This window comes from Glycine max, chromosome 2 (assembly GCF_000004515.6).
Source record: "Glycine max cultivar Williams 82 chromosome 2, Glycine_max_v4.0, whole genome shotgun sequence".
In the NCBI taxonomy this organism is placed as follows: domain Eukaryota; kingdom Viridiplantae; phylum Streptophyta; class Magnoliopsida; order Fabales; family Fabaceae; genus Glycine; species Glycine max.
In genome coordinates, this window is record NC_016089.4 from 15,078,453 (window position 1) to 15,149,270 (window position 70,818).

General features: G+C 32.0%; 8 protein-coding genes and 1 pseudogene across 8 annotated transcripts in view; 3 read left to right on the forward strand and 6 right to left on the reverse strand.

Moving 5' to 3' along the window:
* Window positions 1-2,584: 2,584 nt before the first annotated feature.
* Window positions 2,585-11,369, reverse strand: LOC100778615 (phospholipase A1-Igamma1, chloroplastic). Its single transcript, XM_003518844.5, has 3 exons — window positions 10,927-11,369; window positions 4,388-5,185; window positions 2,585-2,973 (listed from the first exon to the last, which is right to left on the reverse strand). The coding sequence occupies exons 1-3, from the start codon at window positions 11,325-11,327 to the stop codon at window positions 2,775-2,777; spliced, it is 1,398 nt and encodes a 465-aa protein (XP_003518892.1). The 5' UTR covers window positions 11,328-11,369; the 3' UTR covers window positions 2,585-2,774.
* A 3,647-nt stretch (window positions 11,370-15,016) lies between these two features.
* Window positions 15,017-16,718, forward strand: LOC102661058 (glutathione reductase, chloroplastic-like; annotated as a pseudogene).
* Window positions 16,719-17,173: 455 nt separating this feature from the next.
* Window positions 17,174-21,098, reverse strand: LOC100779151 (phospholipase A1-Igamma1, chloroplastic). Its single transcript, XM_003518845.5, has 3 exons — window positions 20,656-21,098; window positions 19,056-19,856; window positions 17,174-17,650 (listed from the first exon to the last, which is right to left on the reverse strand). The coding sequence occupies exons 1-3, from the start codon at window positions 21,054-21,056 to the stop codon at window positions 17,452-17,454; spliced, it is 1,401 nt and encodes a 466-aa protein (XP_003518893.1). The 5' UTR covers window positions 21,057-21,098; the 3' UTR covers window positions 17,174-17,451.
* A 1,778-nt stretch (window positions 21,099-22,876) lies between these two features.
* Window positions 22,877-26,403, reverse strand: LOC100779676 (phospholipase A1-Igamma1, chloroplastic). The gene is made up of 3 exons (XM_003518846.4): window positions 25,305-26,403; window positions 24,586-25,049; window positions 22,877-23,415 (listed from the first exon to the last, which is right to left on the reverse strand). The coding sequence occupies exons 1-3, from the start codon at window positions 26,184-26,186 to the stop codon at window positions 23,169-23,171; spliced, it is 1,593 nt and encodes a 530-aa protein (XP_003518894.2). The 5' UTR covers window positions 26,187-26,403; the 3' UTR covers window positions 22,877-23,168.
* Window positions 26,404-27,503: 1,100 nt separating this feature from the next.
* Window positions 27,504-32,026, forward strand: LOC100819793 (F-box/LRR-repeat protein 17). The gene is made up of 11 exons (XM_003520142.5): window positions 27,504-28,188; window positions 28,496-28,597; window positions 29,175-29,319; window positions 29,450-29,634; window positions 30,076-30,180; window positions 30,400-30,497; window positions 30,582-30,799; window positions 30,893-30,959; window positions 31,076-31,161; window positions 31,364-31,462; window positions 31,714-32,026. The coding sequence occupies exons 1-11, from the start codon at window positions 27,587-27,589 to the stop codon at window positions 31,777-31,779; spliced, it is 1,773 nt and encodes a 590-aa protein (XP_003520190.1). The 5' UTR covers window positions 27,504-27,586; the 3' UTR covers window positions 31,780-32,026.
* A 5,444-nt stretch (window positions 32,027-37,470) lies between these two features.
* Window positions 37,471-40,889, reverse strand: LOC100780214 (auxin-induced protein AUX28-like). The gene is made up of 5 exons (NM_001317623.2): window positions 40,464-40,889; window positions 39,203-39,429; window positions 38,632-38,767; window positions 38,046-38,107; window positions 37,471-37,811 (listed from the first exon to the last, which is right to left on the reverse strand). The coding sequence occupies exons 1-5, from the start codon at window positions 40,739-40,741 to the stop codon at window positions 37,774-37,776; spliced, it is 741 nt and encodes a 246-aa protein (NP_001304552.2). The 5' UTR covers window positions 40,742-40,889; the 3' UTR covers window positions 37,471-37,773.
* A 17,848-nt stretch (window positions 40,890-58,737) lies between these two features.
* Window positions 58,738-60,326, forward strand: LOC100780752 (auxin-induced protein 22D-like). Its single transcript, NM_001255800.2, is given in 4 exon segments — window positions 58,738-59,066; window positions 59,299-59,504; window positions 59,617-59,716; window positions 59,833-60,326. Coding segments are annotated over 4 exon segments (609 nt in total). The 5' UTR covers window positions 58,738-58,836; the 3' UTR covers window positions 59,906-60,326.
* Window positions 60,327-65,420: 5,094 nt separating this feature from the next.
* LOC100781288 (protein OSB2, chloroplastic) lies at window positions 65,421-67,754 on the reverse strand. The gene is made up of 4 exons (XM_003518848.5): window positions 67,243-67,754; window positions 67,017-67,110; window positions 66,848-66,951; window positions 65,421-65,727 (listed from the first exon to the last, which is right to left on the reverse strand). Exons 1-4 carry the CDS (start codon window positions 67,708-67,710, stop codon window positions 65,539-65,541), a joined length of 855 nt encoding a protein of 284 aa, XP_003518896.1. The 5' UTR covers window positions 67,711-67,754; the 3' UTR covers window positions 65,421-65,538.
* A 2,222-nt stretch (window positions 67,755-69,976) lies between these two features.
* Window positions 69,977-70,818, reverse strand: part of LOC100820324 (transcription factor UNE12) — a 4,005-nt gene continuing 3,163 nt past the window's right edge. The window contains exons 5-6 of the mRNA XM_041006843.1: window positions 70,762-70,818; window positions 69,977-70,683 (exon numbers count right to left, since the gene is read on the reverse strand). The exon at window positions 70,762-70,818 is cut by the window's right edge and continues 9 nt beyond it. Of these exons, the coding sequence (XP_040862777.1) occupies window positions 70,456-70,683; window positions 70,762-70,818 (285 nt within the window). The 3' untranslated portion in view covers window positions 69,977-70,455. The remainder of the gene's footprint in view (window positions 70,684-70,761) is intronic.

The window sequence follows — 70,818 nt, forward strand, 5'->3', positions numbered from 1 at the left end:
AATTAAGTGGTTAAAGCATTTTATAGGATGGTTTAGCCGTTTAGGATATTATTTCGTTATTTTATTTTAATTTTTTTAAGTTAGATGATATCTCTTGTATAGTTGTAATTTATTGCGAACAGTTATTTAATGGGCTAAATAACATATTTGTTCTTTTATCTTATTATTTTATTTATTTTAGATTTTTATTTTTTTAAAAGTTTAATTTAATTATTTATTTTATTTTTTGTTCACTTTAATTCTTCATTTTTTTTAAATTATTTAGTCATTTATCTTTTTTTATTTGTTCTTTCACTTTATTTAAGATATTGATGTTGTTGATAATTTAAAATGAGCTTTTTTGATATAGTTTTCTCCTTTTTTTCCTCAATTTTATTTTTAACAAAAGAAGTACATTTTTAAATAATTAATGATGCCTATCTTAAATAAATTGATTGAATGATTAAATTAAATTAAAAAATATGAAATAAATCATTCAATTGAATTTCTTTAACAAATAAAAAATAAGATAAAAGATCAAATAATTCATTCAAACTATTCATATACAATCCAACCTATCTAAGAGCATAAAAAATAATTTGCAGTAGTACCGACAAATTCCAAAAACGGCTTTAACTCTCCAGAAAAAAATGGACATTATAAATATAGTGAAATTTCTATTTTTTATATACAAATATATTCAGCTAAATTCCAATAACTCTAAACCAATTAAGAACAATAAAATTATGTTTTTTTTTTATTGAAAAATATCAGTTATTAATTATTAATTTTTGAATTAATGATTTTTTTTCCTCTTTTCTCTTTTCATCATTAGACAAATCTTATAACTCCAATAAAACTATCAACTTAATTTTTTTTTATTGAGAAATACGTATTATAAAAACCTTGTAGATCTACCTTGCAGAATCTTTGCACTTCTATTTTTTGGATAAATGAAAATTTTATTGAAACCTCATACTATCACCTAAGTATAGCATAAGGCATGCCTAATAATAAGGTGGATATAAATTAACATAAGGCATAAGCAGCGTGCATGTGTCCCCCCAAATACAGAACGTAATTATTACAGTTGAGAGCCTGGAAAAGGCGAGTGGAATTTTTGTTGCTATTATTTGCCATTTGTAATTTAACTCATTTTCCCTTGCCAGTCCTTTCATATACAAAAATAAGAGGAAATTTAGGGAATTTGATTTTAAATAATCTTTTCTGTATCAATTTTTTTTCATTTTGAATCTTAGTTTAAGTGAGTTAAGTATCAGGACTTATCAGAATGAAGTCAGACCTCAAGGCTTAAAGAACATTAATACAAATTATTCACTAATAAAATTCTCATCCCCAACTAGACCTACCTTTATTTGATTTCTGTATTGAATTTTCAAGTAGTTGGAATTAAGACAACCAGAGGTCAGCGCGCGTGAATAATATTTTTCTTTTCTAAACATATATAACGTTATTCATCTCTAATTTGCAATTTCCTGATGCACAATTTATCCATCCTTCTTGGTGGTGCACAAACAGACTGATAGAATGGGCACAGCCAGGCCCAAAACAAATAAAAAATAAGTGGTTAAATTGTAGGATAGGTTTATGATATTATTCTCTTAATGCTATTTAGTTTTTATTTTAATTCCCTAAGTTAGATAATGACATATTTATGCTTGTCATTCATTAAACAAAAGACTCACGTTTTTAGTCTTTCAAATTAGGATGCTATATTTTTTAGGGCTTAATTATATAATTTGTCCTTTAATTATAATTAAAAGTTTATTTAATTCTCTTTTGATCATTAAAAAATTTATTCAAATCCTCTAATTATTAAAAATGCTACAATTACACTATAAAAAAAGTAATTTTCGAATTGGAGATACTAAAAAATGTAAAATTAAATAACAATCTTATGTAACGAAAGAACATACTTGTTAGTTATGATAATTAATGAGAATTTTCTTCTATGATCTTATATCTATAAGATGTGTAAAATCAGTTGTTTCATGATGCATGTGATTCACTATAATTGTTTGATGACAAGTTATGGTCTTGATCAATCTTTTTATATGATACATACCCATACTTTGTAGCTAATGAGAAAAAAATTAATGGGACTTAATAATTTCTCCTATTTAACATCCAAACACATTACATATATTGATTCCAAAAACAGCTTTAGCTCCCTAGAAAAAATGAACATTATAAATATAGTAAAATCTCATTTTTAAGCTTTCAAGATACAACCACACATTTTTCTAAGAATATATTCCGTTAAACTCCAATAACTCTAAACCAATTAAGAGCGATAAAACTGAATACGCAATGTTGGACCGAGAAATACGTATTTTAAAACCTTGTAGATCTAGCTAGCTAATTACAGAATCCTTATACTTTTATTATTTTTTGGATAAGTGAAAATTTTATTGAATTGAAAACTTATACGTACTATCACAGTATCATCACCTAATTAAGCACATATAAGGCATATGCCTAATTAATAAGGTGATATAAATAAACGTTAACATCCATTACCAACAAGGCATAAGCAGCTAGCGTGCATGTATACGCAAAAAACAGAACATAAAGGCGGCAACCCTTACCATAAACATGCATAATAATAATCCTTACACACTTGTATATCAATATATAGTACTATAATAACTGCAACACACATGCATTCTCCTCCTCCAATAATATATATTAATTAATTCATATATATATATATATATATCAAATGAAAAAGATGGAGACCCAGTTGGGTGAGAAGGTGATGCTGCATGCATATCTTAAGGGTAACCGTCGACCTCAATTGTTCGCTCAGGCTGTACCCAGCGTCCATCTGAGCTCCTCTTCAAGCCCTTGTTTTCATCTTGCCACCAGTTTGGTGGAACCAAGTAACTTTCTTTCAGGAAATCACCTCCCTTGTTCACCAGAGCATGATCCCTATCACTCGCTAGCATGAATTCCCCCCGCTCTCCATGGTATCTGCATGCATGAGGTGTAGGTGTAGCCAAGCCAAAAATTAATTAATTTCATGCCTAATTAGTAATTGAAAACTCCACTAATATATATATATATATATATATATATTATTAGCTACGTTACGTATTAAATTATAGGTTATGAATTAAAAAAAAATTTAAATATGTTTTTTACTTCTATAAGTTTATATTTTATTTTTTCAATTTTAGTCCCTTTAAGGTATTTTATTTTTATTTTTTGTCTCTATACATTTATATTTTTTTAATTTTGATCTTTATAAGCACAAACTTAAAGAAACTATAAATAAAAAAATTAAAATCTTAAATGGATTAAAATTGAAAAATCACAAACTTACAAAGACTAAAAATATACACACAAAAAAAAACTTACAGGGATCAAAATTGAAAAAATATCAACTTATAACTTGCAAGGACTAAAATAAAAATATAAATTTATAAGGACCAAAAATAAAAAATATTAACTTACAAGAACCAAAAGCATATTTAAGTCATTAAAAAAGTAAATACATTCTCTTTGTTATAATAACTAGAGAAGAAGATTAACATACATTAATTAATAAGGTAGAAAATAATTAAGTAGAAAGAGAGAGATGATGAGTCCAATAGTTTTAATGATAATTTTGAAAAAATAATAATAATTACTATCAAATTTAATATTATTAACTAAATTAATAAATTTTCTTGAATAATGTGAATTTGTTAAAATAATCTTATATTCAGTGACAAATGTAGTGAGCATCTTCAATAGAAGATATCATTTTGAGATGTTATCTACTTTGTGATGAACCTATAATATGATATGACTTTCAAGATCTCTTCTATTTTTAACTTCAATAATAAATCTCATCTTGAGATTTTAAACTACTTGTTGTATGTCCTACCAGAATAGATCAATTTTATGGAGAGGGAGAGAGTATAAAATCATCTTTTGTTCCTAAATGGGTTTAGATTTTGACATTTCTTCTACAACAATGGGATTTTTATGTGAAAATGAAACATCATACTCTAATAATAAATCTTAACAAAATCAGGATTTAAGATTGAGATCTTCTTGCAAGATCATTTATTGGAGATACTCTTTAATACTTCTTGACTTACTTATAAACAAAAATAATTATTTTTACAAATTATGAAAGTTAGTTGAAACTATTTAATTTTATAAATTTGAAGTAAAAAATAAGATCATTTTTAAAATGTGTTTCATTGAAATTTTATATTAAGAATAAAATAAAGTTCTTATATAAAAAATAAAATTAAATGAAGAGAGTTTTAAGAATAATATTATTAAATATGATGAGATTAATTAAATATATTTATATTTAAGTTAAAAATATAAGGAGATTTTTTAGTTATACATGGGTTGAGAATGGAGTAACCAAGAAACAAATGAAACTAACCCGTCGAGCAAATGCAGAAGAACCTCCAAGTTATGGGCACAATTATTATCGGGTTTCAGAAACGGCGATTTGTTGTTGTCCAACTTGAGTTCCTCTCCAACATGGCAGTATGAAAAAGGAGGCAACCAAGGAGACAACCAGGGCACCCAATCATTCTCGTTGATCACCCTCAACACCTTTACCCCAAGCCTATTCAACCTGTTCTTGAAAGACTTGTTCCCAACCGCGGGACCAGAAAATGACATCACCGAAACTGGCACACCCCTGTCCAACCCCTTTTCGACAATATCATAAGCGCTCAAAATCGCCAAAGCACTCCCCAGACTATGCCCCGTCACCGTAATGCTCACTTCCTCCTCACTATACATGTCCATCAACCGCTTCACCTCCCTTAGAACGTGATCTCTCGCCGAGTGCTGGCAGTATTCTGATGTCTCATCTTTACCCGTGTACATATCTAAGAACCCATTGTCGACCTTAACCCCATCATCGTGGCACGGGATGCCCTTGGATGATACAGGTGTGAGGCTAGTCTTGAAGTCCTCCACCCACTCCAGGTGTGTGGCCGTCCCCCGCCATGCAATCACGATGTCTCTTCTCCCGAGGCGGCGACTCGTGGCGTCGTCCGAAACTGCCACATATCCGCCCCAGTTCACCTTGCTCCACGCCGTTGGCCACTTCGAGTGAATCAACCACTTTAGGAGGAAGTCGGTGTTGGCCGTGAGGTGGATGTAGCGCGTCACCTTGTACCCGTGGTGGGTCATGCCCAGGGAGGAGAAGAACTTCTCCTCCTCGAACCTGCACGAGAGTAGTGATAAACATACCCTAGTTTTAGATGGAAATACGAGATATAGAAAAAAATAATAAAAGTAAGAATAAGTTACTCGTGTTTTCCTGGATTTCAAGAAAATTATACATGTTTTTGTTTTTGTATTTAGAACTTACACAAACTTTTTAAATATTATATAAACATTTGATGATAACAAATTATTTATATTAATAATTTTGATTAAAAGATACTTTAATATATTTAGAGTATCCAAATCAAAACTTATTCATCAAATTATTTATATTAATAATTTTGATTAAAAGATACTTTAATATATTTCGAGTATCCAAATCAAAACTTATTATTTTACATTTTTTTTAATCAAGATTATCAACTCACTTTATTTATTTTTATCAAATACTTATACAACATTTAAAAAATTTGTGTAAATTTTAAAAATAAACAAAGAGTGTATAATTTTTTTAAACCTCAATAAAAATATATATAATTTTCTTAAATTTTATATTTTATGAGAGATATATGTAACTTATTATAACTCTTTACTTATGAAATCATAAACTCTATCATAGTCATATTTTTCTCTCCCCTTAGATATTGGATAACTTGTTAGATATCAATCAAATATTTTAAAAAAATCTAATTGATATGATAACAAATAGAGTAGTGATATATGAACTCCTAATTTTAACCACCTCATTTTTTTTTCATCTCTCTTTCCATCACACTATAAACTACTTTTTTTTTCTCTCTCTCTCACTAGAATACTATTGTGTGGGGTTATCAAACATTTGCCTAACAGATGAAGAAAAAATGAAATAGAAGAGACATAATATGTATGTTTAGCTTTGTTGAAATTGTTACAAATTTCTAGAATATTCTTAAATATAATATGTATGAATATGGTAGAATAATCTAGAACTATAGTGTATATGAATATGGTAGAACAATCTAGAACTATAATGTATATGAATATGGTAGAACAATCTAGAACTATAAGTGTATGTATAAGATAGAAGAATCTAAAACTATCATGATACTAATCTATCATGAAAACTCTAGAAAGACCTAAAGTAATGTAGAAACGTTTACCACCATTGAGAGGTTGGTGACTTGAGCCTATAAATAGGCAATTGGTATGTTGTAATTGATAAATCCAAGAAATCAATGATATAGCCTTCTTTCTAAAACAATTCTCTAAAACTATCAACTATCAACTATCATCTAATCAACTACCAACAGTGGCATCAGAGCTACGTTCGGTCATACATTGGGCGTAGTTATATTACCTACCTACCATTCCAAAATCCTCCCAACTACTTCAAAAATTTCCTTTGTACTATTAACCCACTCTAATAATATTTTTTCTAAGCTATGGATAACACTGTTCAATCGTCAACTATTTCTGTTCCTATCTTCAATGGTGAAAATTATGATTTCTGGCGTGTTAAAATGGAAACATATTTTTCATCTCAAGATTTATGGGACATAGTAGAAGAAGGCTTCACCATTCCCGCAGATACTTCAGCTCTTAATGCATCTCAAGAAAAAGAGTTGAAGAAAAATAAACAGAAAAATTCAAAGGCGTTGTTCACCTTGCAACAAGCGGTGACTGATCCAATTTTCCCAAGAATCATGGGAGCTAAGACTGCCAAAGAAGCGTGGAACACATTGCAGGAGGAGTTTCAAGGAAGTGTTAAGGTACGTGCCGTTAAACTTCAATCTCTAAGAAGAGATTTTGAACTATTGAAGATGAAGGAGTCCGAGACAGTTAAAGATTACTATTCTAAAGTTAAAGGAATAGTTAATCAAATGAGAGCTTTTGGGGAAGATATTCTTGACAAGAAAATTGTTGAGAAAATTCTAATTACTATGCCCCAAAAGTTTGACCCAATCGTGACAACGATTGAGGAAACCAAAGATCTGTCCACTCTATCAGAGACAAAACTTATGGGCTCTCTTGAAGCATATGAGCAAAGACTGTATAGGCATAAAGAAGATACAATTGAAAATGTCTTCCAGTCGAAGTTTAAATTTTAGCCCCAAAACAAAGAAAATGGAGGAAAGAAAAATTATGGAGAAACTTCTAGAAGAAGAGAAGGTTCTAGGAATTTCCTTAAGAACAAAACAGATAAAAATCCTCCATGCAATATATGCAAAAGGCAAGGCCACGCAGAGAAAAATTGTTGGTTTCGTAATATGCCACAATGCAACCATTGCAAGAAGTTCGGGCACGTAGAGAAAAATTGTCGCAACAAAAATAGGCATCAAGCTAATATCGCAGAGGAGCATGATCAAGAACAATGTATGTTCTACGCCACTCAAGACTCAATAAAAGAAAAGGGAGGAAACTGGTACTTGGATAGTGGATGTAGCAATCACATGGCCAAGGATGAGACTATTTTCAAAAGTATTGATGAGTCTGTCAAAGTCAAAGTTCGACTGGGAAATGGAAGTGTGGTTAAATCAAAAGGCAAAGGCACTGTCATGGTGGAGACAGATAAAGGTACGCGACTCATCCATGATGTCTTACTAGTTCCCAGCCTAAAAGAAAATCTTCTAAGCATTGGCCAAATGATGGAGAGAGGCTACACACTTCACTTTGAAGGAGGTGTATGCAAAATCTTAGACAACAAAAATAAAAGGTCTGAGATAGCCCAAGTAAAGATGAATAAGAGCAATAGAAGCTTCCCTCTAAATTTAAAATATGCAACAAACATTGCCATGAAGGTACAAGTTGATTATTCATGGCTATGGCATCGAAGATTTGGCCACTTCAACTCACATGCCTTGAAGTTGTTACATGAGAAGAACATGATGAGAGATCTTCCAAGCACAAAGGAGAACAATGAAGTGTGTGAAGGATATCTTCTTGGTAAGCAACACCGATTTCCTTTCTCAACAAGCGGAGCATGGAGAGCGAAAGATCTATTGGAGCTGATACATACAGACGTTTATGGACCAATGAGGACGCCATCACATGGGAACAATAGGTACTTCATACTCTTCATTGATGACTTCTCTAGAATGACATGGGTATATTTTCTAAAAGAAAAATCAGAAGTCTTTGGAGTATTCAAAGAGTTCAAGGCCCTTGTTGAAAATCAAAGTGGAAAATGGATAAAAGTACTAAGAAGTGATCGTGGCAAAGAGTACACCTCTCGCGAGTTTGAAAGATTTTGTGAGGATGAAGGCATTGAGCAATAACTTACAGTCGCATATTCTCCTCAACAAAATGGAGTGTTCGAGAGAAAGAATCGCACAGTTATGGAGATGGCTAGATCGATGCTCAAGGAGAAGGGACTACCTAACACATTCTGGGCTGAAGCAGTCTACACTGCTGTTTACATACTCAACAGATGTCCAACTAAGTCTGTAAAAGACAAGACTCCAATTGAAGCTTGGAACGGGAAGAAGCCATCAGCAAAGCACCTAAGGGTCTTTGGATCTATATGCTACATTCATATTCCAGACGTGAAGAGGCACAAGCTTGAAGACAAGATTATACGAGGTATCTTCCTTGGGTATAGCAATATCTCTAAGGGCTACCGTGTCTACAACTTGCAAACTAAGAAACTCGTCATCAGTCGAGATGTTGAAGTTGATGAATATGCTTCATAGAATTGGGATGAAGAAAAAGTGGAGAAGAACGTTCTTATACCCGCTCAACTACCTCAAGAAGAAGATGAGGAAGAAGACCCAGGTGAACCACTTCCACCTCCACCACAACAACAAGATCAAGAACTATCATCACCAGAGTCTACTCCAAGACGAGTAAGATCTTTGGTGGACATATATGAAACCTGTAACTTGGCCATACTTGAACTTGGAAGCTTTGAAGAAGCGTCAAAGCAGGAAGTATGGGTCAAGGCAATGGAAGAAGAGATACAGATGATCAAGAAAAGCAACACATGGGAGTTAGTAAATCATCCCCATGGAAAAGATATCATTGGGGTTAAGTGGGTCTATAAGACAAAGCTCAACCCTGATGGCACCATACAGAAACACAAAGCGAGGCTTGTAGCTAAGGGTTACTCACAGCAACCCGGAATTGACTACAATGAGACATTTGCACCAGTAGCTCGTCTTGATACCATAAGAGCTCTAATAGCTCTTGCGTCACAAAAAGGATGGAGTATCCATCAACTAGATGTCAAATTCGCCTTCCTTAACGGCGTACTTGAAGAAGAGATCTATGTGGAGCAGCCACAAGGATTCGTGTCTGAAGGCAAAGAAAACAAAGTGTTAAAACTAAGAAAAGCACTGTACGGTTTGAAGCAAACACCTCGAGCATGGTATAGCAGAATCGATCAATATTTCATGGATCGTGGATTCAGGAGGAGCAAGAGTGAGCCTACACTTTACATCAAGTCTCAAGGGCAGTACACTCTTTTACTCTCTCTATATGTAGATGATCTTATCTACACGGGAAACAATACTAAGATGATGATGGAGTTTAAAGAAGACATGATGAATACCTTTGAGATAACCGACCTTGGTTTGATGAGTTACTTCCTCGGCATAGAGGTAAGTCAGAGAAATAAAGGGATATTCATCTCGCAAAAGAAATACACAGAAGGCTTACTTAAAAAATTCAAGATGTATGGTTGCAAACCTGTTGCTACTCCACTCATAACAAATGAGAAACTACAGAAGAATGATGGAGCACCAGAAGCTGATGCATCCAAATACCGAAGTCTAATTGGAAGCCTCCTATATTTGACAGCTACACGGCCTGACATAATGTATGCTACAAGTCTTCTATCAAGATTCATGCAAAGCCCAAGTCAAATACACTTTGGAGCAGGAAAAAGAATTTTGAGGTATCTACAAGGAACAAAAGAGTTCGGTATATGGTATACTACCGAAACCAACTCATAATTACTTGGCTACACCGACAGTGATTGGGCAGGTTCGGCAGATGACATGAAGAGTACATCTGGCTATGCTTTCTCACTAGGATCGGGAATGTTCTCTTGGGCGTCGAAGAAGCAAGCTACAGTAGCACAATCAATAGCAGAAGCAGAGTACGTGGCAGCTGCTAAAGCAACGAGTCAAACTATATGGCTTCGTAGGATACTTGAAGACATGGGAGAAAAACAAGATAAGCCTACTAAAATCAACTGCGACAACAAATCAGCAATTGCAATGGCGAAGAATCCAGTTCATCACAACAGAACAAAACACATAGCAATCAAGTATCACTTTATCAGAGAAGCTAAAACAACTAAAGAGATCAAACTCGACTACTGCAAAACAGAAGATCAAATTGCAGACATATTCACGAAGGCTTTGTCGAGACCAAGATTTGAAGAATTACGAGCTATGCTCGAAGTCACAGAAATTTGCATCAAGGAGGAGTGTTGAAATTGCTACAAATTTCTAGAATATTCTTAAATATAATATGTATGAATATGGTAGAATAATCTAGAACTATAGTGTATATGAATATGGTAGAACAATCTAGAACTATAATGTATATGAATATGGTAGAACAATCTAGAACTATAAATGTATGTATAAGATAGAAGAATCTAGAACTATCATGATACTAATCTATCATGAAAACTCTAGAAAGACCTAAAGTAATGTAGAAACGTTCACCACCATTGAGAGGTTGGTGACTTGAGCCTATAAATAGGCAATTGGTATGTTGTAATTGATAAATCCAAGAAATCAATGATATAGCCTTCTTTCTAAAATAATTCTCTTAAACTATCATCTAATCAACTACCAACAAGCTTTATTGAACCTGCATGTGCCGCAGAACCTAGAGAATGGCTCGTAGTCGAAGGCGTCGTAGCAGGCCTGCGCCAGCTCGCCGTAGCGGATCACCTCCGACCTCAAAAGAGGGTCCATGGGGTCTAGAAGCCCTTCCCAGTTCTTCTCACCGTGGATTTGGCGCCACATTTCTGAGAGATCTTTCTGATGCAGCGTTGCATGTTCATGTTCATGTTCTTGTACTTCTATCATGAGGTCGTCGACCAGGGGTGAGTGGTTATCGCGTGTAACAACTTTTATTGACTTTTGGTTTCGCTTCAGAGGTGGTGATTTTGCTGTTAGGAAGTTGTGGAAGCTTAATCCTCCCAAGCTAGCTTCGTAGCTTATTTTGGAAGAGGGAATAATGAGCATGCTTGAGAATGAAGCAGCCATAATGTCGTCGATAGTATAACAATGTATTGGATATATTATAACTTAATTAAAAATGAAGTCTCGTAGGTATATATATATATATACTCCATAATAAAGACGACCTTACGTAATTGGTAGTTGCATGCAAGAAAATGGAGTATATAGCAAGCAAGCATAGCAATATTCATACATAACACGTGCACAAAAGAATAAAAGAAAAAAAGGTTGTGAAAAGATGTATACCATCCACCAAATTATGAGCAGAGACAGCATCAGCATGCCAGCTCCACCCCCAACGTGTCACAAAAAGGTGCATACCATCCACCAAATTAACGAGTGGGTTCTGGAAAACTATTAAATTTGAAGATGATGGATAAACAGCTTGATGGAAGGCCAAATTTTAAACTATAGCCAGGCACACATACTTTCAATGTAAATTAATGTGCATGCAAAATGGCTCAACGTGGCAAATATGTAATAAAATAGGAAAAGTATCGTCACATGTTCTCAGCTATGAAGTTGCATATTATATTGATTCCTAACTTCTTATGTATATTTTTGTCACATGTCTTCAGAGTTTCATTTTGTAGTAAGTAACCGTTAGAAATGGTATCGAGTACATTTCTGATCTGAAAAATTTATTCCCTTCGAAAATGTACTAATTTGATGATATTCAATGTCTTCAACATTATTTCTTGTAGATAGATTTTGATGAAGACATTACTTTAGGACTTTCACCTTTGCACCTCTGATCTTCTTAAAATACTCCTTCAAACCTCCAAAAAAAGTTAGACTTAACATTTTTTTACAAATTTATTTTTGATGTTCCTCGAAATCAGATTCTACCAAATTTACTTAATTAATGTCACCGACAGGTGTATGCTATCCATCACACGGGTGGAAGAATTAGAGTAATGTTACTCCATGGAACTATTAAATTTGAAGGTAATGGATAAACGGTTTGATGGAAGGCCAACTTTTAAACTATACAATGACTATGACAAGAAGATTACATTGCAATAGTTTGAAACAGATGGAGAGAACACAAAAGAACGCTTAACAAGATATCAATTAGCGTATTTTAATAAAAATCAATTATTTTTGTTTAACAATCAAAAGAACGCTTAACAAGAACTCATGAGAATAACTTACAACTTATATGAAAGAATTTAACTATATTCTTGTTTGATTATGAAATTAACTTATATATATAATTACTTATATAATAAATATTTATTCATCAAACACTTCACTAACTTATTTTCTCAAACAACCTTAATTAGTCAGTTACTTTGTCTAATACCAAATAAATAGAGAGTAGACATGTGATCCACCAAGGATGATACCAATAAGTATTCTAATTTGTTTTAAAGAATAAAAGTCAAGGCAAAGTAAAAAAGACTTAAATAATATTTTATTTCCTTACTTTAGTTCTTTATTTTTTTTAATCTTATAAATGTATTTTCAGATTTTTTGTAAGAATTAGTTTGACATCATGAACGCTTTGAACAAAATGAGAATTTAAAAATATGTAAAGTTGACAAAAAAATATAATGATCCTTTTTAACGATGTAACAAGTTGATGAAATGTTAATATCACTATTATAATTATGTAATCATTTACCGTTATTATTTAATAAAAAAACTAAGTAAAACAAATTTTTTAAAGAATTTAAATTGAAACAAAACACTAATAAAAATGCCATTAAATTAAATTAAATATATGTATATGGGAGGGAATCCATGCCCGTGAAATGCGAAGGCATTGGAGAAAAACACTAATAAAAATGACTATTATAACTTTATCCAGTCACATGATTATTTTGGTCAGGATCCATGCAGCCATGCACAAATTATGTTTCACTGATAAATTAATCCAGGTCTTAGTAGCAGCTTAATTTGCCCTGGCAAGCTCTATAGATTTCTCTCCGTCCAATAACTGTAAACACACATGTACTCTCCTTCTTCGATATTAATTCATATATCAGATGAAGCCAGACCCAGTAGGGTGAGATGGTGATGCATGTCTTCAGGGTGATCTTCAAGCTTTGGTCGCTCAGGTTGCATCCAGCGTCCATCAATATTGCTTCTGATCATGCCCGTGTTTGCATCTTGCCTCCAGTTTGGTGGAATCAAGTAATGGTCTTTCAGGAAATCACATCCCTTGTTCACCAGAGCAGGATCCCTACCACTCTCTAGCACGAACCTTTCACCCTTTCCATGGTATCTAATATTATTAAGCATCATCAAGCAAATTATGAAGGCCTAGGTAAAGTACTTGAATAATGAAATCCCATGCATGGCACCAGTTAATAATTTATGATGCATTGCATGTCCCATTCTTATCTTCTACATATCTATTGTACTGTACCATTATATCTATTATATTATCTATGAACACAAGATGATGACGCATGCGTGACTAATTAATTAAAAATTAAAAATATTGAGTCCTTATAATAATTAACTATCTATCCCTTTCCATCCACGAAATGGCCATCTTTTTATAAGTGTAACTAGCATTATAGTATTAGGTTGTTCATATATCATGATGAGTTGCATGCTTAAAATAATCAATGCATACTACTATCTACCCCTTTCTCGCCTAATAGTGACAGAAGTTACAACTAATTAATAGTATATTATTATTTAATCTTCTTGAAAACATGCGGGCTACTTTTATATCAAACTTTACGAGCTATTTATTGAGTTTGAGTTGGATTGATCCGATTGCCAACTATACTCATCAGTCACCAGGGACTTCCTGGCCTTCCCAAGGACAACTTCTTGCAAGTACCATTGCATGTGGACCCGACAACAAAAGTTTTGAATAGGAATAATGCAATTTTTTTTTATTTCTTACAAAATGTAATCCAGTTTGATTTAAATGTAATATATTTCAACCAATATAATATTGTCAGTTTGTCAACAAACATGTTTAATTAGAAAATATTAGTAGTTCGAATTCTCACCAATATAACACGGCTTATAATATATATATATATATATATATATATATATATATATGACTCACATGATCTGATGAATGATGATCTCCCAATCAATATAGGAACTTAAATTAGGGGCAATAATTACCAACACCATATGCATGCCCAGAAATTAATAATCCATTGATAGTATTATCGTTATTTATGACTTCTACATCGGTTATTTATTTTGAACTGATGTTGAAAGTACCGACATTGATAGTATTATCGTTAACATCGGTTTTTTAAAAACCGATGTTAACGTAAAATTACCAACATCGATTATATAAATAACCGATGTTGCTAATATGAATTACACTCAAAAAATGTATATTAATGTTGAATGTTAACATCGATTTTTACAAAAAATCGATGTTAACGAATGTGTTACTGTTGAAAGTTAACATCGGTTTTATGAAAAAACCGATGTTAACATTCAACATTAATATACGATGTTAACGTAAAATTACCAACATCGATTATATAAATAACCGATGTTGCTAATATGAATTACACCCAAAAAATGTATATTAATGTTGAATGTTAACATCGGTTTTTACAAAAAATCGATGTTAACGAATGTGTTACTGTTGAAAGTTAATATCGGTTTTCTGTAAAAAAACTGATGTTAACGAATGTGTTACTATTGACACAAAAAAAGCGTGCCAACTCTCCCGCGCGATTCTTATATTTGCCTTGGCACATCCTCCATTATCCCATTCTATGGATCATCCTCCCATCCCCGCCGCTCTCCCACCCGCTCACGGAAGAGACGCCGCTGATGCCGCCAAGTGTGGCAAGAAGCGCGGCAGTTACAACTGCGGCCGCTGCGGCCTCCCGAAGAAGGGCCACAACTGCACGGTCAATTGAAAAATCATGTTAACATTTTACATTATTAAATAGATTAATAGGAATAGTTTTTTTATTTATTGTCTTATTTATTCTATTAAGTGCCAATATCTTCCCTAAGCTCACTTTCACTTAAAATGTCTCTCCTCAAACATTATAATTTCAGTTGCATGCTTAATTATCTTTGAATAATTCTGTGTTGATTCCACATGCTAATTTCTGTATTTATAAAAGGTTGGAAACTTTTGAACTCTGGTGGATTTTGCACATGCTTCTTATTTGGTGCAGTTTCCTAAAGGGTTGCGTATTCATAAAATATTTGGTTAAATTTCTCCTTTGCAACCGTCTTCTTATTTATATACATAGAACAGAAAGAGATAAAAACATAGTGAATATATTTATGAACTGCAATTTCACTGCAGAACATAGGCCTGGAGTCTGTTGGAGTGAAACTAGCTAAAGATGGAGCTATAGAGGTAGTTTAAGCTTATCACTGGTTCTATTTAATATATATTCATATGATCTTTGTCTCACTTATACTTCCTAAAACTCTTCTTCAACCCAGGTTGATGAATACTCTCAAACATCAGTTTCTTCAATTTGGGCAGTTGGAGATGTTACAAACAGGATAAATCTCACCCCAGTTGCTTTGATGGAGGGAGAAGCATTAGTAAAAACGCTGTTTCAGGATAACCCAAAAAACCTGATTATAGGTATTATATACATAATGCCGAGCAAAAAAAAATATATATATATACATAATGCATCATGCTGAACTAAAGTTTATTTTTAACTTTTTATTTTGCATTAAGCTGGAGTACAGACGGGTTTCTTAAACAAATATAATTGATTATCAATTTGTAAAAGAACTGATAGGGGGAAAAAGTTATCCTGTGACAATAAGGATTGCTTATTAGGTTTTGTATAATGATACTGGGATCCATATAGGATTGCACCCAGTATTCAATAATACAGAAACTGTTGAAAAAGTGTCAAACTGTGTTGCTAGTAAATCATCTCTTTAATCATTTGTTAGTGCATATATTTATGTTCTACCTTTCTGTTTCCCCAACGTTAACAATCACTCATATTCCGGAACATGCCCATGAAATTTGATGGAACTCATCGTAGCTTCTCTGCTGTGTTTTAGTAATTCATAGCCTCCCAACTGATTCTGTTATATTCCTTATTATCTAGAGCTGTTCCTTCTGCTGTATTTTCTCAACCACCAATTGGACAAGTTGGTCTTACTGAGGAACAGGTGAGAGAATTATGCAGTGTCCGGTTCTAATGCTTTCGAATGGTCTTCTGAATATTTTAATGAATTGTACAGATGAATGTTTTGCTAACATTTTGGTGATTTGCACAGGCCGTACAACAATATGGAGATATTGACATCTTCACTGCAAATTTTAGGCCGCTGAAAGCTACTCTCTCTGGGCTTCCAGACCGGGTTTTTATGAAATTAGTAGTCTGTGCAAAAACAAATGAAGTTCTAGGTTTGCATATGTGTGGAGAAGATGCTCCTGAAATTGTGCAAATTTTTGTACTATTATTCTTTGATGACAAGTTATAGTCTTGATCAATCTTTTTATATGATACATACTCATACTTTGTAGTTAATGAGAAAAAAATTAATGGGACTTAATAATTTCTCCTATTTAACATCTAAACACATTACAGATTCCAAAAACAGCTTTAGCTCCCTAGAAAAAATGAACATTATAAATATAGTGAAATCTCATTTTTAAGCTTTCAAGATACAACCACACATTTTTCTAAGAATATATTCAGTTAAACTCCAATAACTCTAAACCAATTAAGAGCGATAAAACTGAATACGCAATCTTGGGCCGAGAAATACGTATTTTAAAACCTTGTAGATCTAGCTAGCTAATTACAGAATCCTTATACTTTTATTATTTTTTGGATAAGTGAAAATTTTATTGAATTGAAAACTTATACGTACTATCACAGTATCATCACCTAATTAAGCACATATAAGGCATATGCCTAATTAATAAGGTGATATAAATAAACGTTAACATCCATTACCAACAAGGCATAAGCAGCTAGCGTGCATGTATACGCAAAAAACAGAACATAAAGGCGGCAACCCTTACCATAAACATGCATAATAATAATCCTTACACACTTGTATATCAATATATAGTACTATAATAACTGCAACACACATGCATTCTCCTCCTCCAATAATATATATTAATTAATTCATATATATATATATATATATCAAATGAAAAAGATGGAGACCCAGTTGGGTGAGAAGGTGATGCTGCATGCATATCTTAAGGGTAACCGTCGACCTCAATTGTTCGCTCAGGCTGTACCCAGCGTCCATCTGAGCTCCTCTTCAAGCCCTTGTTTTCATCTTGCCACCAGTTTGGTGGAACCAAGTAACTTTCTTTCAGGAAATCACCTCCCTTGTTCACCAGAGCATGATCCCTATCACTCGCTAGCATGAATTCCCCCCGCTCTCCATGGTATCTGCATGCATGAGGTGTAGGTGTAGCCAAGCCAAAAATTAATTAATTTCATGCCTAATTAGTAATTGAAAACTCCACTAATATATATATATATATATATATATATATATATTATTAGCTACGTTACGTATTAAATTATAGGTTATGAATTAAAAAAAAATTTAAATATGTTTTTTACTTCTATAAGTTTATATTTTATTTTTTCAATTTTAGTCCCTTTAAGGTATTTTATTTTTATTTTTTGTCTCTATACATTTATATTTTTTTAATTTTGATCTTTATAAGCACAAACTTAAAGAAACTATAAATAAAAAAATTAAAATCTTAAATGGATTAAAATTGAAAAATCACAAACTTACAAAGACTAAAAATATACACACAAAAAAAAACTTACAGGGATCAAAATTGAAAAAATATCAACTTATAACTTGCAAGGACTAAAATAAAAATATAAATTTATAAGGACCAAAAATAAAAAATATTAACTTACAAGAACCAAAAGCATATTTAAGTCATTAAAAAAGTAAATACATTCTCTTTGTTATAATAACTAGAGAAGAAGATTAACATACATTAATTAATAAGGTAGAAAATAATTAAGTAAAAAAAGAGAGATGATGAGTCCAATAGTTTTAATGATAATTTTGAAAAAATAATAATAATTACTATCAAATTTAATATTATTAACTAAATTAATAAATTTTCTTGAATAATGTGAATTTGTTAAAATAATCTTATATTCAGTGACAAATGTAGTGAGCATCTTCAATAGAAGATATCATTTTGAGATATTATCTACTTTGTGATGAACCTATAATGTGATATCACTTTCAAGATCTTTTCTATTTTTTACTTCAATAATAAATCTCATCTTGAGATTTTAAACTACTTTTTGTATGTCATACAAGAATAGATCAATTTTATGGAGAGGGAGAGAGTATAAAATCATTTTTTGTTCGTAAATGGGTTTAAATTTTGACATTTCTTCTACAACAATAAGATTTTTATGTGAAAATGGAACATCATACTCTAATAATAAATCTTAACAAAATTATATTTTAAGACTAAGATCTTCTTGCAATATCATTTATTGGAGATACTCTTTAGTACTTCTAGACTTATTTATAAACAAAAATTATGAAAGTTAGTTGAAACTATTTAATTTTATAAATTTGAAGTAAAAAATAAGATCATTTTTAAAATGTGTTTCATTGAAATTTTATATTAAGAATAAAATAAAGTTCTTATATAAAAAATAAAATTAAATGAAGAGTGTTTTAAGAATAATATTATTAAATATGATGAGATTAATTAAATATATTTATATTTAAGTTAAAGATACAAGGACATTTTTTTAGTTATACAAGGGTTGAGAGTAGAGTAACCAAGAAACAAATGAAACTAACCCGTCGAGCAAATGCAGAAGAACCTCCAAGTTATGGGCACAGTCTACATCGTGTTTCAAAAACGGTGATTTGTTGTTGTCCAACTTGAGTTCCACTCCAACATGGTAGTATTGAAAAGGAGGCAACCAAAGAGAAAACCAGGGCACCCAATCATTCGCGTTGATCACCCTCAACACCTTTATCCCAAGCTTCTTCAACCTTTTATGAAAAGACTTGTTCCCAACCGCGGGACCAGAAAACGACATCACCGAAACCGGCACACCCCTGTCCAACCCCTTTTCGACAATATCATAAGCGCTCAAAATCGCCAAAGCACTCCCCAGACTATGCCCCGTCACCGTAATGCTCACTTCCTCCTCACTATACATGTCCATCAACCGCTTCACCTCCCTTAGAACGTGATCTCTCGCCGAGTGCTGGCAGTATTCTGATGTCTCATCTTTACCCGTGTACATATCTAAGAACCCATTGTCGACCTTAACCCCATCATCGTGGCACGGGATGCCCTTGGATGATACAGGTGTGAGGCTAGACCTGAGGTCCTTCTCCCCTTCCAGGTGTGTGGTCGTCCCCCGCCATGCAATCACGATGTCTCTTCTCCCGAGGCAGCGACTCGTGTCGTCGTTCGAAACTGCCACATATCCGCCCCAGTTCACCTTGCTCCCCATCGCCGTTGGCCACTTTGAGTGAATCAACCACTTTAGGAGGAAGTCGGTGTTGGCCGTGAGGTGGATGTAGCGCGTCACCTTGTATCCGTGATGGGTCATGCCCAGGGAGGAGAAGAACTTCTCCTCCTCGAACCTGCACGAGAGTAGTGATAAACATACCCTAGTTTTAGATGGAAATAAGAGATATAGAAAAAAAAAGTAAGAATAAGTTACTCGTGTTTTCCTGGATTTAAAGCAAATTATACATGTTTTTATTTTTGTATTTAGAACTTACACAAACTTTTTAAATATTATATAAACATTTAATGATAACAAATTATTTATATTAATAATTTTGATTAAAAAATACTTTAATATATTTCGAGTATCCCACTCAAAACTTATTTTTTAAATTATTTTTTAATCAAGATTATCAACTCACTTTATTTATTTTTATCAAATACATATACAACATTTAAAAAATTATGTAAGTTTTAAAAATAAACAAATGGTGTATAATTTTTTTAAACCTAAAAAAAATATATATATATAATTTTCTTAAATTTTATATTGAGAGATATATGTAACTTATTATAACTCTTTACTTATGAAATCATAAATTCTATCATAGTCATATTTTTGTCTTATGAAATCATAAATTCTATCATAGTCATATTTTTGTCTCCCCTTAGATATTGGATAACAACTTGTTAGATGTCAATCAAATATTTTAAAAAAATCCAATTGATATGATAACAATAGTGATATATGAACTCCTAATTTTAAACACCTCCTTTTTTTTTTCATCTCTCTTTCCATCACACTATAAACGACTTTTTTTTTCTCTCTCTCTCACTAGAATACTATTGTGTGGGGTTATCAAACATTTGCCTAACAGATGAAGAAAAAATGAAATAGAAGAGAGAGAATATGTATGTTTAGCTTTATCGAACCTGCATGTGCCGCAGTACCTAGAGAATGGCTCGTAGTCGAAGGCGTCGTGGCAGGCCTGCGCCAGCTCGCCGTAGCGGATCACCTCCGACCTCAAAAGAGGGTCCATGGGCTCTAGAAGCCCTTCCCAGTTCTTCTCACCGTGGATTTGGCGCCACATTTCTGAGAGATCTTTCTGATGCAGCGTTGCATGTTCATGTTCATGTTCTTGTACTTCTATCATGAGGTCGTCGACCAGGGGTGAGTGGTTATCGCGTGTAACAACTTTTATTGACTTTTGGTTTCGCTTCAGAGGTGGTGATTTTGCTGTTAGGAAGTTGTGGAAGCTTAATCCTCCCAAGCTAGCTTCGTAGCTTATTTTGGAAGAGGGAATAATGAGCATGCTTGAGAATGAAGCAGCCATAATGTCGTCGATAGTATAACAATGTATTGGATATATTATAACTTAATTAAAAATGAAGTCTCGTAGGTATATATATATATATACTCCATAATAAAGACGACCTTACGTAATTGGTAGTTGCATGCAAGAAAATGGAGTATATAGCAAGCAAGCATAGCAATATTCATACATAACACGTGCACAAAAGAATAAAAGAAAAAAAGGTTGTGAAAAGATGTATACCATCCACCAAATTATGAGCAGAGACAGCATCAGCATGCCAGCTCCACCCCCAACGTGTCACAAAAAGGTGCATACCATCCACCAAATTAACGAGTGGGTTCTGGAAAACTATTAAATTTGAAGATGATGGATAAACAGCTTGATGGAAGGCCAAATTTTAAACTATAGCCAGGCACACATGCTTTCAATGTAAATTAATGTGCATGCAAAATGGCTCAACGTGGCAAATATGTAATAAAATAGGAAAAGTATCGTCACATGTTCTCAGCTATGAAGTTGCATATTATATTGATTCCTAACTTCTTATGTATATTTTTGTCACATGTCTTCAGAGTTTCATTTTGTAGTAAATAACCGTTAGAATTGGTATCGAGTACATTTCTGATCTGAAAAATTTACTCCCTTCGAAAATGTACTAATTTGATGATATTCAATGTCTTCAACATAATTTCTTGTAGATAGATTTTGATGAAGACAATACTTTAGGACTTTCACCTTTGCACCTCTGATCTTCTGAAAATACTCCTTCAAACCTCCAAAAAAAGTTAGACTTAACATCTTTTTACAATTTTATTTTTGATGTTCCTCGAAATCAGATTCTACCAAATTTACTTAATTAATGTCACCGACAGGTGTATGGTATCCATCAAACGGGTGGAAGAATTAGAGTAATATTACTCCATGGAACTATTAAATTTGAAGGTAATGGATAAACGGCTTGATGGAAGGCCAACTTTTAAACTATACAATGACTATGACAAGAAGATTACATTGCAATAGTTTGAAAACAGATGGAGAGAACACAAAAGAACGCTTAACAAGATATCAATTAGCGTATTTTAATAAAAATCAATTATTTTTGTTTAACAATCAAAAGAACGCTTAACAAGAACTCATGAGAATAACTTACAACTTATATGAAAAATTTAACTATATTCTTGTTTGATTATGAAATTAACTTATATATATAATTACTTATATAATAAATATATGTTCATCAAACACTTAACTAACTTATTTTCTCAAACAACCCTTAATTAGTCAGTTACTTTGTCTAGTAGCAAGAGAGTAGACATGTGATCCACCAAGGATGATACCAATAAGTATTCTAATTTGTATTAAAGAATAAAAGTCAAGGCAAAGTAAAAAAGACTTAATTAATATTTTATTTCCTTACTTTAGTTCTTTATTTTTTTTAATCTTATAAATGTATTTTCAGATTTTTTGTAAGAATTAGTTTGACATCATGAACGCTTTGAACAAAATGAGAATTTAAAAATATGTAAAGTTGACAAAAAAAATTATAATGATCCTTTTTAACGATGTAACAAGTTGATGAAATGTTAATATCACTATTATAATTATGTAATCATTTACCGTTATTATTTAATAAAAAAACTAAGTAAAACAAAATCTTTAAAGAATTAAAATTGAAACAAAAATCTTTCAAGAATTAAAATAAAAAAATAACCCTAAATTTTATAAGGATCCAAAGATTATTTAATCCATAACAAAAACTAAAAACGAACATTCTTAGATCTAAAACAAATAATTTTAAGTGCAGAGTCTAAAAAAATATAATTTAATATGTACAACTGTAAAGATAAAATGAGTAATTGTACTATTTAACTTTTTATGACATCACATTGCTTATACATGCCCGTGAAATGCGAAGGCGTTGGAGAAAAACACTAATAAAGATGACTATTATAACTTTATCCGGCCACATGATTATTTTGGTCAGGATCCATGCAGCCATGCACAAATTATGTTTCACTGATAAATTAATCCAGGTCTTAGTAGCAGCTTAATTTGCCCTGGCAAGCTCTATAGATTTCTCTCCGTCCAATAACTGTAAACACTCATGTACTCTCCTTCTTCGATATTAATTCATATATCAGATGAAGCCAGACCCAGTAGGGTGAGATGGTGATGCATATCTTCAGGGTGATCTTCAAGCTTTGGTCGCTCAGGTTGCATCCAGCGTCCATTATTGCTTCTGATCATGCCCTTGTTCGCATCTTGCCTCCAGTTTGGTGGAATCAAGTAATGGTCTTTCAGGAAATCACATCCCTTGTTCACCAGAGCAGGATCCCTACCACTCGCTAGCACGAACCTTTCACCCTTTCCATGGTATCTAATATTATTAAGCATCATCAAGCAAATTATGAAGGCCTAGGTAAAGTACTTGAATAATGAAATCCCATGCATGGCACCAGTTAATAATTTATGATGCATTGCATGTCCCATTCTTATCTTCTACATGTCTATTGGATTGTACCATTATATCTATTATATTATCAATGAACACAAGATGATGATGCATGCGTGACTAATTAATTAAAAATATAAAATATTGAGTCCTTATAATAATTAACTATCTATCCCTTTCCATCCACGAAATGACCATCTTTTTATAAGTGTAACTAGCATTATAGTATTAGGTTGCTCATATATCATGATGAGTTGCATGCTTAAAATAATCAATGCATACTACAATCTATCCCTTTCTCGCCTAATAGTGACAGAAGTTACAACTAATTAATAGTATATTATTATTTAATCTTCTTGAAAAACATGTGGGCTACTTTTATATCAAACTTTACGAGCTATTTATTGAGTTTGAGTTGGGTTGATCCGATTGCCAACTATACTCATCAGTCATCAGGGACTTCCTGGCCTTCCCAAGGACAACTTCTTGCAAGTACCATGCATGTGGACCCGACAACAAAAGTTTTGAATAGGAATAATGCAATTTTTTTTATTTCTTACAAAATGTAATCCAAATAACACGGTTTAGTTTTGATTTGATTTAAATGTAATTTATAATTTCAACCAATATAATATTGTCAGTTTGTCAACAAACATGTTTAATTAGAAAATATTAGTAGTTCGAATTCTCACCAATAACACGGCTTATAATATATATATGACTCACATGATCTGATGAATGATGATCTCCCAATCAATATAGGAACTTAAATTTGGGGCAATAATTACCAACACCATATGCATGCCCAAAAATTAATAATCCATTGAATGTTCGGACAAACTGAACGCGACTTTTTCATCTGTAATGACCTAGATTATTTAATTAAAATAAAAAGACCATAACCATTAGACGCTAAAATTTCAACACTAATCGCAAAAATCTTTCAAATGAGATTGCGTTGCATGACGTATCTATAATAACTCGCAAAAAAAATGAAATTAAGGATACGAATATCATAATTATTCAATTCTTAAATAGCCTAGCTCACGAAAATAGTACTAGCAAGCAAGCATAGCAGAGATTCTTGAAACTGACCCGTCAAGCAGATGAAGAAGAGCCTCCAAGTTATGCGCAGAGACAGCATCAGCATTGGGGTTCAGAAACGGAGACTTCTTGTGGTCCAATGCCAGCTCCACCCCAACGTGCCAGTAGCTCCACGGCAGCCCCTCCGCCACCTTCATCACCGCCGCCGGCAAGTGCTCGTTAAACACAACCCCCGGCGCCTTAGGCACCACGTCATGCACATTCACCACTCTCAACACCTTCACCCCGAGCCCCTCCAACCTCTCCTTAAACCTCACGTTCCCCACCCTCGGCCCCGAAAACGACATCACCGTAACCGCCACACCCCTACTATCCCTCATAACGTTCACCCCCGTCTCCACAATATCGTAAGCGCTCAAAATCGCCAACGCGCTTCCCAAACTATGCCCCGTTATCGTAACGCTCACTTCCTCCTTATTGTAAATCTCCAACAATCTCTTCACCTCCGATAAAACCTGTTACATATATACTATAAGATTTACAATGCGATAATAAGACGAAAAGAAACAAAGACACACAAAGTAGTATTAGAGAAATGTTACATAATAAAAGATTTGTTAAATGAAATATGTTTTAAGCACGCTTCAAATTCAAATTATTAAGGAGGTTAAATTATAAAATCCGATGAAAAAATCATTAAATAAATTATAAAATTTATTGAATAAGTGTTCAAAATAATGTTTTAATAGTATATCTTTCTCGCAGTGGACCTGTTCTCTTGCGGAGTATTTGGCATAACCGCAACTCTCTTCTTTGTCCGTGTAGAGATCTAAGAACCCTGATTCGACCTTGACGGTGTGATCGGGGCAGGGGATGCCGTTGGATGAGATTGGTTTGAGGAAATCCATGAGATCCGCAACCCACTCGAGGCGCGTGACGGTGCCGCGGAACGCGATGGTGATGTCTCTGCGGCCGAGGAGTTTGGTGGTGGCGTCGTCGGAAACGGCGACGTATCCGGCCCAGTTGGCGTGCTTGCTCCACATCTTGGACCAGCGGGAGTGCTTGAAGAAGTTGGGGAGGTTGATGTTGGCGGTGGCGTAGAGGTAGCGCGTGACGGCGTAGCCGAGGTGGTGGGGCATTTCGAGGGAGGAGAAGAAGCTGCGGCGCGTGAACCTGCAGCTGCCGCAGTACTTTGAGAACGGGTCGAAGTCGAAGGCGTCGTAGCAGGCCTGGGCCATCTCGCCGTAGCGGATCACCTCCGACCGCAAAAGTGGGTCCATGGGCTCCAGAAGCCCGGCCCAGTCGCTCTCGCCGTGGATTTGGCGCCACTCTTCCGGGAGTCGCTCTAGGTGTTCCTCTAACTTGGGCTTGTAGTTGTGGTGCGTTGTTGTTTGTTCTTGTTCTCGCACGAGCTCACCGATGGTGGGTGAGGAGTTGTCACGTGTGACGAGTTTCATTGACTTTTGTTGCGTTCGTGTGAGAGGTGATGATGTTGGGAATTTGGAGTGTGGTAATTGGAAGCTGAAGCTGATGGGTTCGTGTGTTTTGGAAAAGGGAATAATGAGCATGTTTGAGATTGAAGAAGAAGAAGAAGCAGCCATGTTTCCAATGACACCACACAAATGAAAGCCGATTGGTGCATTTATATACATATATAAAAATGTCAATCTCGTAATAATGTAATATTGTAGTAAATTATAAAACTAGGTTGTGCACCTTACTCTATTTTTCTTTTCCTTGCAACTACAGAATGACAATCAGAGTCTATTATTTTTTTCAGCCAGTTTAAGCATCCCAAGAATTGGATTGGAGTGTTATATAATTTTGTATTATCCAACGAAATTAGTTACTTATGAGATTTTTATGCTTAAGAAACAATTTTAATTCAATTTTATCATTGTTAAGGAGACAATTTTTATTCATTGTTTATATCAGCAATCCTTATTTTAAATTTTAAAGTATTTTTAAGTTAGTAGTACATCATCAAAAAAGACTTATTTGAAAGTTTTTAAATCTCATATAATATTGCAAAGCTCAACAAGTTAAAATTAATTAAGTCCACTGTAATTACCCGTTAAACATGCTCTTCTGTAATACCACTTGTAAATTATTTAATGATAAATAACTGTTTATCTAATTAAACTAACCAAGACTACTATATTATAGGTCAATCAACTTCCATTTTTGTTCTACTTTAGGTGTAAAAACATGTGGAATCAAAATTGATTAATTCTTCTATCTAAAAAACTATTTTTTAATATTACTCTTTATCAAATTAATTCTTATATCAAACACAACTATTTTTAGAACATAAATTTTAATATTACTCTTTATATTTAGATAATTATGTAATTATTTTATAAACAATATTATATTTAAAAATACCTCTCAAACTATTTTTATTACAGTTACAATACTCCTACTTATCATACGATACTACTTTCATCTGTCTATTTTAAAATTGGTTTTATCTCTTCGCTATGGGTCAAAACTTAACATCAGGTATTTACTCATATTTATATAAACTAGGATCATTCAAAAAGAGGTTAAATTAATTTATTATTACTCTAATTTATTTTTTGAAGTTTAATTTGATTTTTTTAGATTTAATTTCATCTTTCAATTTTTTAAATCAATTTAAGTTGGTTTTATCATTTAAGTTGAGCTAATGACACTTTGTAATTGCTTAAAACTATTTGATAATTATTTTAAACCATCACAAAAATTCATTTAGATCATATGATCAAATATGATCATTCAAATTAATTTAGACAACAAAATTAAATTAAACTAATTTAAAAAATTAGATAATCAAATTGAATAAGAAAAATTAAAGCACTAATTAAAATAAATTTTAAAAATTAGAATATCAAATTAAGCACCTAAAAAAATAGAGAAATAAATCAAACTTAAAAAATAAATTTGAGAAAAAAATTAATTTAACAAAAAAAAAATGAAATCACCAAAAAAAGCGCGCCAACTCTCCCGCGCGGTTCTTATATTTGCCTTGGCACATCCTCCATTCTCAACCCTTTCTCCATTCTCCCATACTATGGATCGTCCTCCCATCCCCGCCGCTCTCCCACCCGCTCACGGAGGAGATGCCGCTGATGCCGCCAAGCACGGCAAGAAGCGCGGCAGTTACAACTGCGGCCGCTGCGGCCTCCCGAAGAAGGGCCACAACTGCACCGTCAAAACCCTCGCCTCCACCGCCGATGCAACTCCCGATTCGTCTCTCTCCGTTGTCTCCGTCCCTTCCGCGGCCGCGCCCAGTCTCCGAAAGCCTTCGTCGAATCTCCGTCGCGCGCTGTCGTTCGACGATCTTGATGAACGTCTTCCCGTTGTCGATCGGTCCGAACCAGATGAAGAAGTGGATTCGGATGTGTTCGATGAGACCGATCCGGATCTGGATCTGGACGCCGATGCGTGCGGGCTGCCGGCTAGGCTCCTGTGGGAAGTGATGAGGAGGCTGCCGCCGCCGGGGCTGTTGTCCGCCGCGAAGGTTTGTAAGGGATGGAGGGATACGGCGAAGAGGATGTGGAGAGCGGCCGAGGAATTGAAAATTAGGGTTCCGGCTAATGTTCCTGTCGGATTTGTTGCCTCGATGTTGCAAAAGTGTCCTGGGATTGTGAGACTCTCGCTTAGAATGGAGAGGTAGGATCTAGATATGTGATTTTATGCTTTTAAAAACAACGATATAGACAAAATGAAAATGATACCAACATCGCGTGGTATCTTAAACATGTGGTAAATCTTCAGATTTGTGATTATAGAAGAAAATCTTGTGGTAGAATTTAGCCCCTTGAATGGATTTTCGATGCCTTGAGAGATTACTCTCGAATCTCGATTGTAGACAACTAGGGCACATGTTTTAGAAATGAAATCGGGATTGCGTTGCCAATTTATTAAGTTGCAGTGTTTTTTCTTGTATGAATCTAACCTGTTTGTTGTTGTGCTGCAGTGATTTTGATTCAACTATGTTGGCTTGCATTGCCTTCTCGTGCCCTAATCTCGAGTGTATGGAGATCTTGACGTTTGATACTGCAACCATTCGGATCAATGGGTATTGTTATCTCTTTAATTTTGAGCATTTTTCCTAGTTTCTATGGAGAATAGGTCTTTTCTGTTATTGAGTACATGATTATGCAATTTATGAATGGGGTATGATTTTAAACAAGTGCACAACGTGACCGTTGTGCAGTTGGGCCATTTAATGCCAGTGATTTAATTACTCCTCCTACAGTTTCTGAATTTCGGTTGTGTGTTTGACATTGTTCTGTGGGGTGAATGTGGGTTATTCTTACTCTACCAGATTGTATGGGTTTGAAGTCTTGATGGCACATTGCCATGTGATAGATTGTTGCTCCGTGTTTATTGGCTCGGGGTGTAACTTTTATTCTGTCCCATTGCATGTCCTTTATATTTTAGAAGATAGTTTTTGTTCTCTGTTTGGATAAAATTGATAATTATATAAACTATATTGACAGTTCTGTTAAGAGTTATTGTACCTAATACTAATTTCTTGAAGATTAGTTCGAAGTCTTTGTTTTCTGATTTCTGTTCATTCTTCTATGCTTATTTGTACCAAATGCTGTATTTTGCTTTTTAGCTTTATCTTATGTTCAATTATGAAAATGCAGAGATGAATTAGGCCGATTTGTTGCTGATAAAAAAAGCCTCAAAAGCCTCAAGATGGAAGGTTGTTCTAACCTGGGTGGTTTTGTCCTGTGTTCGTCTAGTCTTTCTACACTCTGGCTATCAGATCTGCACTCTCTCTCTAAGATGGTGATTATTGCCTTTTTTTTCTCCTATGTTATTATATGATATATGACGTGATCAATAACTAAATTGATATTCCGTAGAGCTTTCATTCTGTGTGAACACTCTAGTTGCTAACAGATGCATTAAGTTGTAGGTATTTAATTGTCCCCAGTTGAGAGAGGTTTCCTTGGAGTTTTCTTGCCAAGAGAATGATAGTACGGATCTCAAAACTATGATTGAAGGTTTGGGAAGAAGTTGTCTGAGATTGCAAAACATACATATAGCTTCAATATGGCTTTCACACTCTGCCGTGCTTGCTCTTACAGCTGCTCAGTTGAGGTTTGTCATTTTTTTTGGCATCTTAATCTCTACTTTTTCAGCTGTCATTGACAACATCCCTTCATGTTGAAATTTATTCCCTTCAAAGTTTGCAATCTACAATGCTTTGAACTTTGTATCTGTATGAGTTCATTGTTTCATAACTATCAGGTGAATGCACCAAACATTTTATTAGATCAAGTAGGATCAAGTCCAATTTTCTACTGCACGCTAAAATTGGTGCACACAAAAGGAAATGAAACAAATAACATGTCCACAATATTAGTATGTATACACCCTCACATGCACACACGAATAATTAGAAAACAATAAAATCTTAATTCTATTCCTGACTTCAATATTTATATCTGAAATCCCACGGGGATGCCATTTATATAATCAGTGAAAATGCCGTTTTTATTTATGATGAGCTTACTGAAGTTTTGTTTAAATACAATTAAGGGGGCTGCGAATGCTTTCTCTCGTTCTTGGATCCGAAATCACTGATGCATCTGTTGCTGCCATTGCCTCAAGCTATCCAAATCTTGAATTGCTTGATCTCAGTGGGTATGTATCTGTACCCATTCTAATTGCAATCAAAATTTTCATTGGGGTCTTGAAATTGTAGTATCCTTGGAGACCAAGAAAAGAATATATGAAACTCAATGCTGTATGCAAATATAATGGAAAATTTAATACAATAATTTATATTTCTAGTATGCATTTTTCTTAATTTCCTTGTTTATCTCTTAGAAATCATGTATAATGGATAAATTTTTGTCACAGATCTGGCATTAGTGACAGTGGCATTAGTATGATTTGCAATGTGTTCCCTGATACATTGACAAGACTCCTTCTTGCTCTTTGCCCTAATGTGACTTCAAGTAAACACCTATTACATAACCGATCTACAAAACTTTCATGCTAGCCTATGCTTCTGCTTCCTAATCTGCTGTTATGTGATTCAGGTGGTATTCAATTTGCTACGTTTCAGTTGCCACACCTTGAAATTATGGACTGTGGCATGACCATATGTGATCCTAATATGCAAAATCCAACTGCGGATGAAAACAACTGCAAATTGCAGAAAACATCTGCCTCTAATGTACACTTTACAAACCAAAAGCTAATCATCAAGCATAGCCGTTTAAAGAAACTCAGTTTATGGGGTTGCACTGGCTTAGATGTGAGTTTTATATTTAGACTAAAGAGTAAAGACCTTTACGCTCTTCTTTCCAATGCTTCTAATCTTTGTATCTTCTTTTTGATTAATATGCAGGCCCTATACTTGAACTGCCCACGACTCATTGATCTGAATCTAAATTCTTGTTCAAATTTGCATCCTGGTAATCATTTCATGCTCCTGTTCTTTAGTAATTATCATGTGAAAATTTAATTCAGCACTTCAAGAGTTCCTTTACAATGGTAAGATTGATTGTTTTCATTAAATTAACTGGTTCAGGGAGACTGTTGCTCCAGTGCCCCAATTTGGAAAATGTTCATGCATCAGGTTGTCAGGATATGTTAATAGGGGCCATCCAAAGTCAGGTAACAAAGCAATTCTTCCAATAAATTCTTCTATAATAAATTAGTTTGTTGTGAGATGTAAGCTTCATGAATTGATTTTGGATCTGAAGAACTAGATGGTGCTGAAAAATTGCAGTTTGTGAATAAGCTTATTTACTGACCTAATTGGTTTGATTCCTTGCTTCTTCGGTTCTGATATAGAATATTCTTAATCTGTATGCAGGTCCATGATGCTTCTGCTGATATGGAAAACCATTCACCTTCTAAACGTCTACCTGATGGTTCCAAAAGGATCCGGGTTCCACATTTACTCAGTGAAGAGGTAATATAGCATGTGTTACTATACTTCTTTTCTTGGCTTGTGCGGAAAAGTTAAAAGCATATTACTAGGAAGCTCTCCAATAACAAAAAACTAATAATTAACATTTGTCGATAAAAAAAATTGGTGTTTGTTTCAACCCCCTTGCAGAAAAGAAAATCTTGATTTAGAACTAGCATAGTTTTTCTTAACTTGGTTCTATGTTTTGCATTGTTACACACACTGATTTTATTTTCAATTTTGTTCATTTGCAGTCCCCTGAACCTGAAAAAAAACGAAGGAGGATCGAGAGACAGCTTTGTAATGTACTTCTGGACTGAAATTTGTATTCCCTCTTAACACTGAGTCTAATGTATACATGTGCGATGTCGTACCTTATTTAAATTCCAGATGCATTTATGCATCCCTAGTTACCAAACAGGTCATAGCCTTTCTAGTTAGGCTCTCAAATTGGCACCCTAGAACTGTCTTCTTATTAGAGGTGTTCATGTTAAACATATTTGTTGTATGATATTTGGATGACTGTCTCATTTTTTAATAAAATTTAATATTTTTTTATGGAGGCAACATATTTGTTGTATGGGGCAATAGCATACAAGTGTTAATATACGTGCCCTACTTCATAATTTTTTTTGTAGATAGATTAGGGAGTAAAAAAGCTAGTCTGAGTGCTTGATTAAGTTCAAGTTTTTGAAGGTGATAAATAGCATATAATTTCAAGAGTCTTTGAAGGTGGTAAATACCATGAAAAGTTAAGGAGTGAAATACAATTTAGACTTTGATTCACAAGGAAAGATTGACATGATTATTATCATGGACAAGGATTGGAAGGAAAGTATATAGATGTGAAATGTATTGAATTCAAAAATTAATTTTTAAAATTATCGGTCGCTCTGAAAATTATTATTGTTAGTCCTTATAAAATCAGAAACATTTCTAAAAAAAAGTTTTGGGAAGATTTGGAGGGGTTGGTTTAAAGCTTTTCAGAAGAAAATATTCTTATAGGGTCTAAAAAAAAATATTATAGGAAAGAATCTAAATAAAAATGTTAATAAGATAAGTCAATTTATAGGAGTTTTTAGCGGCTTTGGTTATAAAGATGTCTTATAGGAAAGATTGTATATTATTTAACAAGAGTTCAAGAATCAAATGATGGTAGTGTAAGGGTGATACACATTCTTACTAAGAAGATATTGGAGGATAGTAATTAGGAATCGCAAGTTATTATTGCTAATCTTGTTTGGGATTAGATGTTTAAAAAGTTTAGGAATGTTGCTAAAATATTTAGTTGCTAAAATAATCTTAGAGTGAATTAAAATGTTTTAGATTGAAACTTATTAGTATGTCCCAAGTTTTATCTTATGGCAGTCCTTTTCTCTTACATCAACAACTTCACTCACCTATCATTTAGTACATTACACTTTAATTTAACTTTTATGTAGTCTTTGCTGGAGTCCAACTCTTAATGAAAGTACTAATTGTTCTAACTTAAATACAAGAAAATAATTCAAAGTAAAAGATTAGTATTAGTTTTTTTTAATTAACAAATATTAGTTAGTTTGTTAGATCTTATTAATTGAAGGACTTAAACCTGTGGTTTTTCTATTTTTTCTTCTCTTTTCTCTACTAAATATTGTATGTTGGACTAGTATTTTAGGTGGGAGAACTTCACGTACCATATTATTTTTTATTTTACTTAATATAAGAGTCATAAGCCATAACACACCTTTAAGCTTGATCCATTCTTCTGGAGTGGGTTCGATTTGGCAGAAATGGTAGTGAAGGGAGGTTGTGGTGGTCACGGAAAGAGAGTAGTAGGTAATAATTTTCGACGCACAAATCTGCTGGTATTTTTTTTTTTTCATGGAGTTAATAATTTTTCATGGACTAATCCCTAGGTAATTTCCCACAAACAAATATGAGTGTAAACATAATGTTTATTATAGATTTTGTTTGTCAGAATTTATCGACGGATAAGTCACCTTTGTTAGTAATATTTTTTTACAAGGATATTACCTTGGTCATTGGGCTTAAATATTTTTTTTCTGTAATTTAGTTTTTATTTTTATAAGTTTATTTTTCTAATTTTAGTTATAATAAATTTATATATTTTTTTAATTTTAGTCCTTGTAAAATACTTTGTTTATTTTTAGTCTTATGAACTCTATAAATGAAAATATTATAATCTTAAATGAACTAAATTGAGAAAACATAAACTTATAAGAAAAATGAACAAAACGACTTATAGCCAATAAAATTTAAAAAACACCAACTTATCCAGACTAAAATTAAAAATAAAATAAAATTACAGTAATAAAAAATAAAAAAGTATTAACCTACAAGAACAAAAATATATTTAACCCATGATTTTTTTATCTATGTATTATTTGTTGATAAAAAAATCCATTTTCCACGGATTTTTGGAGTTACCAGCAAATTTGGTTAATTGATAGTATCAAAATTTCTTATAGCCTTTGTATTAACACTCTTATTTTAGAACTCGTGAATTCGATTTTCATCTCCAGCCCTATGTTTCTGTGGAAATAAAGAAGAAAATGGAGAGGAGAGATAGAAAGAAAACACCATTATTTTTTACTATTTTGATAATCGAATTTTTACTGTTTGTTTGAGTAATGAAAATATTTTTTTTAAAAGGTCCCATGTATAAGAACATTTCCCCTTTAATTGCCATGAAACAAAAATAATAATTTCATGTTAGGAAAAAGTAATATGTTAACTTTTTAAAATACTTTTGTTTTAAATTGATTTTTTCTAACTAGTAGTACAATTTTTTCATACATTTTATTTATTTTACTCATTCTTTCACTAATCTAAACGGAGAGAAACTTTTCAACTTGATTTCCTATTTCTATTCATTCAAATAATACATCTATTCTTATAACTGCGTTCATAAAAGTTATTATTTTATTCTTATAATTACTTTCACAAATGATCCACTAATTTTTATTATTATTTATATTAAAAAAAAGAGTAATTAAACATGGAGCGTCTATTTTTCCCTAGTTTCTTATAATGTTTTTTTTTTTTTCATTCTTATTTGTTACTTTAACATTTTATATACTATTATCTCTGTCTTTTTTTTATATATAAAAGGGGATCAACCCCAAAAAATTACTAGAAACCACGAGAAAAAACAGTTGACGATAGATCAACCATTACGGTGTTTAGGATAAAAGACGGAGCAAAATAAAAAATGCACAATGTTCTGCACAAGTCCATAACATGGATGAGTTTTGCAGTAGCCACGCTTAATCAAATTGATGGCAACCTCAGAGTCAGATCATTCAACACCAAATCACGAAATCCTCTACTCCAAGCAATACTATTTTCTCTCTCTCTCTCTTTTAATAAGAATATCATTGAAAAAATAATAATTAATATCATTTTAAAATGACTGACAAATACAAAAATTTCTCCAAGAGTGATAAATAAAATAAAGGAGATAGTAATTTTAATCTATGGCTAAATTCATTTTTAATTGTAGATTTTAAATTGGAACATGTCATAAGAAATAATTATAAGTGAAAAAAACAGGGCCTCGTGTCTCTTTCTCAGTTGCTCAAATGAAAAAGTATATAGTACTATAGTGGCTAGCTTCTCAAACCATATGATAATGGCCAGCAGTTTCTGTGCGTTATTTTCAATCACCACGGTACCTAGTATAGAGAAAAGGAACAAAAAAATATACCGAAATTCATAAAATGTCCTTTAATAGCTTGGCAAGTTTAAGTGGATTTAAACAAGCTTCCACAAATGGTGAAGCAACAATTGTGGTTCAAACTAGCACAGAGGTATTTCTTTGCACAACCATACATTGCAAGTAATTTTTTTCATGACAAATTCTGAAATAATTGAAAATAATTTGCGTTTGGTAATCATATAGAAATTGTCAGAAGAATATATCACTGTCGTATTAAAGAGTCATTTATTCGGTGACAATGACTCATTATCGTATTAAAGAGTCATTAATTCAGTAACATTGACTCATCAGTAACGTTGCTTAAGGTCGGAAGATCCCTTTACCCTACCTAAAAGTGCGAAAAATTGTTAAACTGCATGGCGCATCTCAAATTGTGTTTGGATCAAGCTTGAATTTTAAAATTGATTTTGATTAAAATTAATTTTAAAGTAATATCATTTATATTTGAATGTTTTTATTATAAAATAAAGTGAAAAATAAAATTTAATACAAAATTTCGGATCAAATATAAAAGTTATTTAAAATTATTTTAATTCAAAGTCAATTTTAAACTCAAAATTAATTTTACAACATGAAACCAAACCCCAATCAATAACTTATTTGTTGCATGATGAAAATTAAATTGCATAACGTGGATTCATATACTAATTAAAAAGGTACTAGTTGTATACAAATGTGAAGGGGTACGTGCCTCCTGTAAATGGAAAAAAAATGCGTATAATTAACGTTATTGTAAATTGACTTTTTGGGCTTCTAATGCAATATGCTGTATCATCAAACACCGGATGGGGAATGTTAAATATCTTTTATAGGAGAAATTGGAGAAGTACGAGGGGATCAATTTGGCTTGTTTAGTAAGACTGCAAGAGGAAAAGAGAATGAAAATAATTTAAAAAATAATTATTTTTATCAGTCAAATAACAACTTTCATAAAAAAATTAAAAATGATAAAATTTATTTTACTAATTTTCACACATTTTTACTTATCTTTCTCCTTATGTCTCCAACCAAACATCTTTATTTCTACTACCAACAGTTTAGGTCTTTAGATATAAAGTCTGCAGTATTTTCAAACCGATCACTTTTTCTAGGTGATATTGTATGGTTACACAAACTAAGTTTAACTGGTTTTATATATGATTCAGAGAAATGAATGATCATATATAGCACATACACTAGCCATCATGCACCGAATTTTCCATTAATAAATGGCACCAAAATGAAAGACCATTTATTTGGGAAATTAATTTTTTTTAGAGAAATACTTAGGAAAATAATAAATAATATGAATGAATTTTCGTAATCAGGAGTGGAACAAAAATTAAAATTTGCATTGATGGGAAGAACTTTAGGGGTAGGAAAATGGTCTCCTAATTCAAAGTAGATAAAATCTTTAAATTTAAAGACAAATATTATATAAAAAAACTTACATTTATAATTCAATAGAAGAAAATAAACACTTAGATACATGATTTTTCTAGTTATTAGACCTTATCTTCTTTCATAGGATCAACTTCTTGAAATTGAAAAAAGTATATTTTGTTAGACATTTATTCTTCAACTCTACAGTTTTTTTTTCTCTTTTGGCCCCAAAATTTTTATGACCCCTGTATTAGTGATGAAAGCAATTTTCGTAACTAACTCTTTTTTATTTTATTCTCTTATGTTTAATTATAAGGCTTTTTGCAGGTTTAATTTTGATATTTGTGAATGTATAAGACATTTTAAATTAGAGTAATGTCATTCATATAGTAAATTTATATAATAATTTTATTTTTCTCTTTATCTCATTTCATCGTACATATTAGCCATCTTATCTTACATTCTCTCTTATAATAACTCTTACGATAATTTTATACATAAGGAGAAAAATAAAAGAAGACAGATTGTGTCGCAATAAAAAGAAAAAAAATAAGTTTATATATATATATATATATATATATATATAGAGAGAGAGAGAGAGAGAGAGAGATTGTTATAGTTTTTATATATAATAATAATAATAATAATGAAATTAAAAGAATTATAAAGTAAACTTATATCAATAAGCATGCATAAATGCTCTTTGAGCGTGCACATGATCCTGTCCCCCAATCCATCATGTTCAGGGAACATTTCAAGTACTAGCTACTCGGTTTCTAGACCTAAAACAAAAGCTAGCGTCCATGCAATACATTTTTAATAGTATACTAATAAAAAAATTTGATTAATACAAGGAATCAATGAAAACGGGGTGAGAAAAAAAAAAGACAACATGAAAAGTAGAAAATGAAAATTATCTACTACAACAGACAAGCAAATTAATAAACTTATTATTATGCAAGCACACAAGTAAAGAAATAAGAAAGTCTTGCAACATAATTTAGAGTCATTATCGTTTGTGTTCATAATTTATACTTACGACATCTCACAACTTTGTTTGAAATATATATTATATAACAAACCATAATGATACACAGATTTACTTAACTATATTTTTTAACACCCTGCTCTCTCCCTCTGTGTCTGCTGCAGCTTAACCTTGCTTCAGTTACTAAGTCAACTAGGCACCGCTAATGATGATGGAGCAGATTTTGGACTGGTAACTACTAGTCTAGCTCCTGTTCTTGCATTTCTCCACGGCTCTTGGTGCTGAGGCACAATAAATTAAACAAGTTTCTTTTTCAGAATATGTTAATTTAATTTCTTTGAATTAAATTGTTAGGAGTACAATTCTTTACCTACATGTGAAACAATTAATGGTCCGCATATGACTTAATGGAAGGATTAATTATACATGGAATCATGACTAATAAGTAGGGTTTCTTTTTTGAAGTAAAAAGTACTAGTAAAGTAAAAGTACGAAAGAGAAATTAAGATACTAACCCAGTCCAATAGCTTCCTTTCCTTTCATGATACGTAAACGCTTGCATGATTCAACAAACATCCTGGTTGACATAAAGAAAAAAAAAATCATGATATTTATAGTTATGTAATAATTAATTACATAATAATGGGGCAGTACTCAAAATATATGGGAGGCTGTTTCGAAAAAATTTCATGGTTTATCAATGCTATATGTGCATGCTCATAGTCATCTGGAAAAAAAATGACACCTCAAAATACATATTGTATATATTATGACGTTTCTTGGTGCACCAATAATTAAACAAAATAACAACACTAATTGGTATAGCATAATAAAAGGATATACTTATTCTCAAGCACATGGACATGATTAAAAAATTAAGATGATAACACATTATTTCCTTAGAACATGCATAATATTTTACGCAAAGTTTCTTGGATAAGGACTTGTTTGAAGTAACATTGCGATGTGCATATCAAGTTCATGTCTTCTTTTTTCTGCCTTTCGTGTTCCATATTCTTTTTCATTGAAACTATTACAAGGTCAAATTATTGCAACCAAAATAATTTATGGTCATCAAGTGGAGAAAAAAAAAAAACTTACTCCCATGGCACATCACCGACAAGCATCCAGTCGCCATCCCTGTCTTCATAGGTCGGGACATAGTCGGAGCTGTTCAAAAGATCCATCAACTTGCTCTCATTCATGAAATCCTTGAAGCCTTGGGATTCACAATTTCCTTAAATATATCAAGAACACACCAATAATTAATACTACATCGAATAAGCTGCGCGATTCAATTTTATATTCACAAATACGATTACTTCCCTTGCCATGAAATCAAATTTAAGATCCATATGTTTTTTATGATTTTATTAAAAACAAACAGACTCGATAGATTTCAATAGTACAAAATAATTTTATATTATAAATTATTATCATATATATATATATATATATATATATTAAATTTGTTAATTTTTATATAATTATTTTTAAAAATATACTAATTTGTTAACAGTGTAAAAAATATGACCCTGTACAGTTATTAAATTCTATATTAAATATATATGAATGTTATCTTAATCAGTATTTAAACAAAAGGAACACATATATTCATAATTTTTTATAAGTTACATAAGCAACATTAATGTGTGGTAAATTGATTAGTTACCAATGGTGAAGGAGCTAAACATTTTGCCCAAGGCATCAGAGAGCTCTGGGTAACTCTTGTACATCTTCAAGTCAACTTTGCGGAGGTAAGGTGCTCCATCCATGCTAACTTTGACAAAGCTTGCATTAGGGCTGCTCTTTTCGCTTTCCTCTCCGCCGCTGCTCTTTTGGGCTGCGAACATGTTCTTCCGGAAAGACCTCACGGGTGGCCATCCCACCACTTGCGCCCTAAAGTGTTCATTTTGTTTTGATTCATTAATATTCGTATAATCACTTCATAGTTAGAGGGGTTGGGGATGGAATTATGCATATAATGAAACTAAAATTAAATCAATTAATCATATATATATATATATATATATATATATATATATATATATATATATATAGTCAGTTTCCTTGAAGAACTAGTTGATTAGCCTTAAAATTCATAATTAACTTGGCTGCACATCAAGACTGAGAATATGGAAAATTTGGTTTCTGTTTATGGCCATGTTAATCCAATTCTCTCTTTTCTATACATATACAAATAGATAAGCATATATATATATATATATATGGATTTTCTTAATTAATTGTTTCATTCATCAGCATGCTAATTAACAGTCTGCAAAAGAAGATATACATACATGATACTGTTGGCACCAAAATAAATAAGATTTCACACCAGCAGATACATATCATCATGGCTTATAGAATTCGCAAGTAGATATGTAAGGCTATTGGTATTATTACCCGTACATGCAAAACTAGCTACCCAAACTATTTGAAGGCATGCAGATCGTATTTCTAGCTTGCAAAAAAGGTATCCGAGAGCTGAAGGAATCTAGAGTTTTAATTTTTCTTGCTTCTCTCTCTCACGAATCTATTTTTCAGTCAGTGTCATTAATTTCTTCTTTATTTTTCATGATCTGTCATTTTGGCTTTCGTTTCTAACTGTTTCCCATTCGGGCACCTCAAATTAGCCATATCATAAATATAAGCACAATATTATATGTATATGTTTATTTCCATGCAAGATCAAGTTACAAATAGAAAAATTACCAGAACAAGTCCCCTTCTTTCAATTTTACACATGCATATGCAAGAAAAAATAAAATTAGTGAAAAAATGATTTATATGTAATAATTTTCTTTAAAAAAATGCGACTAGAAATTTTGTAACTTCAGAATTAGTGACGAAAAACATAATTTCCGTCACTAAGTTTGGTCTATTGATTTTTTGTATGCTAGTATATTCAATTATTTTAAACTAGTGCTTACTTGGCAGGAGGCTTGGCGGGATCGGGAAGCAGAAGGGTCTTCTCCTTCGGCGAAGTCTTTGGCTTCTCACGTGGATCTGCACCATCAGCAGCAGCAGCTTCCTTGGGTGAGAGGTTAAGCATCAAATCAACGGTGGCTGTTTCATCAGTTTCAGTCTCAGAGAACCCTCTCTTCCTCACTCCTAATTCCGCAGCAGCAGCTTCAGTTGTTGCCGTGGTTCCATTTCCAGGGAGACATAGTCCCAGTCCCAGCCTCAGCTCAGTTTCCTCAAACACCATCTTCTCAATTCTTCTTCTTCTTCTTCTTCTTCTTCTTCTTCTTGTTTCACTCTCCTAATTCTTTTTCTTCCACTTTATTATTATTACTCTTTCTCTCTCTAAAAAGCATTCAGGGACCTGGTTGTGTTGTACAATAATAATAGTAAGTGGGGTGAGGTATAGGGGCAGGCACGTTATTACGTTGTGGGGAGCCCTTAAGTTTGGGTGAGGTTGGCATTAATACAATGATGCAAGGGGTGCTTTGTCATTTTAACTAGTTTATGGAGCAATGGGCTTGTGCCACGTGGAGGAATGTGCGACCGAGACCTTTACGACCTTGTTGGGATAGGCAATGACAATGTCATGTTATCTTCCTATGATTGTTGAGTGGAACAAGTGGAAGTGGTTGCCCACTGCTTCTTGATTATCTATCTCCTTTTTCATTCATTTTTTTCTTTTCTATTATTATCACTCCTAGGGTTTCCTCATTTCACCAATACGGTAAATTTTTACTACTTACTATTCCTATTTTCTTCCGTTTATAATTCATTTAAAGCTAGCTAATAGATATATCATGTATATAACTATGTATCATGTATAACTTTTTCTTTTTGGCTAGTATCTTTTACTGCACGCACATTGCACACACACTCACGAATAGAAACATGTGAATTGGCAACTGTAAATGATTTTTCTTATTTGAGGAAAACGAAAATGGAAGGTACTCTATGTATCTTTCGTTGTGCTGACAATGTACATTGCATTATGGTATTCTTCGTCGAGCAAAGATCATCATAGTTGCAGGGTGCGAACCGTGGTATTTTCATGCATCATTGGATATAGCAACAGTTAATTGTGGGTCTGGGATCCGTGATTTTTCTGGGACCAGTCAACAAGACTCTAAACTCAAAGACTCCACTTCTCAAGTGTAGATTCCTATATATGCTGACGATGCTTTGAAAAAATGACTTTCTATATATATGAAACTAATTCAGAAATAGATAATTTAATTTGTAACTATATTCATGCATCATCAGTTTTCTGTGTAGTTAATTCGTTCTTCTCTCTAGCTAGTAGGCTAGCTATACATAATATACTATAGCTTTAATTTCGTAATTAATATAGCTTTAATTGTCAATGAGAGTAGCCATATAGGCAAAGCATATATATTAATTAAGCCCAAATAAATTACTGAAAAAATGACCATTATTGATCTCTGACGAGGAGAATTTTGTTCTAGTGATTGTTATAAATATGTATGTATTTCTCACATGCCTTAAACTAAGAATCTATATTAATGGGTAGGAGTAATTGTCAAACTTAATGCGTTAGTTATTTCTGAAATAGGACACGTCGCTTATTAAGAACCATGGAAGTTCAGATTCATGTTCTGTGGCACTGAAGCAAATCATCTACACAGAATGAAAACCATCATGCTTTGGGTTGGCGTGTAGCCTGCATTTTAAGTATACTTTCTGATTACCGTTTTTCGACACAATTAGTTATGTGTCCCATTTGTTAATCGCCTTCTTATTCTTAATTATATATAATCCACGTTATATATCGATCAAAACTGAGAATGGATTATTGGTGTCTTAATACGTTACACACATAATTTAAACATGCTTTTTTTGGACATTTTAAAAAGTTTTATATTGGGATGTGCCAAGTGCTGAATATGGTTCACCAACAGAAATTTGTGGGAGCAAAAGTAGATATATGAGAGGCACATTTAACTGTTTGTTGTTACAGCGTGCATGTGTACTGGATTTTGTGGTATATTGATATGTGAGATGTTGCTTTAGAAATGCACGAGCACAAGTTGACCTTGCCAACATATATGGCCTCCCTTTCAACATCGGGGCAAACCAACGACCGTGAGAAAAATAAAAGAAACTGAAGATCGTGTCTAAGATTTTCCTAGCCAAGCTGATTAGTTACACCCCGTGTTACAAACACCAAAATCTTGTTTGGCCATGGCTTTGATTTGTGGGATGACTGTGATCCTCATAATATAATGCATATATATTCATGCATGGACATCCTCTTAAGGAAAATGATTTAGTAATCGAGTCTGTTGACATCCAGCAAAGAAAAAAATCACTTTTGGATTTTGAAGGTTATAACTTCTTGTCAAAGCATCTTATACATGTGTGTACGAGAGTGAAAGAAATAAAATTTATACATAATAATTATGAAAGATTAAAAATGAAAGGTTATTTATTTAAAATTAAGTGACAATTTTTTTAAAAAATGTTAATTTTAAAAAGCTTACACAATTTTATGTTGAGAAATGTTCGGGAATTTTGTAACACTAGGAACTCTCTAACACATCACCTCTTATTGATTAATTTTTATTTAAAATTATAAAATTAAGAGAAGTATATATTAAATAAGTTGTGAGAATTACAAAATTTTATCATTTTAAATAAAATTCAATTAATAAGTTTGTGTGTTTAAAAGAATATGTTCTTAGCATTAATTTATGTTTAAATTTAATTATTTATGATAAAATTTAAAAAACATTTTTAATTCCTTTATTCTGATGTAAAGAAAACTCTCTCAATTTAATACATTTCCTTTTAATACAAACTGGGTTGAGTGGAGTAAAATATGGTCTCCTATATGACAATTCTCAAGTTTGAGTATCATCACCTCTTTTTTTAAAGTCGGGTGAGATAAATGTTAGTTTTTTAATACAAAATTTATTGATATAGATTGGAATACCATCTTACCTCTCTAAATTTTTCTGTACAAATTAAACAAATAAATAATAATTCTTATGAACTGTAGCTCCAAATTCTTTATTTCCATATCCCAATCACTTTACTATTACAAAACGGTAACGAACATTTATGTTTAGGAGATATATTGTCAACTTAAATACTTAACCTAATCAATGATTTGACTTTTGTGCCACATATATACTCATGTTTTAATTAAGTGTAATAATTTTGTTGTGCTTATCTCTTTTTTGGTTCTATTAATTAAGTATAATAGTTTTAGTGTATGTAATATTTTTTCTTGTTTTAGGCATGTCATAACTATTTTATACTAATATGAACATATATATTCTGCCAAAAAGTACATACATACATCGAAGTAATTAATCTACAAGTATGAGAAAACTATAAATTTTTAATTATCCCGCTTATTGGCTTATTTATGTACTTTTCTCATAAAGCAAGAGCATTTTATTTTGAATACTCTTTGGCCCTCTTTTGATACTTTGTTCTCTCTCTCTCTCTCTTTTTTTTTTTTCATACGGTTTATCATACAAAAGCTTGGGTGGTCCTCCACTATTTCAGTAAAAAGAAATAGCTTGGGGTTTCCTTGGTTTAATATACTTTTCTCAAGAATCAAGGGTAAAATAAAGTGTACATGGAAGACTTTTGTTGAACACGAATTTCACATATGGAGGGAAAACAATGGTAGGTCATCCGTGAAATATGAAATAACATGAGAGGGAGAGAATAACGAATTAAGCATTGAAGATAGGCACCAAATTAAAATGGTGAAGCAAGTAATTTCCCTCATACCATTTTCCCGCATAGACCCTAATGTGGTATTGAGAGGGAAGGGTGGAGGTAAGTGGGACCCTAGGGTAACAGAGCCATGTGGTAAGATTCATTGGCTAGAGGTGGATGAAGTGTGAGGGCCCACAAAAGAGCCCATGTGAGTTTGTTGGCCGTATGTACCCTTAAGGGTCAAACCCTATCCCATGTGCGCCGCTGCAGGGCACCCCACCCACTTCCCCTTCAATCCCCACTCAACATCCTCTCTTCTAAATCTAATCTTTTTTTTTTATATGGATTTAAGGTATTTCTCAGTCTGAAAATTAGCAACTATTCATTTATTTATTTTTATATATATTATATTTATTTATTGATAAAAAATAATCTTATTTAAATCAGATAAAATTGTTATCAACTATTCCTATATATCTAAAAACTAATATATGAAGATACTAAAATTTATTGAAGAGGTTGTCAATCTTTTAATAAATATTCTCTCATATGCAAACCTAATAATAATGAAATCTCTAATCATATTTAAGCGACATTTTTTATTTGCAATCATATTATACATTATTTTATTATATGAATATAAGTTTTACATTACTGTTTAGATATATCACAAACGCCAATATGACTCAACCGTCAACAATGAACAAGAACAATGATTCCTACAAACGGGGCAAAAATAAATCATACTTTTTGCGAAACCTTTCCCTGCATTTCTGTTCCTCACTTATTTGTTCAATATAAAATCCTTGAAAATATTCCTCCAATGACGATGAGCATATGCCTTCGGCAATCAGCACCAACAAAGTCTGATTAATTGGAGAGGGGGGCTGAAAGACACACAAAGAGATCATGTTATAACCAAAAATGATTTATTCTGCCTTTTGTTGTGGCTAAAAATAATTGCTCAATGGTTATTTTCATCATTGATCTTAGATATTGCTAGTTTATTCACAGGCCGGTGGTTTAAACATTAAACACTAAAAATTTTATAGAGGTCAGACTCTTAGATGGGTCTCATGATCTAACGTGGAGCAGAAAAATCAAAAGAACAGAAAGTGATTAAAAAGTTACATAACATATCATATTATTTGTGGTGCCAAAGAGAGACCTCGTGACCTTAACCTAAGCTAAAATAACATCATCTGCTTATATAAAACTAACTTGCTTTTCCAAGCGTAAAAAGTTTGGTTCCTTTACTTATTCTGAATGTGATATATATAATCCAATATGGTGCTTTCGTTGAGCTTCATGACAAACTTCAAATTCGGTTCCATGGTTACTAAAAGTGTGCACACGGCGATAAAGGGTTCCCCTCTCTTGATTATACCACCCACCAAATCTAAATAACCACGGTACTTAGAATTTCCATGATGTGGTTTTTTGTCAATTTTTTCAGATACTATTTGTGTCAGTACTGCACATGCCAGTGGTCTCGGGTACTAGCTATCCAGGGTCGACTTTAATTTGCAAAAACACAACGCAGAATATAGGCACTGCTACGAGAAATTAATTGAGTTCTGTTGTATACCAGCTAGCTAGGCTCATTATTTCACATGCATATAACTCACATATTTAGCTATGCAGACTATAGATCTAGCATGTTACATATTCCTTTTCATGAACAAAGGCTTAGTCCTTTACTTAACCTTGCCATTGTCTCTTTGCTGACTTGTGCGACATGCATGTTTCTTTTTATAAAATAAGGGTAACAGGAGAACTTTTTCATTTTCTTATAAGAGGAGCCTTAATGTTCCACATGTTTTGTCTCTCTCCCTTTGTTTTTGTTATTCATAAGAAAACCAAAAAGAACAAAACAAGACTAAGCCAAATGTTGAAATCAACTCTATGCTAATAAGAGAGTTGTACTAAGCTCGGGAGGTGGGTGCAAACCTCCCAACCAGATCAATCAATTCTCGCACATCTCTTGGATATACATGTCATTTAACTTGTGATGTTGTTTAAAAAAATATAATTTTTCAGTCTCATTAAAATTGTAGCTCTAATATTTTTTTATACAAATAAAAGCAAAAACTAATAAATAGATGAAAAAGAATGAGAATTTTACTAAATTAACCTTATTATTATTAATTTTTTTTGTTGAAAATGATGCAACACAATGGTAGTTGTTAGAGATTTAAATGAAAAAAAATAATTAATACTACTTTGAAAATATAAAATGACATTATTTTGGGACTTCTTGTGTGTGTATATATATATATATATATATATATATATATATATATATATATATATATATATATATATATATATATATATATATATATATATATATATATATATATATATAATTTTTTCGTTTCTAATTATAAGATATTTTTTAATAATGTTTATTTTTTTTATAAGATTCTTTTTAAATTTTTAGATATATTAATTTTTTTTTTCTATATACTTTTATTTAATTATTCTCTCTTCAAATATTAATGAAAAATAATTAATTGGATAGCAAGATAAAAAAAAGATAATTTTAAAATAATAATATAAATAATTGACAAATTTAATATGATAATTAATTTAATTATTTTTCTGAAATAATATAAATTAATTAAAAGAATCTTAAAGATGGAAAATGAAAAAACAAAGAAGAATTTACATAAAAAATAAAGTTAAGAAGATAAAAAAACATATGCTAGAAATTCAGTGCAGTGATTTAATAAAAGGCCTGCACAAATAAACAAAAGCAGATGTAAGTAGGATTTGCTTGTAGTTTGAGCTTGCGGAATTCCAAACATATCCTACTTTTTTGTTTTTGGTATAAACGACAGAAAGAAGATTTAAAACATTATAGTTTTGCAGATGACTGTTTGAGAGAGTGGAAATTGCTTTGATACCCTCAATGCCAGAGCGCAAAAGCCAAAAGGGAGCAACTAGATCCTTATATCGTTCCAAATTTCTCCCCCATTTATTGTAATCAATATTAGCGGATTTGAAATTAACCATCAAATTAAAATACTAAAAAATGTTACTTATCTCTGGGAGTACATATAGCTATTTAGGATAATGGATTTCTGACTTGGGCCTTTACTCGCCCATGAGATAATAGGCAAAAAGAAACAAGATCATGATAAACCACATTCTATTTTGGAATGTATGAGATAAAATTATTTTAGATATGATTACATTACATACAAAGCAATAGATATAACCATCAGTCACCGATTTAGAACTATTCTATTAGTGAGAGCAAGAAACTAGTTTATAATATTTTCAGAAAAATATTTATTTTTTACAAAGTGTATAATTTCACGACAAAAATCTAAAATATATAGCTAATTTTTATAAATTATAACTGCCCTCCATGCATTTCATATTTTGCAAATATATTGTATGATATTTTCATTGTGAAAACTTAAAAAAAAAAAAAAAAAAAACCTCTTTAGGCATATAATTAAACAATCTTTTAATCAAAAGGACCGGAGGTAGTAATTTATACTTCCTTTTCTTTTTTCTTTTTTTGGTATGGTGAGATAAAAAGAACCAAAAAAAAGAGTACAACCCTCGCAAGAAAGTAGCACTTGCTACATCAGTAGCCAGCTGCAAACTGATGACAGGACGGGAAAGATCATAAATAACCAAGAAAAACTCCTCCATAGCTCCTTTCTTAACAAGACCATCATACAGTGGTTCCCTTAATCAAGATTTCCTAAATTTTATAATTTTATTCATTATTATTTACTTTCTTTTGTTTCATATTTAAGTCTTAACGAGATTAATTATTGTTCCCTTATTTTTTTTAATATTTATTAACTCTTAAATGTAATTTTAATATGAAAAGAAGTTAAATATTTGTTTAATTTAAAAAAATTTAATCTATTCATTAAATATTTTACTTAAATATTTATTAAAGTCTCAATTTTTATTAAATATTAGTTAAATACTTTATTTAAAAAAATTGGTATCTATGATCATTAATATTTTATTTAAATATTTATTAACTATTAATTTTAATTAATTATAAAATTAGTTAACTATTTTGTTTATTTAATGGGTTCCATTATCAAATCCCCGAAAACATATCCGAGTACTTAAACTACTAATACTTAATTATAGTAACCACCTACTTATGTTATATATAAATTTAACCCCTCATTTTTTTAATGATTTATTTCTCATTAAATCATATTAAGTTTTCTTACATTGAGTATATAATTTTATTTATTTATAATTTTTCATTTCAAATATAGTTATTTTATTTTTGACATATAATATAAATGAAAACAGTAGTATTTCTTAATTTAAATAAATTATTTTCATGATTTTTTTAATTTAAAAGTATTTTTCCTTAAATTTGTTTCTATTCAATATACTAAAATATTTGTAATTAATAAAAAAATATTTATTAATATATTTTATCTATTTATAAATATTAGTTAAATTTAAAATATTTATGTAATGCACGAAAAACATACTAGTTACCAATGAATTATGAACTATGAAAAAATTCTAACTGAAGTTAATTTAAAATTTATAGATATAAATTGATTTTTGTAATATTATAAAAATAATTAATCAACAAAAATTAATTGGCATGGAGGAAATGCCTTTCAAAATTTGGTAGTTGTTTTCCATGGAACAAACTGAAAAACTAATGAACACTATGGGTAATGGGTCCATTTCAAAGAATTTATTCATGGTGTATTTGAATTTATTTCACGACGTGAATGTTTATGTAAGTGTTTAGGAGAGTTTATTTCAATGAATAGGATTATTACTCATATCTTCTAATATACTCTAATCATGATCCATCAAGTGAGAGAGTCTAATAACCTAATATCACTCCTAATTCCTTAAAAGTTATATTAAATAATTTACATTATAAACAAAGATGCATAAACAGGTTAGACAATATCACTCTTTTCCTAGACATGAATCACCTAAATGTTTTTCCCAAGTTCTTAGCATATAAACATTTTCAATGTCTAAATCTTACAAAAGTACATGAAAATGGATGATCAAACCACAAACATGTGAATTAGCATAGGAAAGAACAATAATATCAACATCATATTAATAGATAATTTAGAATCATTACATCAAAGAGAGTTTGGTTTGCAGAACTCCCAACAACGGATAATTTTAACTTTTTAATGTCATGAGAAACTTACAAATATAAAAGGTGGAATGAAATGAAAGAAAATAAAAGAAAAATGGAGTGAAATGGATCGGTCAAAGCTTGAAAAGAAGATTTTCCTTGCCTGAGCTTTTATTTTCTTTCCTCTACCTCTTTTTGGTTCCTGGTGCAGGAACTTGAATGAATGAATATTGATTTTATATATAAAATTCACTTTTTGTAAATATTTTTTCACTTGATGACCAATCAGAGCTGCTACTCTGAGTTAAGTCTACACGTGCGCGTTGAGCACACATGCAAAGTTCAATTGACATAAATGATCACGCGTTAAGCCGTCATATGCATGCTAAGCTGTCTTATGTGCGTTAAGTCGCTGGCCCTCAAGTTAGCTCCTATTCTTCAATCATCTTCTAAGTCTCCTATTATGTAATTCTAAAAAAAAAAGACAACCAAAAACACTATAAAATTAATTTACTTTAGCATTCATTGGATAAAAACTCAAAAGAAATTAAATTCTTAATATTTTAACCCAAAAGAAGTATTAAAAAAAAAGAAAGTAAATAATTTCTATATGATTTAAATACATAAATAACGTATACATAATGCAATAGAAAAAATATGAGATATAGTAAATGAAAGAGGACAGCTGAAGCAGGAGGCATCATGGCATCCCCGAGTCTTGAATAAACACGTCTTGTGTCGCCCATCCGCAGACTAAGGTATTTAGCGGAACAACACATAAACTCATCACCAACCCCGTTCAACGAATTGGGTTTGGGCCTAATTAAAATAAAACTAACAAAAGCTTACTAAGTGCTAAGAATTGAATTTTCTTCTTCTCTGAAAGGAAAATATTGTGACTGTCAACACATGTTATGTAACAAAGATTTAGGTGATAGATTATTTAATATATAAAATGATAGTGTGTTAATTTTTTATTAGTTCAGTCTACCGATCTAAGAAATGGAGTATACACCAATGGACCTGTAGTTGTAGGTATGACGCAAAATCCGAGTTCAACCCCCGCAAACACGTGGCATAGTGGGGATTAGTCAAAGGCAACATTGAACAAAGACGATTCCTTAACCCATTCTGTACTTTCCCCTTTCTGATAAATGATGGATTTTATTTCTTTCATTTTAAAATAATAATCATCTTAAAATTATTTTATATAAATAAAAATAATAATAATTTTATAAAATTAATTTTATATTATCATTAATTCATTTATAATTTTATTATTTATCATTAATATTATAAAATATATCAATAAAAATAAGTAATTAATATTATATTAAAAAACTAAAATAATAGATTTTTTTAGAATAATTTTTTTACAATTATAATAAAATAGAAAAAAATACTATAATGCATAAATTTCATCATATGCCATTTCCAGTCTATCTATTTCTATAAATGAAAATTTTTGAAAAATAAAAAGTTGAAAAATGATTATATAATAATCCAAAAATTACAATAAAAAAATAATCCAGAAATTGCAATAGAAAAGAAAAAGAGAAGGTTTAGATTATTTTTCAGTTTTCTATACTTGATAATCTAGATATACGAGTTTTTTTTAGGATTTGGAGAGTTACACTTGCAGTTTGGAGAGAAAAGAACAAGAAAAATTAAATTTGTCGTGAAAAGTACGAAGAAGTGATGTAATCAAAGTTATGAATCTCGTTTTGTCATTGATCCAGTCGAGATAGTGGGTTAGTGATTCGACCGGTGGGTCAATAATTGGTCCGGTTTAACCTGGTATATATTAAAAAAATTTAAAATTATATATGTATATATTATATATAAATATATAACTAACATTATTTGATTAAGAAAAGTTCATTCATACTCGAAAATTCAAAATAACAATTGAAGTATTAAAGTTGATAGTACAAGTCCACAAATAATAATTCAATAACACAATTACACAAGTCTTGGGGTTTTTTTGAAGCATTTTGGAACATTTTTTTTTTACATAAAACGGGTTTTAAAAATCAGTCTGGATCGTCGGATTTAACCCAAATTGGTCATGTCTGGTCGGATCATCCCGGGCCAGATGTATGGTCAGTCTAATAACTAAACCAGCCTAATTATGCCATCAAATTCCAGTTAAACCGGTCCAACTGACCGGGTCAGACCAAATTTTTAAACTATGGATGTAATAATAGAAAACAGATTAAAGGAGAAAAATATTATGTACAATGGGTTCTTATTATTATTATTTTATCAGCAAGCAGCAAAGGGTTCTTTATCACTTTGTCTTTGTGTCATTAATCCTTAATTCTCACCATTTTCATTGTTTCAATTTATGTGAGATAAAGGTCAAAGGAACTCCTGTTTGATTCGGAGATCAAGAAAAGAACTATATAAATTAAAGGCTAACCACAAGAAAACCATGGGAGAACTCGACTAGTGCAAATTATAGCCAAAATTAAGGTGAAACTACTTCTCAACATTTTCAAGAATTTGTTGTGGAGGTAATTGAAGAACCAATGGCCGAAGAAGCACCACCTAAGCTGCCACTTAGGCACACTCTTGGCAACTATATTGCAACAATAGAGGTTATTAGAGATTAAGTATTCGATCCTCTTGTTACTGCCAGCAGTTTTGAAATCAATCCAACACTTATTAAAAGTGCAATGGAAAAATAAGTTTGCAGGTAATAAGATGGAGGAGCCCAACACTCATATTTCTAACTTTTTAAACATTTGTGAGACTTTAAAGATAAATGGCATTATGGAGGATTCCATCAAGATGAGGTTGTTTCCCTTCTCTTTAAGGGAAGACAAGGGAGCATCACTTGGAAAGACTTTGTCTAACAAATTCATATCCTACTACTTCCTTCATTCTTCATTCATCTAGAGGAGAGTTTATATCACTAATTTCCAATAAAAGGAAGGCAAATAATTTGAAGGAAATATTTCCCAATCTAATCAACGTTTCCCACAATAGCCACACAATTACAAGATTTCTACATTGGAAAATCAATTGAAACAATTAACGTTGGCCACTGGTGCTTCTATAAAAAAATGTGGAGACCTAAATTGGCTAGCTTTCAAAAGCAAATGGCTGATAAAGCTAGTGATATCTTCTCTGGCAACACCATTGACAACCCAGCTATAGAACAAAGGACGAACCATGACCCCTCAAAGTTTTGACAATAAAAACCTAATTTTGTATTTTTATAAGTAGACGAAGAATTCATATAAATAGATGAAGCTAGCGATTGCTGGCTAAGATAAAGCATAGAATGCACTAAATGCTCTAATATTTGTTTTGTCTTATGTTATGTTGCATAGAGTCTCTGTTTTGTTTTTTCTCAATAGAGGCACTAAGTTGGTCAGCTTGCTAAACAAAATTCACTTGAAAGAATAGTTTTTCTTCTAGACATGTAAATCCGCTTAGCGAACAAGTCCTCGCTTGGCCAATGTATACCACGTGTCATCTTCTGGATCTGCATTGTTGCTAAGCGACTTGATCAGCTCACTGAACGAGCAGTCTACAAGATTCATTTTTCAGTTCTTCTTCCATGGGTACTTAGCCTCTACAAACTAGATATATAAGCTAATAAATTCCTAAATTTCAACTATATGAAATTACTCCTAACTCTATGTGAATCCTAACTTAAAATTAACTAGAGCAAACATAGCAATAAACAAGGAAGTGTGAGATTATTGTTGTAAATTTAGATTAAAAAAATAGGTATGTACAACAATTATCAACTATTATTTTCAAATTTTAAACAAAATAAATATTATCTTTATATTAATTTAATTGATTGAAAAAATATAACAAAATCATTTTAATTTATATAATTAAATGAATATATATAAAATCCCGTGTATTTGGAAAGGTACAAAATTTACCCTAATCTAATTATTAGGTTAAAAAATTACTAAGTAATTATTTATTCCTTTATAGGTAAATAGCGACATCCATTTCAGGTTCATCACTTTCTTTTTATGATTTGTCCCTCTTCTTACTGTTTTGGGAGTCTTGTCCTTGCTTAGGTATTTCCCAACCTTTTCAAATCATTGAATTTTGCGATTATTATAATTCGCAATAATAAACTTTTCCTGCATATCGAAGAGGACCTCTTACTCTCAATCACATAATTCAAAGTTAATTATTTACTTAAATTGCAAGATGCATGTTGTTTTACTTTTTTTATATTTTATTTTAGGGGTATTAACGTAAAATAGCCCTATGAAATTTTTTTCTTGGGATCATTATAGCTATAGCCCGGCTGTGAAATTAATCAAAATAAGTTGAGGGGCAAAGCAACCAAAGTTATTAGCTGTACGTACGTAACAGTTCAGGTCCAGTAGTCAAAGATGAACGTATAATTAATCTTGCTTTATTGTATCTGCTGGACACTATCGATGAATGATCATGACATCTTAAAGGAAGACGCATTGATAGCAATAGCATTTTCATGGCCCCAATGCATGGCCAAAACAACCAATCACATGGAGTACTAAGCCATAAAGGCAAACAAGGAAGCAATTAGGGCGTGGGAGTGGGGACTAATTCTTTTAACCTACATAATTAATTTTGGGCCTTCATTCCCTACCTACTTTGATATCTAAAAGGTTCCGATTCTATCTTCCACGTGTGGCTCAAAGTCCACAATATATCACCATCGGCATTATGCACCCCACACGTGTGTCTATGCTTTGATAAGAAAATGTCAAAATGCTAGCTACCTAGCTACCTGCCCAGTGCCTACTATGGTTTCAAATATTGCATATTTGCATTACCTAATAGTAGTAATCTTCTTAATTCTATTGGGAATCTCGATATATACTTTATGCATAAAGTTCTAAGCCATATATACCAATTGCCTCTACTTTGTGCTGCACATATTTTCGAATCTTCTTAATTAAAAAATGGAGGAGCTAGCTAGTACAAAAAATAGAACAATGTTTTTATCTTGATTCAAACATAAATTCCTCAAGAACAAAATTTTCAAGCGGATCAAATAGAAGATGAATTAGATCGAGAAAAGAGGAATGCTCTTGGTTTTATTATCAGAGACGGTGCTTCAGTTAACGTGACAGTTGACACTCTTTACGTACCAAAAAGAAGAAGTTAACGTGACACTTGTGTATGCTCATTTGGCCATTCTTTCTCTTCTAAGTGAACATACCTGACATCTCTCTTTGTTTATGAGTTGTTCTTTTAGAGTCGTGTGGTTTGTGGTTTAGTTATGTGGTCCAAAACATTACATATACCTGAATGGCTAGCTTATTTTGAGTCTTCTTGCATTTTGGTGATTGATTGATTGAAGACCTGTTTTATATCGTTAATTACCACGCATGTTTCATTTGTGTTTTTTTTTAGAGGAATTCAAAGTGTTTTTCAGTATATAAGGAGTAGAAATTTGAATTAAAGTGATAAAATTCTATATTAGTAAAATAAAACTTAATAAATTTTACCCAAAAAAGGACTGGATAAATTTTAAGTTGGAAGACACATACGCATACCCGATTAATTAATGCCTTAAAATTTAAGATCAACGTGTAATGTCCATTATTATAGTTTCTCTTAACTTGCCAAAACTATATACAGTATATTAACAAGTATTTTCGCGTGTTCGACAAATGTATATAATTAATAATGTGTTTGTTTTTGGCCTTTTCTGCTTTAGATGGTGATGTTGGATTAGGTTTTGATGCGTCCGATAATTATTTTTCAAGTCAAGTCAAAGGAAAGCCATCCATTTCGGAGTTAATATATTTTCAAAGATTTAGTTTCATAGTTTTACCCCAAATAATGTTTATAATTTGACTTCAAACCTACCGTACCTGTATTTATCCACTTATCTTATGATCAATTAACAAAGTTAGAAGAGATATGTAAAATGAAAATAGTGGGAATATGTAAAAAGTAAATTTATGTTCAGAAATCTTTATCAAAAGAATATTTTGTGGGGAAAAAAATCATTATTTTGTTATATTCTAAACCTCAACATAAAAGCAAGTAAAATGTTTATCTCCAAACCCATTGATAGCCAAATTGACTTGATTCAATATATATAAAGTAATTAAATAAGATTTGTCAACTATTTTGTGAGTTTGAGTTAAGAAAGGACAAACTAAAAATAAGAAAAATGTGTTTGAATTCACTTATTTCTACATTTTTTTATAATCATCGATATTTAGATGTTACACTAAGACTCTATTAATTTGGTAAAAGTAACTTATAAGTTAGTTGTTAGTTTAAAAACTAGTTATTAAGGGTTAAAAATCTAATTATTAACTGAAAATTATTAATTAGTTGAAATTTATCATGCTAGTTCATTAACGTACAAGTGCTTAGACAAATTATTTGTTAAAATACTTTAAAAATGTATAATGATAGAAATGAAAGTGTTTATATATAATATTTTTATATGATTTTCAATTTTATTTTATGGATAAAATCATTTTCTTGGGTAACAATAATATTAGGTTTTAATTATTTTTTAACTCTTACAACATTTTTTTTATTTAAAGATCATATTATACATTCTACTATTAATCTCATTATATTTTGCAATATTTCCAACCAAGTTTAAAATAAAATATAAAACAAGTAAAATAAAAATAATAATAAAATCCTACCTTATTTAGAAATGGATAAAATAAATATATTTAAAAAAATAGTAAAATAAAAAAAAATTAGAAATTAAAACACTACTTAAAATTACGTCTCACGGAATACTACAAACTATTAAAATAAACGTATTTATCAAAATCTACTAACATAATCAAACAAGTTTTTGACTAATAAAAAGAAAAGGTTAAAAGCTTAGTTAAAATGTTTGTCAAACATACTTTAAATAACTAGCTAACTAAACAAATTAACTTATTTTAAACCCTTTAAAACTTTACTCATTTTATATATAAACATCTTGGACAATCATTTTACCTCAATGGATATACGTAAATTTCCATACATGATAAATTCTAAATTGAGGGGAGGGGAAGAAAAGAATAAAAACAGTGAGTTATCTCTCGAACGAAACGAAACTCGATGGATCACAGCACAAGGGGTGGCGGTGATTGTTTGTGGTCATAGTGTGTTGTAAGTTGTAACAGAGGAGTAAGAGTAACATTGGTTGTCGGCAATAATGGAAGCTTGGAAGGAGTATGTCGGCGGCGGTCGTTGGTTTCGGGGTGTTGGATTATGACGGCTAAGACATACCAACGTACGTCCTTGAGTTTAATTTGCGGAGACTCAATTAAGGTCATGGTCTCACACGGTTTTTGGTCTTTGATGTATGCATGCCTGTGTTTTCTTATTTTCTTATTTTTCGTAGGAGGGCAATGACATTATCCATCATCGGATGCTAAATGTATTGTATTGTAGTGTTATACTATATATATAGATTTGAAATCTAAATTATCACTTATATACAAGTGTTATATATATACAAACTAAATACTTTAATAAGAACATATTAATATTGTAAAAAAATTATATTATTATATATTTAATCAAATTTCTCACAATTAAATTATGTAATTATGATCTCTTTGTTGTTGTAACAGACCATAACGCCTTAAGCGAGTCAATCAACAATAGTGTGTCGAGCTTTCAAACACATGCACTATTTGACACTTTCAAACAAATTACAACTCACACACGTCATAAGAAGATAGATAATGAAGTTAGGGTTTGAAACAAAGGATGTTAGGGTTTGAAAATAAAGTTATAATTAGAGATAGAAGATTACCTATAAATGAGCAAAAGTTAGGGTTTGAAATATGAACACGCTGAGAACAAAGGAATTTTTTAGAGAAAAAAAAATGAAGATGGTATCAAGAGACAACAAAGACTAAAGTCATACTTATATAAGCGAAAGACAAATGTCGCCAAGGTGCCTAATTTAACGGACAAAAAAAGCCACCAAGAGGTACATCTTGCATTAGTCAAACTAGAGACTAAAGTTTGAAAACTAGAGTGAGAACAAAAATGTCTGTTATTAAAAATTTGAAAACTTATATATATTGAAGGTTTGTAGATCAATTATACTAAAAATCCATCTAGAAAACTTTTTTTAGATTGATTCTTAGTACAATTACTTAAGAAAATCTTGTTAAATTGTACTAAGAACCGATCAATTCATTTAGTAGAAATATACGGAAAATCTTGTAAAAAATCAAAATTAAAGATACAAATGACTTTCAAAATTATACTACTGGGATATAATTTATTTTATTTTTATCAATCGATCACTTCTACATCAACGTTTAGTACAACTGAGATCTTGAAATTATTTTTTACATCGGTTCTATGGAAATTAATCCAGAATATTCATAATATATTATTAAAAATGTCACTTATATATCTATTTTTCAGAAAAATGATTTAAATTTTATTGTAAATTAAAAATTGTTGTTTGGTACCCATGTTAGCATTTTTAGAAGATTACTTTCATTATTTATTTATTTAAGATATTTTAAGATTATTTTGACTAATATTTATAATTTAGACGTGATCATTGATACTCCACATATTAATGCTTGTTCTAATTACTATACATTTTCAGATTTATTGAATGTCAATTAATTGAGTATTTAGAAATAAAGATATAAAATTTGAATAATTCAATCTGTTTTAAATTGAACTGGTCGAATTATATTTTATTTTTATGATGATGATTTTTTTAACCCAAAAATTAATCCAATTAATCAAGGGCTATGTCCAATTTAAAACAAGTTCCACACCTTTGATAAATCTTGAGTAAGGTGGTGTGAGTAGGAACATCAAATGGGGAAAGTTTATCATTATATTGTTACTTAGAAGCTAAGTAGAGAGAGGAAAGTGGTAGAAATTAAAGAGGTAGGTAAGTCAATGCATTGCACCCACTGCCCACGGGATTTGAATTCCCATGACAATTCCAACGCTAATAATATAGTCCACACTCACATGGTCATGACCATCCAATAAACAACACCCACGTGGGACCCCTATCATTATCACATGTACCAACGCCTCGTGATCCAACGCTCCACGATTCGCGCCTCACATCCCATTGTCCCAATCAACGCAGCCCCACCGTGGTCCCCACTGTTGAGTACCACTGCCGCCGCCTTGTTCCCCTCTTGCCCCCCTCTCAGCCTTACAACGTGTTCTTTCGTTGTCCCTTATGTCACCGGCAGTTATATGTCTTTCGGAAACCCCACGTCACGCGGTCCTTCAACCGTGTGGTGCGGGCCCCACAACGAAAGACTACCGCGTTTCTGTGTCGGAGTCTGATTGGTCCGTGAAAAGGCGCGTGTCACAGGCGAAGGTGGTCGGTTCGCGCTTCATGATTTGTGTGTAAAATTCTTGCACCCATGAGAATAAGTCACCTAGATATTGTCCCACACTATTGTTGCTATAAAACTTAACGAGCCACCCACTAGCCTTGCATCTCATTTCTCAATTCTCACATTATTATTCATATCTCTCTCTCTCTCCCCCAAGAAATTCAACAGAGTTTTGATTAACTTGAAATTGTTCAACAAGAAATGGAGAATTCATTGGGAAAGTACGGAAAAGAGCTTAATCTCGAGGCTACAGAGTTGAGGTTGGGGTTGCCTGGAAGCGATGAGCCTGAGAAACGTTCTGCTGTTAGAAGCAACAAGAGATCTTCACCAGAAGCAAGTGAAGAAGAGTGCATAAGCAAGGGCAACATGAATTCTTCTGATGGTTCTGATATCACAAGTGATGACCAAGACAACGTTGTGCCACCTGCAAAGTAAGTGTGATATATATATATATATACACATATCCTTTTAATTTTCCAAAATGGTGCCAGAGATAAAAGAAAAAAACATAGATATAATAGATGATATAATCCAACGAAAATAAAAAAGATAAAGAAAAGAGATACGTGTTAATTACATGTTTAGAAATATGCATGAGTTTGATATGAATTATGATTAAACTTTACAACAATGAATAATGAAAATATTGGCATGTATATGTAGGGCACAAGTAGTGGGATGGCCACCGGTTCGATCATATAGGAAGAATAGTCTACAACAAAAGAAAGAAGAACAGGCTGAAGGGGCTGGGATGTACGTGAAAGTTAGCATGGAAGGTGCACCTTACTTGAGGAAGATAGATCTAAAGGTTTACAAGAGCTACCCAGAACTCCTCAAGGCCTTGGAAAACATGTTCAAGTGCACATTTGGTAAGAACCTAGAACAAGTTTAAGATGATCTTTTTTTTTTGGCTTGTTACGATTTGGCATATATGTGTGTATGTTGAAAAGAAGAATAAAGTTGTAAATGCTTGTGATCCAGGTCAATATTCGGAAAGGGAAGGGTATAATGGATCTGAATATGCTCCAACTTATGAAGACAAGGATGGGGATTGGATGCTGGTTGGAGATGTTCCATGGAAGTAAGTTTCTTCTCCTAAATCTGTTCTTTGAATTAACTAGTAGTAATTATTTGTTGTTATTTTAATATCCATCTTAAAAGGTTATGTTTTTGCTAAGCTTATGTTAAATATTGCAGCATGTTTGTGTCATCCTGCAAGAGGCTGAGAATTATGAAAGGATCAGAAGCAAAGGGGTTGGGTTGTTTTTGACCCAAAAACCAAAGCAGGACCATCATGCATACCCATATCCAAAACATGGAGCAAAGCAATTTACCGTGACGTCATCCATCGGAATTTCTTCTGTTTGGAACATGCAAGCTAGCTAGCTAGCTAGCACTTGGCCTCTGTGAATGGTCATATAAATTAGCTTATTGAAAAGAGAGATGCACATACACGGTTTTATTTTTCCTTTATTTGTTTATTTCAAAAGCTAGGTGACTTTTTAGACCTGCTTAAAACACTATTCCAAATTCTCAAAGCCTAAACCAGAATTGAAAACTGTAATGAAATGAGAAGAGATCGAATAAAAGCAAAGGAAAAAAAAACACTATTCTCATGTGTCTGGTTACGTACAAAATATATATACAAAGGGATCAAGAAGTAGGAACTTCAATTCTTTGTTTCTTTCTTACTTCTCTTCTTTTTCATTTGATTTGATCTAATCTATTTTTCTACTTGATTTTAAGTGTTGATTACGGCATATTTTATTTGATGCATGTTTCGTAATTTTGATGCCAATTATTCTGTTTCAGGATGATCTTTGATTACCCACTTAAACAATTAATAATAGATCAAATAGGGTAAGGCCACCCGTTTTTGAACAAGGGTCGTCTCGTAAGAATATGACAATTCTGAATTTAATTCCTATAAAGTCAAAGAAGGTATGAAGAGAAAAAGTACAAACAACTGTAATAACTCTCGATTTAAGTTAAAATAAGTTGGAAACTTAATTAATTCATTTTAAATATAAGCAAAGGAAGTATAAATACATCCCTTTTTTTTCCGCTTTACGCACTATATTTTAGAAGAACTAAATAGTAACTCATGCTCTGTTCGCGTATAATATTAGTTTAAAGTCCTCGTAAATTTTCAACCAAATTATAAATTCATATTTCAGGATTTTATGTTCTGTAAGATTTGGAATTTCTTCCAATTCAGCTACAGAAAGTGTATCCATATTTTAAAGAATTTTGAGGATGAATAATAAAGTTAGTGTTCTATATTAAACAACTGATTATGGATCCATATATAGGTTTAATGCATAAAAAAGTACTCCGAGCCAGCATCCAATCAGAGGGTTCAATGGAGTATTAGCATATTTCTACAAAATCACGGAATCACGGATAAGAGATAGACTCATAAATTGAAGCATTTTAATACACTGTAAAAATAAATATCATGTACTAACAGAAGAAAATCTTAGTGGTGTGAGCATGTAGTACTTTGTTTCACAGAAGTTTTACCATTGCAGTATTATATTAGTATGAAAATTGTGAATTTGTAGTAGAATACATCATATATTAATATACTGTGATGTTTTAATAATGTATATCAAATTCTTGTTCCAATAGAATTGTCTGTTATAATTTGTAAGGGAGATAACAGATCAATTTCCCGACTGTGAGATTTTATAAAGATTATTGAAAAAGATAAAGACAGCAAATGTAGGCATCAATCATTTTTACTCTGAAAATTTTATTCGACATGAGAAGAAAAAATGTGATCAAGTGAAAGACTCCACTGTTTTTTATTTTAGTATGCACTAGTATTTTTTAATTCTCTTCCAACGTGTGGATCGGAATACATATATGACATAATAAGTGTTTAAATAAATTTTAAGTCTTTACAATTTAATATTTTTTTAATTTTCGTCCTGTAAAATTATTATTTTATTTTTAATTATTATAAATTATTGTATTTTGAATGATTAAAAAATATTATTTAAAATACTATAAGAATGAAAAATAAAATAATCATAAATTATAAGGACTAAAAAAATAATTTAAAAAAAACAAAAAAAAATATTAAATTATAAGAACTATAAACATATTTAAACTCATAGTAAATCACAAATTTCATCCTTAAATTAATTAATATTATCTCTACTAAATACTTCCTATTTTCGAAAATAAGAAAAACAAATATAAATAATCTACCAAATATTATAAACTATTAGTGCCCAAATAGTAAAAAATATATTTTAAGTTGGTCTCTAAAAATTAATCAAATATATTATCGACTTAAAACCAAACTAATAATTATTCAATATCACGAAAAAATATTTATATAGCATTATTATTTAGAAATTACTTACAATAGAGAATAATACCAAGAAAGCAAATTAATGTGGTTTATTCCAAATTTCCAATATAACACAACTGTCATCAAATATGGTGACAGTTTTCTCTCATACTTGTTTCTAGAAGATACTTAATAACTAAGATCTTACTAGCCCTCCGGGCCGGGATCTGGCTGTTGCTATTAACAATAATTCATTTGATGAAGTTGTTCAGTTAAAACATCTTTTTTTTTCTTACTAGTACTTATAATTTCAACCTAATTAAGATGAACTAAGATCTGCGTGAATTTACAATACTGTTAGAACTCTTAGAAGTTATATTAGTGCACGTGATGAAGTGGTAAATATATGCAAAAGTTGGGCAAACAAAGAAAGCAGGTTTAATTTTCTAAAAAGACATGATCATATATAGAGTTTGGGTGTGCATGTGCACTGTGAGATCAAATTATTGCTGAAAAGATGATTGAGTTCAAAACTCACTCAGTGTTGTGGTGGGGCAGTGTCCATACCTGTGGCATTGCAATATTAACAGGAGCATAGGATCTTTCGTAGTTGGCAGTCATGGTTACGTCATTTACTCATAAAAAGTAAAGAAGATACACTATACAGGAATCCTTATCCGATAAACTTGCTTTAATTGCTAGCTTGTGTGGTGCCATAGGATTCTGCCATTTTCGCCAGTTCCATGACGTAGACGCTTGATTTAATTAACTTGATCAATTAGCTAGCATCTTTTCCTCCAAGAATCTTATTCATTTATGCAGCAAGTTGGTGTGTGTGTCACTGTCTACGAATTGAGAGTTTGGCCAGCCTAACTATCACCGACAATTACCTTCACAATTCCATTACTGTTATATATCAGCTCCATTAGCCAACAAATTTTGCAGTAGCAATTAGTCAAATCTTCTCTTTGATATGCGTCTTAATTAGTTTCTTCTGCTTTATAATAAAGTAGAAAGGATTTTGTAGTAATTTGTATTTTAACTCAATCTTATAAAACTAATTTTTAAAAGAGGATTACTTTTACTTATGTAAGATTTCAACCTGTCTCATTTTCTTTGTAACTACCCGTCATTTTGGGCTTTGAACAAGTTTCAACAAGTAATAATTACAACAGAAATGCTAATTTGTACGAAACTGTTTTTGTGACATTGGCACAAACTGTGGTCTGTGACAGCAATAGATTAACACACTGCTGAGTTATTTTTATTTTTTCCCCCAACATAATAACATATATTCATGTGACACATGCTAATTAAGCAGATGCATAAATATGATTAATTTTGTATTATAAGTTATTACGATCGAGTAAGTGAATAAGATTGTACAAAATTATTTATTTGTACTAGTGATTGAACAAGTCTTTTTTTAAGGATTGAATAAGTCTTTTAAACAAAAAGTATAAGTTACTTGTTGAAACAATTTTACTAAAATATAAGGAGACTTCATATATATATATATATATATATATATATATAGGGTAAATATTTAGGTGATTAATGGTAAAAGTTGAAAAATTGAAAAACATAGCAGTCAACCATCATTATATTCCATAACCCATGATAAATTGCATAAATTTAACGAAGTCATAAGTCCTACTCATCATTCAAAAATATTTTTAATAATTTATTGAAATTGTAAACAATGTATACTTCTTCATGACCACTTAGTTAAAAAAAATGCCAGAAGTAAAAATGAAATAAGTTTTTTTTTCATAAGCTCAAGTTAACTTATGAATAAATTATAAACCAACTTTTAGGGAAGTTAATATATCAATTTCTATAAATTAATTTATACATAATCTAATTTCAGCTTTTAGACTTTTTTATTTTCTATAAGTATTTATGGAAAAAAAATTCCAAATAGACTTAATATTATTGACATGTCAAATAATTTGGTAGGAATATATTTTTAAAAATAAAGTTGTAAAATAGTATTAAAAATGATAAATTATAATTTTAGTCACCCTTTAATTCTTGATTAACGGTTTTGGTCCTCCTATTTTTATTCTAGCAATTTTAGTCTCCAAATTTTAAAAATTATAATTTTGGTCTAATTTTTAATTTTGCATACATAGATCATTTAATTTAATTTTTGATTAATGATGTGTCAATATTGTAATGAGATGAAAATTAATATTTAATAAATAAAAAATAATTTAATTGATTAAAATGTAAATATATGTAAAGTTGAAGATTGAATTAAAATTACAGATTTTTTAAAATCTGAAAACTAAAATTGCAGGAAAAAAACCAGACCAAAATCACAGAAATTAAAAGGAGACTAATATTGCAATTTAGCCTATTAATTTTTTTTTATAGGATCTGTTGAATTTGAACAATGAAGCGGTTTCTAGCAACTTGTTAGGTTGATTATGCACATGAAGTAGTATGAACCAATTTAAAATACCAAACAAATCACAATGAAAAAGGACAATTAGGGTTGAAAATTGAAGAAGTTAAACACTGATAGTAGAAGAAAGAAGCAAGTTGCAAGAGGAAATTGACGGAGAAATGGCCAACAATATTATCGCAAAGCAGAAGCACGGTGGGAAAATAACTGGGAAAGGAATCACAACTGCGGTTACAAGAGGTAGAACCGTAGAAGGAAAAACTAAGATGAACAGAAAGTGTGTTCCGAAAATTAAGATTACTTTTAAATATATATTATACGGAAAAGCTGGCTACTACACAGCTTGTGCAAAGTTGAGGTTCCTTTTAGGAAAAAGTTGAGCAAAATTGAATCAATGATGTGTTTGAGTTTTTAAAATTGTGAAGGATACAAGAGAAGCACAGCTTGTGCAAAGTTGAGGAAAAGGCCTACACGCTTCTAGCATGTTTAGTTAGGTGTCTGAAAACAGAATTGACAATGAACTAAACCAACACAGATAAAAAGTTATACAATCAAGTCCTTATACTTATCTTTGAACTTAGTTCATAAACCAATGAAGTTAAACATAAACTGAATATTTTATTTTTATTTTTGTTGAATCTATATCATTAATTTTCTAACAAAATTATACTTATTATTAAAATTATAAAGAGTACTAAATCTAAATACTAACTATTATTAATACATACAATTCGAGCTAAAAAAAATTGAACTGAACTGTTCACAACCTTAAATCAAACCAAATTTGAACTTGAAAAATGGTTCCTATCAAACATTCAAATTTCAAGATAAATCAATTCTTATTAAATGAGTTGTGAGTCATTTGTTGAATATTGTTAATTTATTTAAACAGTCAAGTTATTATCGAAACTTAGAAGAACAACAAGACTAAAATGTTGACCTTGTCATGGCTCATTTAGACTGAATAGTTTTTAGTGTTGTATCGGTTCCAGTAAATGCACAACAACAGGAATAGAGAATGCTGAATGCAACACAATCACTTGATCACTAACTAACTATAGCTCAAGAGCAAACTTAACCATTATCAGTACTGCCATGTATAGAATTTAAAATTACGGGCAAAATGCAAACTGTACAAAGAAGTTTCACAGTTGAAATTGAATATTACATGGGCGAGATTTGGCATAAGTGATTAGAAAGACACGATTTCATCTGCAGCTACCATACCTACAGGCATCCTAGCATTTTGGCCAGCAAAAGACCCCATTCTTGAGTCTAGTATTTCCAGTTGAGACTTGACCCATGGCGGACTGTATCTGCCTTCTATCCACAGAGCTTCCCCTGTATCTTTGTGTTTGAAATCAGGAGCTTTTGGATTCCTCTGTAAATTTTCCATATTTGAAGATATAAGGAATGAGAAAATTCACACAAGGGCTTTAAAAGAACATGGAGGATGTAACTTGAGTGGAAAATCTCATTCGTCAGTCATCATGAATTGGGCTAGACATGGCTATACAAAAAGCCAGAGGATAGTTCTCTGTTTTAATTCAAGGAAAGAAACTTAAGGTAACAATAACATGAATGAATATGAAGTAATTATCACATTATGTTATTTGAATAATTGAATTATTACTCAGACATTGATCAACATCCATTAACATAAATTGTTGGCTGAATATAATGCAAGCTGCATTGTCTTGGGATTGTTCCCTTCACATTGGGCTATATGTTTCATGCAGGCGAAGACAAATGGCAAACAAACCAATGGGTACAGTTAAATTGTGTCATAGTCATGTTAATAACGCATGTACTTTGTACTGATAATGTAAAAGACTTTTATACTCTCATCTAGTTTCAAATTACCATATATGATAAGTTTATTGACTTTGACCATAACAACCTTAAAAGTTATACCTACCAATTTTACTCTTAGGATAAAAGACTTTTCTTGGTTCTCAGAAAAGTGAAATTTGGAGGGTCAATGATGTTGGCTTAACTGGTAGATGATTGAACAGCAATGACTAAAGTCATTTATAAGTACCACTATAAGACCTTGCCAAGGCACATGACATGCCCTAACCATGGAATGGGGCAGCATACCCTTTCCTAAACTTTTGTGAATAAAAAATTTAATGGGGGAAATCATTGAAAGGCAAGTTGAAATGGTATCATATTGATCTAAAAGAGAGAAGTAACTCCATAAACAAAACAGAAAATTAGCAATAATCAATAGGCACACAATACTTGAAACCAAAGTTCTAAATTATGGTTGCAATTCTAGTTTCACCACGATCTTTTATATTGTGGAAAATTGCAGACAAATGCACATACACAATTGAAGACGCAGATAACCCAAACACCTTGAGCCGACGCAGTTGTTTGTAGTTGGCGAACAGTTTTGAAAACATTTGAAACAATCATTTAACAGCACAACACAAAAAGATAGCAGTACAGTTAGATATGCAATATATCTAAATTCACAGAACTAATCAACACTTCACCTTGTTGTTCCTGTTGTCCCACCACTCCCCTGGATTAGCAAAGAACGCGTTCCACGATTCCACCACAGAACCGGTACTATTCACAGCATTGCTCACTTTCCTACCTGAAACAAAAAGCAAAAATATTCAGCAAAGTTGAACACAACATTCCACAGAACACATCACTTACCACCACCAGCCATCGCAAAATCGAACTCTTGACCCTGCGATGATGACGCCGAAGAGAAATTCCTCTCAATGAAATTCAGCTGTTGAGCAACAACCTGGCCACATTCAAATAACAAAACCAAGTCATAACTGCATGTTCAGCGGCCACAATGTAGAATGCACATCTATTTCTAATTAAACACTAAACCTTAAATCCTAAATCCTAACAAATTGGCGGTTACAAAAACCTTGTAGTAAGTTTGGGTTTTGCCTTCCTCGGTTTCGACCGTGTCGATTATGAGGCGACCGGAGACATGAATTTGGTAACCTTTCTGGAGATGCTGGGACGCGACATGAGCGAGGTCGTCCCAGAATGTGAGGCTTATGGACGATGATTGCGTGGCGCTTTTCTTGACGCAGAGGCGGGTCCAGGCGACGACCTTGCCGGAGGGGAGGTGTTTGATTTCGACGGGGGCCGCGACATTGCCGATGAGGTTGACGGAGTTGCAGAGCTCCTTCTGCCACGGAATCTCCGAGGGCTTAGGGTATGATGGCGTTGTCGTCATGGAGCACTTCAAGTTCCCCCAACGCCGCTGTGTTTTCCATGAGGGAGAAGCAGCGACTTGGAATTGGGGTTTTGAAATTAGGGTTTTGGGGAAGGTGAGAACGTTCCTCAATGTGCTTGATGACGATGATACTGCTTGCTCCAACGCCATGTTTCCTTCTCTGTGTGCTCGTTCTTTCCACAGCGAGGATAGATAAGGGAATTATTAGAAATTTGTAATCGGTTTCGGACATAACGGATTGGGCTTCGGCCCATTGGTCGCAGCCCAGTTTTGTAGACTAATAAACTAAATCCAGTGAGACCCCATAAATTATTTTTTCAACTGACTACAAGACTATGTCAGTTTAGTGAAACTTAAAATTTTTTTGTCACTCTCCAAAAATGTGGAAATCCAACACAGACCATTTCTCATAAATTTAGCGTGTTGCAATTGAATTACATTCATTAAGTATTATTGTCACCTTTTAATTGAGGCATTCTCTAATTTTATGCAAGTCGCACAATTTCTCTAGTGTTATATTCGTAAATTTCATGTTTGTCTTTTCTCATATTTTAAGGGAAATAATTATTGTTAAGGGGATCCTCCATCACCCTATCTCTGTTATGTCTAGAAAGACTTTCACAGTTGATCATGTCCAATTGAAACTCGTTCAAAATTTTAGGGGGAACCAAAGTTTTTTTTTTTTTTTGCATTTGCATTTTGCAGATTACATTACAATATTTAATTTGCATAGGATAGCATACATCAAGTGGAAGTTATTCAAGCTTATCTCAATAACTTTTTCTCAAGTTCAGGTCAATAAATTAGCAAGGAAAATTAAAGATTTATTTCTCTAGAAATTTCAGTTGGAAATCGAGTGCTGGTTTTGGTTTTGGGAAAATAGAGATTCTTTTTTCTCATTCTAGTTACTTGTGATTCAATGAACTAAGGCTATATATGTTCGGTTTATAATTACGGATCGAAGTATTTGTACAAGTTTCAGTGTAAAATTGTGCGTTCCTATACATAAATTGAGAAGAAAAAAATTGTTATTTCTAAAGTTAAAGTACTTTTGAACTTTCCTAACTTAATCCAAACATACACGAAATGGAAGAGATTATTTTGAAGGGAGGCTAATGACATGAGGAAAGTTCATACTCCCGGTTGGGATGTATTTTTTCAACCCAAAATGGAAGGTCCATAAGGAGTGTGTTCTACTAGAAAGATTAATGATGCTTTCTTGATAAAGTTAGCTTAAGGATGTGTGTTAACACAAATAATTAAGCTGTTTTTTCAGAAAATGAAAAACACAAAATAAGCTGTGGGTCATAGACTAGTAGTTTTAAAATCTAAATATAAATGTGGTGATGGTTTATTTTTTTGAAGGAAGTCAGCTCGACATCTAATTTTTAAAGAGGTATCACTTCGGTGTGGGATAAATTTGGTGAAGAAATTAATTGGAAGATTAGCGACGGAGCAAGGATTAAAATATGAATGTCACATTTTTAGAATTATTATTTCACAGATTATTTCTTAAACCATGCATGAAACAATTCAAACAAAAAATGTTATTTTTAGAAGAACATAACGTATCAATTTGTGTAACTTCACTAATTAGACGTAAAAAAATATAAAATACCAGGAGAAAACAATACTATAGCGATGCCAGTGATTTGGCAAATGTTGCACATGTAATTGTGGGTGTGAGATTATGGTTAAATTAGATTAATGAATTCACATCACTAATACTCCATATGTCCCATTAGTACTATTTTCGGACTAGGGTTGTCTGGTAAGTTGAGAGTCACTGTGAGGAAGTATTGGCCTTAGCCAGACAAATTAGGTCATTCCCACGAAATATCGCTGCTTTGTCATTTTTTCGGTATCATGCACGATCGTCAACTTTTGACACTTATTTTTCCTTTGACTAAACCATTGTTTTAGTCCTTTATTGTTATTATTCTTTCATTTAACCCCCAAACTTATTTATTTATGGAGTATTGATATTTGGATGCTCAATAACTTCAAACATCTTATTAACATTTATAATTTCTCTTTATTTTTCTTTTCCTTATATCATATTATTTATATTTAGAAATCAACCCGGACTAAACTTAAAATAGTTGACTCTTTATTTATTTTAATTTGTAAAAATTTTAAAACTAAAAACGAGAAATCAACCCGGACTAAACTTAATCTATCCAGTTTCTATTCATATTCATACGCAGAGTATAGAGCAACAGTTTCCGTCACATGAGATTTGAACAAAGTAGCTTACTGATTGAAACAATTTGGATTAAGATAGCACCATTACTTTCCATCCCATCTCTCCCTCCATTAAAAAAAGGAATCCAAATTACTTTCAAATAAATAATTAAAGCACACCCCAAAAAAACAAAAGCAATATCATTTTCTGGTAGACTAGCAACACACTGCATTGTTAAAGCAACCATTATCCATTTCACCTCTGCATTTCAAATTCTCTAAGAGTTACATCACTAATAAAAATATACACACCACCCTAACCTTTTAGAAGGTCCCACTGCCCACTACAAAAAACCAAGCCCTACCATAAAAGCGCTTCCATCACGTTCCACTAACCCCCACCAATTGACACATAAAGGAAGAGCATATCAAGTGAACTTCGACAATTTCTTTCCCTTTACATGAAATTTATCAAGATGGGGGTTTTGCTTGTGTTTTGAAGGGCATTGACATCAAACCCTGTCTAGACAAAAGTTGAAAGAACGACAAAAAGGAGAAGACTATGGCATCCTACTTTGAATGCAACTCGATGCGAACCAATGACTAAGATTAAGGGGGTTTGAAACAGACAAATTTCGTGTGGGTCCTAGACGTGTGTTAGGTGAGCCCTTGATGGGACCACTGGATGGTGCATCTGTGCCAGAGGTCTGTCTATGAAGGAGGATTAATTTCAGGCTTAACTATACTAGAAGTGTCTGATGGTTGTGACTGGTATATTGCTGATGCTAGTGAGACGGGCATGATGCAGAGTGCTTTTGATTGAAGAAACTGCATGGCAGCACCAACATTTTCTTCCATAAGCTTGGCTACCTGTCTTTCTGTGCCATCATTTGAGCACTTCTCCCAAGCTGGCTGGTTTCTTCCCTCACCGCCTTCTTCCTGAATTGATAGATACTAAATTTGATAAATTGGAGAGAAACAAATTTGTGCCGACTATACGTTAGGTAGAATAATTACCTCGACTGACGATAATGGGATGTCAGTTACCAGTGGTGCCACTGCATCAGCTCCACC

What these genes read in the sequence shown, in the direction of transcription:
- LOC100778615 (XM_003518844.5), bottom strand. Translation starts at nt 11,327, where the DNA reads ATGGCTGCTTCATTCTCAAGCATGCTCATTATTCCCTCTTCCAAAATA. An exon ending in AGGTTCTGCGGCACATGCAG is followed by an intron (nt 5,186 to 10,926) that starts GTTCAATAAAGC and finishes ACTCTCGTGCAG; the next exon opens with GTTCGAGGAGGAGAAGTTCT. An exon ending in CTTCTGCATTTGCTCGACGG is followed by an intron (nt 2,974 to 4,387) that starts GTTAGTTTCATT and finishes TCATGCATGCAG; the next exon opens with ATACCATGGAGAGCGGGGGG.
- LOC100779151 (XM_003518845.5), bottom strand. Translation starts at nt 21,056, where the DNA reads ATGGCTGCTTCATTCTCAAGCATGCTCATTATTCCCTCTTCCAAAATA. An exon ending in AGGTACTGCGGCACATGCAG is followed by an intron (nt 19,857 to 20,655) that starts GTTCGATAAAGC and finishes ACTCTCGTGCAG; the next exon opens with GTTCGAGGAGGAGAAGTTCT. An exon ending in CTTCTGCATTTGCTCGACGG is followed by an intron (nt 17,651 to 19,055) that starts GTTAGTTTCATT and finishes TCATGCATGCAG; the next exon opens with ATACCATGGAGAGCGGGGGG.
- LOC100779676 (XM_003518846.4), bottom strand. Translation starts at nt 26,186, where the DNA reads ATGTATATAAATGCACCAATCGGCTTTCATTTGTGTGGTGTCATTGGA. An exon ending in AATACTCCGCAAGAGAACAG is followed by an intron (nt 25,050 to 25,304) that starts GTCCACTGCGAG and finishes TATATGTAACAG; the next exon opens with GTTTTATCGGAGGTGAAGAG. An exon ending in CTTCTTCATCTGCTTGACGG is followed by an intron (nt 23,416 to 24,585) that starts GTCAGTTTCAAG and finishes TAATAATATTAG; the next exon opens with ATACCATGGAAAGGGTGAAA.
- LOC100819793 (XM_003520142.5), top strand. Translation starts at nt 27,587, where the DNA reads ATGGATCGTCCTCCCATCCCCGCCGCTCTCCCACCCGCTCACGGAGGA. An exon ending in TGCACTCTCTCTCTAAGATG is followed by an intron (nt 29,320 to 29,449) that starts GTGATTATTGCC and finishes ATTAAGTTGTAG; the next exon opens with GTATTTAATTGTCCCCAGTT. An exon ending in GGGGTTGCACTGGCTTAGAT is followed by an intron (nt 30,800 to 30,892) that starts GTGAGTTTTATA and finishes ATTAATATGCAG; the next exon opens with GCCCTATACTTGAACTGCCC.
- LOC100780214 (NM_001317623.2), bottom strand. Translation starts at nt 40,741, where the DNA reads ATGGTGTTTGAGGAAACTGAGCTGAGGCTGGGACTGGGACTATGTCTC. An exon ending in GTTTAGCTCCTTCACCATTG is followed by an intron (nt 38,768 to 39,202) that starts GTAACTAATCAA and finishes GATATATTTAAG; the next exon opens with GAAATTGTGAATCCCAAGGC. An exon ending in GTCGGTGATGTGCCATGGGA is followed by an intron (nt 38,108 to 38,631) that starts GTAAGTTTTTTT and finishes TATGTCAACCAG; the next exon opens with GATGTTTGTTGAATCATGCA.
- LOC100781288 (XM_003518848.5), bottom strand. Translation starts at nt 67,710, where the DNA reads ATGGCGTTGGAGCAAGCAGTATCATCGTCATCAAGCACATTGAGGAAC. An exon ending in AAACCCAAACTTACTACAAG is followed by an intron (nt 67,111 to 67,242) that starts GTTTTTGTAACC and finishes GAATGTGGCCAG; the next exon opens with GTTGTTGCTCAACAGCTGAA. An exon ending in TTTTGCGATGGCTGGTGGTG is followed by an intron (nt 66,952 to 67,016) that starts GTAAGTGATGTG and finishes TTTTTGTTTCAG; the next exon opens with GTAGGAAAGTGAGCAATGCT.